This window comes from Micromesistius poutassou, assembly GCF_964030765.1.
Source record: "Micromesistius poutassou genome assembly, contig: SCAFFOLD_2291, whole genome shotgun sequence".
NCBI lineage: Eukaryota > Metazoa > Chordata > Actinopteri > Gadiformes > Gadidae > Micromesistius > Micromesistius poutassou.
Window position 1 is genome coordinate 1 of NW_028178801.1, and position 71,102 is coordinate 71,102.

Genomic DNA, 71,102 nt, shown 5'->3' on the forward strand with positions numbered 1-71,102 from the left:
TTCGAATTATGTACATATTATTGACACATTGGGTGTATGGATACAACCTATCGTCAGCATGCATCCAAACAAATGAGAATATAAAAGCATGCGCAAAATGTGGCAATAATCGATAGGTTGACAATGGCAGTGTTGGCCTTGTTAGAAGATGGTTGCATTCAAAATTAACGGGTGTTCCGCGACTATTATGATTTTTTGGACAAAAAAGAGCCGATCCCAAATCACAGCTGCCACCCTTTGCTCAAATAGGGCGAGCTCCCAGACTCCGCCCCGCTGCGCTCTGACCCACGCTTCTCCGGGGTCAGAGCAGAGACCTTTCTTTTTACGTCCACCTTGATGTCCGACCACTTTTTTTTTAATGTCAGCCACAGTTCGGCTTTCCGCCCCAACCTCATTGACCAACTTGGCAACGTTTTCCCACGCCAGTTTTTTGCTTTTGGTGCTGATTCCGGAGGAAAGAGAGCCAAACAAGATCTTATTTCTGGCCTCTACCTCCGAAATCAGCACCTCCACCTCGCATTCACTAAAGTTATTTTTTCTTCCTTTCTCCATTTTCTCCTTTCTCCTAACGAGCGCACTACTGCAGGCCTATTTATAAGAATTAGCATATTAAATGAGGGAGGAGACTGGGTGGAGAGACGGGCTCGTGCATGTGCGCTCAATGTCACGTTAATTGGGATGTACAAAGAGAATCTGCGTGAAATCGTGCTTACGCAAGGATTGATACATCCGGATTTATTTGTGCGCAGCAGCTTTCCAGATTTTGGCGTCCGCAAAGTTTTAGTCAGAAATCCACGCAAGTCTTTGTACATGAGGCCCCTGCTGTTCATTGGTCAGAATCGTTCTTTCTGGTCCCTGTGTGATTGATCCGGTTTGAAGCGGTGACGGTTGGTTCTGGTCCGTTTCAGGCGGTCATCGAGGAGGTACTGGAGGAGAGCCCATACTACGAAGGGACAGGAGCCAGGTGACCGTAGCCTAGGGTCAGAGAGGTCAAGGTCATCAACACATGTTCACTAGCCCTCCCCTCTGACCCTAGGGTCAAAGGTCAAGGTCATCAACACATGTTCACTAGCCCTCCCCTCTGACCCTAGGGTCAAAGGTCAAGGTCATCAACACATGTTCACTAGCCCTCCCCTCTGACCCTAGGCTCAGAGAGGTCAAGGTCATCAACACATGTTCACTAGCCCTTCCCTCTGACCCTAGGCTCAGAGGTCAAGGTCATCAACACATGTTCACTAGCCCTTCCCTCTGACCCTAGGCTCAGAGGTCAAGGTCATCAACACATGTTCACTAGCCCTCCCAAGAAGTTCACACCGTTCCGTTTAAAAGAGAACAAGCTCAATTTATAATTATTATTTGAATAATTTTGATATGAAATGCAATCTATATTATTTTTTTTGGGGGGGGGGGGGATGTACTGATTGCTTTGATTAAATAAATACAATCGATTCGTTTTTTTTCATTTGTTTGTCCATGCATTGTGTAACAGGCAATAAATGTCTTCTTTATGAATTGGGTGTGACTGTACGGATATTTGATGTATGACTATAATGTCATCGCCTTGTTTTTGTTTGTATAAAATATGTACAGATATAGATTTAATACATGTAAATGTTTGACTAATATATTGGAACACTGTTCAAATATACAATATAAGAATATTAAAGTAACAATATAATGTATTATTTTATTAATGTCATTTGAAACATTTAGTGTCATTTGGATTTCTGTACGTTTTGATAAGTTCATCACTTTGACAATAAATATCTGAGCTGATTGATTTTATTATTTTTTATGCCGTTATAGCATTTCTATTTTGTGAATAAACAAATGCAACTATAAAGACTTTCATAGTTGCATAATTTGCCCAAATGTTGTAATTTGCATATTTAAGTTAAGTAAGTTGTGTTCTATTTTTTTATGTTCTATAATAGTAATTGTATCAATACAGTTATAGTTAATTAGTTATGTTACACATTAGGCATTTATTTATTTATTCTTTTTTATTATTTTCATCAAAAGGAAATACACCATCATACGGTGTAATTTCATACTTCAATCAGCATACAATTCCTGGTAGTAACAGTATTCCTCTACTCCATATGGTTTTAAACCACACTCACACATCCACATAATATATACCATTTATTCCCACTCATCCACATATCGTTCACCTTTTAAACACACAAACCCAAACACACACCCACAGTTTGTAACCCAAACCCACCCACCCACTCCCACCCCCGCTCAACACACACACACACACACACACACACACACACACACACGCACACACACACACACACACACACACACACACACACACACACACACACACACACACACACACACACACACACACACACACACACACACACACACACATCTATGGCGGCGCACACCTGCATGTAGTTCCGCTGATTATTCGCTGATTATTTCGCGGGTCTCGGTGCGGATCGCGCTGCGTCTCCATTGAGCCTCACTGTGCGGCTGCTGCTGCTCGCGCTCCGTCAGCTGTTGGCTCCACCACAGGTTAGATTGAAAAAGACGCTGAGCCGTCTCCATTACACTGTTAATATTGACGTTATTTTAGTAGTTTAACCGAAACATGGTTAGAAACGTCCGGTTGAAGTTATAAAAGTAACTAATGATCCGTCTGGTCCTTTTGTTTTCCAGGTTGACCGTCGGGTTAATTAACGAACACTTTTTGAAGTAAAACGGCCCGCTACATCCGGACCTGCTGTGAGTAGGACACTTATTTATAATTTATCTTAATTGTTTTTTACTCTAGGCCTACTTGATAAGTTGAATAATAGTAGTTCTGGATGTATGTCGTCGTAAGCTGTTTTTAATTGAGTTAATTTTTCGCCGGGTGACGCGGCTGCAGATATTTATCAATGACTCCATGACGGAGTTGGCGGCGGAAGACGTAGGGGGGCGGGGCCATGACGTCACACTGACTCCGCACTCGGTTACCGTCGTAGTTAGATGGGAAAAATAACTTATTTTAATAACTTATTTGGATTTATTGGATTAATCACTAATTAATACACACACACACACACACACAGCCACACACACAAGCCGTAAAACTAATCTCGTTGCTCTCCTTCACAGCTCAAGAAGAAGAAACAGATTCTGTGAGTATCACGATCGAACCACGAAGAAGAAGAAACTGCGAACTGTAAGTCACAACATTTTCTTTTAATGCTGTGGGCTGACAGCGTTTAGTTTGAACCGGTTCTCAGGCCCCGCCCCACGTAGGCCCTGCCCCACGTAGGCCCCGCCCCACGTAGGCCCTGCCCCGCCCCACGTAGGCCCTGCCCCGCCCCACGTAGGCCCTCCCCCACGTAGGCCCTGCCCCGCCCCACGTAGGCCCTGCCCCGCCCCACGTAGGCCCTGCCCCGCCCCACGTAGGCTCTCTCTCTCTCTCTCGCTCTCTCTCGCTCTCTCTCTCTCGTGTTCTCATGCCTCTCATTCGTCCCTAGAAGATACTTTATCCGTCCACTTTCCTACTACATTCCTCATCATTGCATCACATCCCATGTGTGTTGTCCTACTGATAAGGGTGTGTGACTGACTGACCAGAGATGCATGCGAGGGTTCTGCGCTGTTTGAGGCCTTCAGTTGTGTAGACGTTCCCCCTCAGGGGAACCCGAGTGTTTAAGAGGCCGTCGTCACGTCAGTTACATGAACTGGAACGTCCTTCAGGATGGAGACAGGGACTCCTCAAGGAGACACACCAGGGGGCGAGATGTGAGGGCTGTCCCTCTCAGCAACTAGAACCCAACCTGGTTCCTGCACCTGAGAACCACGGAGCACGTTCCAACGTTTCCCTCCGTACGCTTTGAAGCCCTAGCCCCCCCACCACTGGTCTCTCCATCAAACCCTCCACTGGTCTCTCCTCTCTCAAAGACCTACAAACCCAGCGCTGGTCTCTCTGTCAAACCCACCACTGGTCTCTCCGCTCTCAAGTACCTACAAACCCACCACTGGTCTCTTCTTAAAGACCTACAAACCCACCACTGGTTTCTCTTCTCTCAAAGACCTACAAACCCACCACTGGTTTCTCCTCTCAAAGACCTACAAACCCTCCACTGGTCTCTCGTCTCTGCGGGGCGATGGCCTCCGTCGCCCCCGGTCGATCGAAAGGGAGTCAGGTTCATATTCCCAAATCTGGAGAGGCGGAGATAGGCGCCGCGAGGCGTCCAGTGCAGTAACGCAAACGACCCCGGAGAAGCTGGCGGGAGCCCCGGGAAGTGTTCTCTTTTCTTTGTGAAGGGCAGGGCGCAAAGACCTACAAACCCAGCACTGGTATCTCGTCTCTCAAAGACCTACAAACCCAGCACTGGTCTCTCCGTCAATCCCGCCACTGGTCTCGTCTCAAAGACCTACAAACCCAACGCTGGTCTCTCTGTCAAAACCTCCGCTGGTCTCTCCTCTCTCAAGGACCTAAAAACCCACCACTGGTCTCTCAAAGACCTACAAAACCTCCACTGGTCTCTCCGTCAAACCCAGCGCTGGTCTCTCCGTCAAACCCTCCACTGGTCTCGTCTCTCAAAGACCTACAAAGCCACCGCTGGTCTCCTCTCTCAAAGACCTACAAACCCTCCACTGGTCTCTCCTCTCGTTTGGCTTTGTATTCCTTTGAGTATTGTCATTGTTTGTGTAAATACACAATCTAATAATTGAAAATAAAGAGGTGTGATCTTTAACCTGGTACTGGTCAATCTTTGCATGTCATGGGGTACTACTTCATGTGAGGGGCAATATTTAACCTGGCATGGGGCACTAAGTGTGAGCGGGGCAATTGTTGACTTTGCACGGGGCATTAAGTGTGAGAGGGGTGATCTTTAACCTTGCATTTGGCACTAAGTGTGAGAGGGGCAATCGTTGCCCTGGCATGGGGCACTAAGTGTGAGAGGGGCAATCTTTAACCTGGTACTGGGCACCACATGTGTGAGGGGGAAATTTTTCTACTTCTACTTGGCTTGTATTACCTGAACATTTTAATCTTCAGCTATAGGAGGATGCTACTCTTCCTGAAACACCCTTGAGTGTCATTTGGTCGGATGTTTCTGATGACTCAAGTCTGTGGCCTAAATCAAAGAGGATTACAAAGTGGGTGTTCAATACAGCAAGAGCCTGGAGCGATCTAGCATCTGGATCTCAATTCGACCTTCTACACACTGGACAGGATGACTTGAGTGTCATGCAGCTTGGATTGTAGTGTGACTGAATCATGCAAACAATGGGAAGCGACAATGGCTACTTGGTACAATGGATGATGGACTAACGGCATTCCGAATGGACAGAATCGGATGAGAAACCAACCAACTAACTGAAGATGGAAGATGAAACATTCTGCAACGTGGCTTCCCTACCTAACCTAAACATGATGGACTGCTGGCAAGCCCTCTGGATCTCCTGTACTCCTGCCCTGAGATCCAAGTATTTCTCGGGCTGAATTGGAAACCATCTTGGAAACATCCCAACTAGCGTCCCTGTCGAGCTGCAGTTGTGCTCTTCTTCAGAAGAGGTGAAGAAAGCCTCACTGGGGCTTCAAGGTCTATGAAGAGGAACGTTGAAATGTGCGCCATGATTCTCTCCTGTAAGAGCTGTTGTATTCTAGTCGCCGAGAGGGGGAGCCTCACAGCCTACCCTTTGGCGTTTCTCCTTGGGGAGTCCCTGTCACGGTCTTGACGGACGTTCCAGGTCATGTAACTGATGTCACGACAGCCTTTTGAAAACTTGGTTTCTCCTGAGGGGGAACCTCTACAGAACTGTAGGCGTCAGATGGCACAGTATCCCAGCATGCATCTCTGGTCACTCAGATCACACCCTGATCAGTAAGGCAACACTCATGCGATGTGCATGCGATGTTTTAGAGTAGTAAGGAAGTAGACAAAAGGCATGAGAAGTTTGTTATTTTGTACTGTTGTCAGCCTTGTTTATGGGTGGGAATTATTTGCTAAATGGGGGATATGAAATGTATAGTCAATTATTTGTACATGAACCAACAGCAACAAACTACTAGATCTGCTCAAGGTAAGTCTGTTGGCTGTATTTTGCAACAAGACGACCAAAGCACCCCAAGATCTCCATCGTCGTTCCAGCTCAAGGTAAGGGGCTCCTGCGGGGGGGTTGGTAGTTAGATTCGAGACCGCGTTGTGCACAGGTCTATAAAGATGCTGTCTGACTTCACAGGATCTCCTGGACCAGGGTGGACCAGAGGCTGAGGACCAGCAGGTGACCAGATCACACTGGACCAGGTATGGGTCACCAGGGTGGGTAATAATAATAATAATTATTATTATTATGTGTCTAGTGCTTTTCTCGCACTTAATTATAATGTAGGGTAACTAGATCCCCCTGGACCAGGCATGGGGTACCAGGCTGGACCAGAGGGTATCCAGATCCCCCTGGACCAGGAATGGGGCACCAGGCTGGACCAGAGGGTATCCAGATCCCCCTGGACCAGGAATGGGGTACCAGGCTGGACCAGAGGGTATCCAGATCCCCCTGGACCAGGAATGGGGCACCAGGCTGGACCGGAGGGTAACCATAACCAAACACTTGACACCTGGAGGTTCTTTTTAATTATTTCAAACGATCGTAGAGGGTCTTCATTAGTTTTTCCTTCAGATTTTTCATTCTGTGAATTTTAGCCAAAGCTGTGATTTGAAGTAATTAAGGTCACATCAGCTGCTACTACTATAGTTTATCCAGCGTACATCAAGGTGGACACTAAAACGTAACAGCTGGTCACACTCACACCTGGTGACATCACCCTTTTAATGTGTGTTTGTATTGTGAACAGATGAAGCTGACGACCCACCAGGAGCGAGACGAGGACTACGATGGGACTGCTCAAGTCTTTGGAAGGTTAATACCAACAGTTTCTTTTTTTTACATCGTTTCACCACCAAAGCTATGCTGTTAAATTCACAGAATGTTTTACTATATTCCTGAATTAAAAATTCCCAAGTGTGTGCATGTTTCATGTTGAAGTTTAAAATTTGATTTGATTCAGAATTATTTAAACAAAGTGTCCAAAGAATAATAAACTACTACCACTGTGTTTCTAGTGTAGAATTCTCAAAACAAAAGTATTTTCTTCAACACAAATTATATAAACTAAAAAAATAATGGACAAAATGATGGAGGAGGAGCCACCTATCTGGAGGGAGACCCGGAATCTGGTTAGCCGCCTAGCTGGACATCGTTAGCCTCCTAGCATAATGGATATAGTTAGCTTCATAGCATAATGGATATCGTTAGCTTCATAGCATAATGGGTATTGTTAGCCTCATAGCATAATCAACATCGCTAGCCTCATAGAGTTATCTATCATTAGCCTCATAGTATAATTGATATTGTAGCATAATTGACATTGGTAGCCCCATAGTGTAATCGACATGGGTAGCCTCATAGCGTAATCGACATGGGTAGCCTCATTGACATTGTTGGCCTATGGCTAGCAACATAGATTATGCTACGAGGCTAACGATTTGTGTTTCTCCTCTTGCTACATTTCAGTGACCCACCGACGGCGCCTCGTCGGAGCTGGACGGTGGAGACTTCAGATGCAACTTCTACCTCGCAGGACGTGACTTAAGTCACGGGTTGTCAAGGGTTCCTTGTTTCTCAAGGGTTCCTTCGCGGGTTCCTCATGGTTCAGTGTTAGGGACAGAGTTAGGGTCAGATGGTCTCATGATGAACCGTTGTTTTTTTTTTAATCACATCCCAGAATTGTTTCACTGTGTGCACAGATGTTGAAATGTATACTGATGTTTTATGATTTAAAATGACCTGGTTGTGTGGCTTGTTGTATGGTAATTTTTATTATACACACGCCTGTTACCCTAATGAGGTAAGGTTACCTCTCCCCTCCCCTATACCCTAACCTCCGCCCTCCCATATCCTCTCCCAACCTCCCTCCCCTATACCCTAACCTCCCCCTCTATACCCTGACCTCTGTCCTCCCCCCATACACCCTTACCTCCCCCTCCCCCCTCCTTTACTCATACCTCCCCCTCCTCTAACCCTAACCTCTCCCCTCCCCTATACCCTAACCGCCCGCCTCCCTTACCCTCACCCCCAACCTTACCCTAATCCTCGCCCTTATCCTCATCCTTATCCCTAACCCTAAACCTAACCTTAACCATAGCAGCGAATATCAAGCCAGTAAAAGCACGTATGATGATATTAGCTAACTAGACAATCAGATGGACAGTGGCTATACAGTATAGCTAGTCTAGCTTTCCAACCCAATTTTGTGTAGCCCACCTTCGTGAAATGTGTTATAAACAGGAAAAGGTCCTGCCACACTTACCTGACAACTGGAATGGGGTATTTTTTGGGATTACTGTTGAACTATGTGTTCACCCGGCTATGAACTGAGACTTGATAAATCATATTATCAATATATAACATTTCTTGCCTTTTCTCTCTATAGTGTAACACTATATAGTACCATTGATACACTTAATACTAACCCACTCTATATATCTCTCTCTTCCCCCTTACCTCACTTGTGAGGTAAACCATTACCAGTCATTAGCCATCCTTGTAATTGGCCCTCATCGCACCTGAAGTCCCATCCCTATGACTGCCCTACCATTGCCTGTTGCTGTCCCCTTGACCGGATTCCTGGCCTGCCTCTTGATCAGAAATAAACCTCCATTCCGTGTGTGTGTGATCTGTCCGTTGCTGAATAAGGTTCTATAGCTGCTTTGGCATGTTGGTGGTCAACATGTCTGTAGTGTAAAACGTTCTAAAACTGGTGTCAAATGTTGCTGGCCGTATTACTACGTAAACCATGAATTTTGCGCATCATTTATTATGACGTCATTATATATACTTTCTCTCAGCAACCCCAACTCAAACTGACTTCCCGCGTCCCTGACAACTGCCTCAATAATCAAGGAGAAGAAGAAGAAGACTCCCTTTGTGTGTCTTTGTGTTCCTTCAATATGTGTTGTATACGTTTGGGTGAACACAGATCTCCTCACACTCCTCTTTTCAAAACAAGGGTCCATTTTGTTAGCAGTGACGCGCGTAGGAGGACGGTCTGACGGAGCCTCAGGGGCCGTCTGGCTCCAGGACGCCTACGGGTTAGACAGGGGACACCTGGCATCCAACCCACAACCTTTAGAGCAGGCAGTCACACACCCCCCAGACCACTGGACTGTTGTGGTGTCTGTGTGTCTCTGACCTCCACCCCCTCCACCCTCAGGGTCTGTCAGGGCACCCCCAGCCCCGCTGCAGGGGGGCTCTGCTGGGGGCCGTCTACCGGAGCGACCGGCTGGAGGTGGACCTCCTGAACGCTGACATCACCGCGCACACGCACGCCGCCAGCACCCAGAGCAAGGTGCTGGAGGACGGGTGGTCGGTGGGTTATAGACGGTGGTAGGTGGGTTATAGACGGTGGTAGGTGGGTTATAGACGGTGGTAGGTGGGTTATAGACGGTGGTAGGTGGGTTATAGACGGGTGGTAGGTGGTTTATAGACGGGTGGTAGGTGGGTTATAGACGGTGGTAGGTGGGTTATAGACGGTGGTAGGTGGGTTATAGACGGTGGTAGGTGGGTTATAGACGGTGGTAGGTGGGTTATAGACGGTGGTCGGTGGGTTATAGACGGTGGTAGGTGGGTTATAGACGGTGGTAGGTGGGTTATAGACGGTGGTAGGTGGGTTATAGACGGTGGTCGGTGGGTTATAGACGGTGGTAGGTGGGTTATAGACGGTGGTAGGTGGGTTATAGACGGTGGTAGGTGGGTTATAGACGGTGGTAGGTGGGTTATAGACGGTGGTAGGTGGGTTATAGACGGTGGTAGGTGGGTTATAGACGGTGGTAGGTGGGTTATAGACGGTGGTAGGTGGGTTATAGACGGTGGTAGGTGGGTTATAGACGGTGGTAGGTGGGTTATAGACGGTGGTAGGTGGGTTATAGACGGTGGTAGGTGGGTTATAGACGGGTGGTAGGTGGGTTATAGACGGTGGTCGGTGGGTTATAGACGGTGGTAGGTGGGTTATAGACGGTGGATGTTGGGAGGGTTGGTAGATCACGGGGTGGATGATGTATGATGAGTGATGATGAATATGAGGATGAATTGGTGGATTGTGTGTGTGTGTGTGTGTGTGTGTGTGTGTGTGTGTGTGTGTGTGTGTGTGGGTTGAAGTGCGCTGCTGTCAGTGACTCCTCCCACTCTGGTTTGTGTTCATTCTGGCTCCCCATAAGGTCGTCCCTCTGGCTCTGATCTGTCTGCTGATTGGCTGCTCGGTCTCGGAGGCGGAGTCCCACCTGGTGCGTCAGCCAGTGGTCCGTGAGGTGGTGGGGGCGTGTCTGTTTATATATAATTATACGTACATAAATTGTGGGTTCATCGTACTTTTGTTTGTCGTTTGTTTTTTTCATGAATGCATTTCCTTTCCAGTTGAACTGCGGCAGAGTAGTCAACTGATGATGAGTATATTTAAGTTTTTACTCATTCCTGTATATAAAATAAAATTGTGAATAGTGCCTAAAGAAACCCCCAATTGATCTCCTTAAGGGTGGGGGCGTTACGGGGTAGTACTATAATGTTCTGGCTCTTGTGGTGGCTTTGTGTGTTTGCACTAATATGTTGTTTTTGTTTTGCTCCTGCATCCAATCACCTCCATCCCCTCCTGGAGGCGGAGCCTACTGGCTACGAGGTGCTGATTGGCTCTCCCTGGTTGTTGGCGCCGCCCCCACTCATATAAAGCCCAGTGGAAGACGGCGTCTCTCTCTCTCCTATGGAGCACAGGCTGCCCACCTGTACACTGGTTACTTTTAGTTCAACACTGTAAATCATTACTGAATGCTTTCAACGCCTTCCCTTTGTTACTATTATTTACTCCTTGGTGGTGACTTTCCTCACTTTAGGTGTAAGATCAGTTAGGGTAGTCAGTTAGCTTCACCGGAAGACGCACTGTTTTCATTTGTCCGCTCCGTGACTTGTGCGTCGGGCTCGGGGGCAGGTAAGGTGCTGCACCCACTGGTGAGCGGGAGGGTTTCTTCTTTGTCGTTTTCCTGTCATGTCGTAACCACCTTGGCCGTTCTGTTGATGGGGTTTCGTTTCATTTGATCGTTGCTCTCATGTGGAACCAAAAGATCCTTGTTCCAACAAGTAAAGACGTTTATTTATTTATTTCTCTCTCTCTCTCTCTCTCTCGCTCTCGCTGTCGCTCTCTCTCTCTCTCTCTCGCTCTATCTCTCTCTCTCACTCTCGCTGTCGCTCTCTCGCTCTATCTCTCTCTCTCTCTCGCACTCTCTCTCTCTCGCTCTCTCTCTCTCTCTCTCTCTCTCTCTCTCTCTCTCTCTCTCTCTCTCTCTCTGTGTGTGTGATAAGTTGTCATCTTTGCAGTAGTCTTGTCTTATACGGCCAATCTGTTTCACTTTGATGTGATGCACACCAAAGCTTCGTTCATGCGGTTTTGCGCAGGTTTAAAATGTTTAGCCTGACGGTGAATTGTCAGCTGTGACCGAGAGCGGTGAAGCCTTCAATAAATGTGACGCGCCGATGCATGGGTTCATGCAGTTTTGCGCAAGTTTAAAATGTTTCTGCGTAATTTGTCAGCTGTGATCAAATGCCTTTAATAAATTCCACCTTTATGTCATAAATATAACATGCCTTTGATTAATGTTTGTATGGTGCATCTAATCGAGGCCTATCTTAGGTTCAATCAGATTGGCTTTGCCCACCTGTTTTTTCCTGTGCCTCCTATATGGACATTTGTGGCTCCGCCGCTGTAGGTGAGGGTAACATACAGTGATGTTAAGCCTCCAAGATCATTTCTCAAAATGGTATTTAATGAATTAAATACATTTCATTCATGCAGTTTACTTTCATTTGATTCCAAAAAGTTTCCAGACTACGAGTCTGAACTTCCTGTTTCGGAGAAGTCCAACCCGCTGACGCGTGACATCGACCAGGCCTCAGCCAATCACGTGGTTAGGCTGCTGAGAGCCTGCGACGCAGAGATACTCCAGGATGAGAGGAAGCCCTTTTAAGGTCATGTCAGAGGTCACTATTCATACATTCAAACAACAACACAGCGCACTTGTCTATTGTGCTATGGTTCTGTTATAAGTTAGCTTTCTGTGTATTTGTTAACATGGACAGATATATAAATCTTTATCATCATTACACAAGTGATCATAGTATGAGGGAATGTAGTTGAAATCGTACAATACAAGCTGGTACGTCTGTGGTTACAAGAACACAACATGTTGTACCACATTATCTATCGTAGACGCCCTGAATGTTTTGTTTGATTCGTTTTTCTCCTCAAAGCAAACATACGTCTCATCTCACACTAAAGAATGTGTTAAATGTCAACCCCAGACCTGCTGAGAAACCAGCGGACTTCACAATGGTGACTTTACTGCTCATAATTGTTTATTTTGTATTCCTTCAAAACAGAAACTTCTCAGCGACAGTGTGATGAAAACCTTGCTGGCGGTCGCAGTGAAGGCGGCAGACATCCTCAAGGTCTGTTGAGGCCTGACAAATGTCTCCCTCTGTCCGACTGCCTGTCCGTCCGTCCGTCTCTGTTGGAGAATAAACGGTAGAGCTGTGTCATTGTGATTCCGCCACCAGGGAGCGCCAGACAGCCTTGTTGTACTGAGCGGCTGTGGGACGTCTGGTCAACTGGCTTTCCTCGTAGCAGCTTGGTTAGGTAAAAAAAAGATGTGTAGACAAGTTCATGTGTGTATTGTATGGTCATTTGTGTGTGTGTGTGTGTGTGTGTGTGTGTGTGTGTGTGTGTGTGTGTGTGTGTGTGTGTGTGTGTGTGTGTGTGTGTGTGTGTGTGCGTGCAGCTTTGTGGGCGGTTCTATGACGATGTTGCTATTATGACGGCGAGATAAATGAGCTTTGCGCCCGACGCAAATCTAAAATGGTTGGTCTGAAACCTGTAGGTGTGTTTTGGGCGTAACGTGCAATAAACCAATGAGAGTTCCATCTCCCATCCCCTTTAAGAGCCATGAGCGCATTTGACTTGACGAGTTGATATTTTGACAGCGCGTTTGCAGTCTCCGCTGAGACAGATGCACGACCACCAGTGGCGGCTGGTGGTTTTTAGAGTGAGGGAGGAAGGACTGCGCGCTTGGTTGCCATTGGCCTGCTTGCACTGTTAGTGGCGTTTGGTGGCATAAGTATGTGAGAATCAAGTTGTTTCAGGGTGTTTTGGTGAAGTACAAAATAGCAGGGAGGGATAATTATGTGAATAAAATGTGTACAAATCCACCAGTGGCAGCATTGTACTTTGAAAGCTGGTGGGCAGCATGTCTTGGACTACAAGGGCAGAAGGAAAGGATGCAAAGCCAATTAGTCAAATCAGGCCTACTCTTCATTTGTAAAACTAAATAAAAAAATCTGGGCCTATCATTGGGCCTATTTTTGCCCTCAATGACTGAAGCATTTGGTTGTAATTTGGCTATGTTTATTTTCAGCTACTATTGTTTCAAGAAAAATGAAGACACAAGACCAAAAGTGGTGCCATTTAAAATGCATCATGCTCTGAATCATTCACTAACATCCTTTCCACAACATTAAACAGAACAGTCAGAGTAACAAACAATTAAAAGAACAACAAGAATATAATTTCACAACTATTGACATGGGCTGTAAGCCTAACATTGTTTGAGGCAAATGTGGATGTTAATGGATGTTTGAGAATGTTGGTCATGGTGTTAAACCAATTAAGATTGAGGGACTTCATTTATAGATCAAGTCAATCCTCCTCTCTGTTTGCGCCGGCCCTCTTGTACGTGTTAGAGATCCTGGGCTAAGCTCGGTGGAGGAAGACTCTGGTCTATGTGGCCAACACAGGTCACTCGGTTAAGCCCCTACGAGGTTAAACTAACTTTAGGCTACACGCGTTTCGATGGAACTCTGGGGTGTCTCTTAGCACCTCAGTCCCTGTGGGCCACGAAGCGGGGAACATGTCTGAACCTCTTTGTATTGCCTCACTCTCCGGACCAGCCACCATCAACCCTGTTAGTGTCATGATGACTCAGCTCTTGTGTGAAGGCTGGGAGAGCTGCGGGCCGTCGGTCGGGCCCCTACTGGGGAGCCCATCACAGAGGAACTGATTGAATCGCCCACTACAACACGTAGTGAGGTCGTTTTATTTAGATTAGAAAACTTGTTTACACAATGATAGAGAAAAGAATGGTCCAGAAAAAGAGCCTAAATGCTAACAGAGTCTAATATATAATACCGTTTTACACAATCCTAGAGAAAAGTATGATTCATTGGAAGAGTCTAAATACTAGATTGTCATGAGGGGTTCTCGTAAGAGGGCTACACGTTCTTTTCCTCGCATGTCTGTTAGAGTCAGCGAGTGAGTCTGTCAGACTGCGTGGGCAGTGTTTCGATGAACCAGATAAGAAAGCTAGATATAAGGGAAATAAGCTTGATCCTCACAGCCTGAGACTGTGTGGGGGCTATCTCAATAAGCTAGATATAAGTGAAATAAGCTCGATCCTCACAGCCTGAGTCTGTGTGGGGGCTATCTCAATAGAAGTATTCCTCGGGGTCTGATGGAGTCAGCGAGTGACTCTATCAGACCCCGTGGGTCAGTGCTACGATAAGCTAGACCTGAGAGAGGGTCCTGGGTGCGCTCTACCAGCTGACTTGTGCGTGCGGAGGCAGGCGCATGTGTGGTTGTGATGGATCCATGTTCCTCTTTCTTCAGGGACAGAGGGGTATGGGGGTTCCTGTTTCTACGAGGTAGTCGGTACACTTAGTGTTGACGCAGCAGCTCAGCAGTACAATATTTCTCACATATGGCAGCACTATTCAACGAGGAAGTCCTGCTCATATATGGTAGTGCCGCTGAAAGTCTGTTTTTTTCCATGAGCAGATGGGTACGAGGGTTCCTGTTTTCTTCAAGGTAGTCGGTACACTTAGGCTGGGTTGCACCAACATGGATTCATTTTTAAACGGGATTAAATCAAGGTTTAACTGTTAACCGTGTTGCACCAAACTTTAAACCTAGTTTAAACCTAGATTAATATTAATCCTGGTTATATTTAACCCTTTGGTATTCTCAGTTTAAACCCAGGATAAACTTGGATTAGCAGTTTTATTTAAACCACCCCTGGGGGAGGTTTAGATCAGAGTATTGTAGTGTGCATGTGCAACATGGCTGGATGTATTCGCTGGATGGAGGTTTTTTTCAAACGTTGAAACGTTGGACCCCCTCTGTCTTGAAGTTGAATTCATGGTTAGGTTCTAGCTGCTGCTTAAATGAGTTTGCTAGTTGGTTGTTAGGCGCTAGCTAGTTCTTACTGTTATAAACCTACGGTTACAGGGGGGGTAGTACGGGATCGCGGGCGGACGGGATTTGATTCCTTCCTGTTCCACTGTTAAATAGCGAGACATGTATTTCAAAAGTATCAAAGGTTCTAGCACTATGGTTAGAGATAGGTTATCATTTGGGGCTGTTTGGGGACATTTAATACGTATACCCTCCGTTTCTTTTACATCTGGTCAAAATCCAAGATGGCGGACAGTGAAAATGAATTAATCTTACTTTAATCTTTGTTTAAACTGGTTTAGCTAATCCAGGGTTAAAATTGAGATGTGCAACGCACCTCGGGTTAATTAAAAACCCAGTTTAAACCTAGATATACTACACCTAGATTAACCCTAAACCAGGATTAAGTTAAACCACGTTGGTGCAACCCACCCTTAGTGTTGACACAGCAGATCAGAAGTTCAATAGAATTGATATATTGTCCGGATAGGACTGAAGTTACTACTTTACAACCTCGTTGATGACCCACATTTAGAAAAACGTGTTCTTTTAATTCAGCCTTGGGTGAAATGGAAGCGTAGTGTCTGTGTGCTTCCACCTTTAATGAATGCATGCCATGCGCGCTCCCGCGGCCGGGACACAATTCTTATAGGGGTAACTACATTCACTGGCTTCCTCCATCTTCTGCGCCACCGTTTTAAATAAATCGCCGTTTCTCGTTTTCCGACGGCGACAACAACAACACGACTATCGTCTCCTTCTACTTCCGGCTCACGGCCCCGGGAAAAGATCTCGAGCATGTGCAGAACGCAATTAACGCATAATCCAATTAGACTCCGTACATGCACGCTTAACTCGACTATGAATCGCATTATCTAGGGGTCTTAATTCGACTATGAGTAACCCAATTCGGTTCGATTTTAGCTTGACTAAGGTGTATACATGCATCTTAGTAATCCAATCATAGTTGGACTAACCCAATAATTTGACTTTCTTGAGTGTCATGTAAACGCACTGAGTGATGACTGTTACAGAAGGCTACAGACCTTATCTAGTGATGGGACATTTTAATATCCTTCTAACCTTATATAAAGTTATAACAGCTTATTGTTAGTGTGGTTTAGAGCAGGATAACAGCTGACTGATATAAAGTTATAACAGGTTAGTGTGATGGTTTAGAGCAGGATAACAGCTGACTGATATAAAGTTATAACAGGTTAGTGTGATGGTTTAGAGCAGGATAACAGCTGACTGATATAAAGTTATAACGGGTTAGTGTGATGGTTTAGAGCAGGATAACAGCTGACTGATATAAAGTTATAACGGGTTAGTATGATGGTTTAGAGCAGGATAACAGCTGACTGATATAAAGTTATAACAGGTTAGTGTGATGGTTTAGAGCAGGATAACAGCTGACAAAGCAGTTTGGTACGTTGTGTGTGCGTGTGTGTGCGTGTGTGTGTGTGTGTGTGTGTGTGTGTGTGTGTGTCTCCTCCTCCTCCGTCTCTCTGAGCGTCAGATCGGTTCCGTTCTGAACTTCCTCATCTGAGCGGTCTGTCGCAGCCAGCAGCTCTTCTTTCTCCGCTTTTAAAACCTTTCACCTGATTAACTTGTTTTATAAACACTTCAACCTCCGTTTCTTCACTTACATTTATACTTTTATAACTTTATACCGTATGGACGCATTTTAATCAGAGAAAAGATAAGGTAAGATACGTTCAATCCGTATCCGTTTGTAAATCAAAACATGAAAGGGCAACGCTTATGCATAACGCGTATATAGCTTATACACACGGCAAGCATATCTTTTCATTTATATTCATTCAAAATATTGACATACTATTTTAAAATGAAAGAGGCTGGGGTTTAGTTTTATATAATTTGTTTTTATTGTTCAGTAGTATATGCCTACATGAGGCCGTAAAGCACAGTTAACAGAGCTGAGGTGGAGTCCGTAGATCGCGTACTTGGTATTGAGAAACGGCCATCATATTAATAAAGAGTAGACGCCGCATTGGCTGCTGGGCGCAAGAAATGCGGCCGCCATCTTGGAGCGATCGACCGCATTTTAATCACGGAGTAGATAAGGTAAGATAAGATAAGATAGACAGTTTACTACCGTTTATATTGTCTTTAGGTTACTGGTATATAATAATAACCAGTTTACTACCGTTTATATTGTCTTTAGGTTACTGGTATATAATAATGACCAGTTTACTACCGTTTATATTGTCTTTAGGTTACTGGTATATAATAATGACCAGTTTACTACCGTTTATATTGTCTTTAGGTTACTGGTATATAATAATAACCAGTTTACTACCGTTTATATTGTCTTTAGGTTACTGGTATATAATAATGAGTTTACTGTAGAGAATACATCGTTAGTTCATGTTTTACTGCTTTACTGACCTGTGGTAAATTCAACATTGCGTTCAATATTCAAGGCTCAGAATGAAGAGAAGGACGTGACAGAAGTCCTTTCAATGTGCTGATATTTAAAAGGTTTAATATTTGTGCGTATTGACTGGGGATTGACAGTTTTATAGATCCTATAGTAGCCTGTTGCTGGACTGTACCACTTTCACAGGGGGGTTCCTGTGGGTCTAGACTCGATTCCTATGGCTTAAACCACAGCTGGAGCCAGAGAGAGAGCCTGGAGGGAGAGAGAGAGACCCGTTGGTCATAAGAGGATACCCTATCGATGTGTTGAGCTTCACCAGTTGATTTATATGGAATCTGTGGTTCAGTAAAGTGGCAGAATTCAGACTTTGTTCCAGTGGAGAAATGATTCTAACGTTCTTCACTTTTAATTGTACCACAATGCATTTATTAAGTCTATTGTGTATCCTTTTTGTGTAGTAGTTTAAGTACAGTTACAGTCTCCAAGGTGTTTAATTCTCATCTCTCAGTTCTCATGTGCTGTACACATCTGTACTGTAGTGAGGGCAGTGTGGGTATGTTGTTGTGGGGTTCATATTGATGGTCTATGACGTCCATAACGCTTTAGTGTGACGCAGTCACAATGATCGTCTCTCTCAATAAACAGCTAAAGTTCAGAAGGCAAATGAAGTGATGGATGAGTTGTGTTTGTGTCCAGGTCTCCAGTCTACTATGGATGAGGAGAGAGAGGAGGGGGGTCCTACCTCTAAGACCACTCTGTCTGGGGAACATGGCCACCGGAGCAAAGCTAAGAGGTAAGAAGAGGATCTCTCTGTCTGTGACTGTTGTCCATCTCAGAGCTCAGCAGTGATACATCATGACTCCATCATTAGTCTGAGTAACAGGTGTGTGTGTGTGTGTGTGTGTGTGTGTGTGTGTGTGTGTGTGTGTGTGTGTGTGTGTGTGTGTGTGTGTGTGTGTGTTGAAGCCCAGAGCAGCAGCAGAGAGCAGACTCCCCTGGACCCAGCTGTGTCTCCATGAAGAGTGACCGCTCTATGGAACAACCTCATAACTTTAAAGATGGAAATCTGTCTATTGAGAAGAGGTGAGGATTCATCAGAGATCATAAATATTATGTTCATTATATGATATAAGGATAACTTGTTAGTAACCGAGTGACACAGAACGCAGGTGGAGACGTTGATATCCGTTCTAACTCTGATTCACTCGCACCAGAACAACGTTACAAGTAGCACTTGTCATAACCCGGCTCCTAGGCCATGACAAATACAGCATAGGACACCATAGAGGGCAAGAAATGAGTGAATTTATTATATTAACTTAGACAACTGAGGCTATAAGTACCAATGTGAAGTGTGTCAGTCAGTAACATCAGTAATGTAAATGTGGATGTGTGAGCAATTTGAGGTGTAAATGTTGTAAAGCGAAAACAAAGCAGAAACCAAACAAAGAGAATGTGCTGCTGCTGCTGGCGGAGATGCAGCCGAATGCCAGAGAGAGACCAGAGCAGAGTTGAGCCAGGGTTTTTATCCTTTCAGGAGCGCCTGCACCAGGTGCTCCAAATCCGTACTCTGCTGATGGTACATTCAAGGACGCATAGGAAAAACAATAACTGGTCAACCACATCAGAACATCAACACTAGACAGGGACCGTCACACACTCAACAGGTGTGGTAGAGCTAAGGCATGGGAATAACAATGCAACTATCCATTGCATAGAACAATAAAGGTACAGCTTCTATCAAACGTCCATAGATCCTGGTTCTTGTTTTTCCAGAAGAGTCCAGCAGCAGAGAGCAGACTCCCCTGGACCCAGCTGTGTCTCCATGAAGAGTGACCGCTCTATGGATCTACCTTACCAGTTTAAAGATGGAAATCCGTCTATTGGGAAGAGGTGAGGACTTAGAGAGTGAGCGGTCAGACATGGAGGGGGGCTTCTTCAGCGTTGGAGGGTCGGGGGGGCAGAGGCGGGACATGTTATGGTGGTGAAAGGCTGTGATTGGCCTCGTCACTCTGCAAGCAAGAGTTGCCAGATTGTTTTGCTCAAAGGTGACTCCGATCCGATTTCATTCAGAACAGTGTGAACAGCACAAATCACACGGAATCAGGTCTGTTCAATTGTGGTTTGGGCCACTTCCATACGCGGTCCTGAATCAGATACAGGAGGGATTTCTCTCACTGCGACCTCATGTTGAACAGTCGTATCGTAACGTGACTTTGACGTCACTCAGGGATGGACAACTTTCATGATTAAGAGGGCCACAATTTTCATCATCACCATCAGAGGGCACATGACCGCGCTCTTCACCTAATCGGATATGAGAGAAGATACAAAAGAATAAAAAAGAAGAACAAATGATGTGTAGATATGTGTCTGTATCAGTGGTGGCTGGTGATGAAAGTTGTTGATGGGGCGTAGTCGTGGGCGGGGGTCTGGGGGTCCTCCCCCAGAAGATGTTGAATTTGGTAGATGTGATTTCCTGTATTCTGGTACATTCTGGGGATGGCCACTACCTAAAAAATCTTTCTGATTCATAGCCTATGTATGTTAATTCAAACAACATACATTCATTTCATATTTTCCATGCTCACATGTCATTTTTAACATGTCTATACTCTTGTTAAACGACAAACACAACAAGTGTTGTTTTAAAAGCCACATGAGTGATTCTTATTTTTCTCAGTGCAAAGGGCTCACATACATCATCATTCAATGATGGCACAAAACTGAAACAGTGGGCCAACATTAAGTGAACAACTAGCATCATAGTCAGTGCAGTTGTAGTAGTGGAGACTTAAGTTGAAATCTTTCATGACTGATATTGTTTCTAAGCAAAGTAGACACATGGGTTTGCCTTTGAATTCTATGAAAAGATACTCTGCTTATCATCTTGACTGAAAGGTACTGTTACTGTTGATCGAGTTTTCTAAATAAGACTTTGACAAAGCAGTTTGGTGTGTCAGTGTTGATCAAACAGATTCATAATTCTGTGATTCTAGTTCAAAGCATTAGGTTACTCAGGGCCAGTAATAACATCTCAGTAACAAGTTATAATATATAGATAGATAATTATGGACTTAAAAGCTGGAAACAAGTGAAATGCTCTCACCTAAAAACAGAAGAATTATCTTGTCAGTGTCAAAACTGCAGTGTGTGTGTGTGTGTGTGTGTGTATGTGTGTGTGTGTGTGTGTGTGTGTGTGTGTGTGTGTGTGTGTGTGTGTTGAAGACCAGAGCAGCAGCAGAGAGCAGACTCCCCTGGACCCAGCTGTGTCTCCATGAAGAGTGACCGCTCTATGGAACAACCTCATAACTTTAAAGATGGAAATCAGTCTATTGAGAAGAGGTGAGGATTCATCAGAGATCATAAATATTATGTTCATTATATGATATAAGCTCTATGGATCCACCTGACCGGTTTAAAGATGGAAATCACCAACCTTCTAAGACAAGGTGAGGATTCAGCCGATACATCAGGGCTGTTCAACTGGCGGCCCGCGGATCATCTTGATCTGCCCGCCCATCGTTAATCAGAACATACCAACGTCCAATCACAGGACCACTTGGAGATGGATTGGTTCATGGCTGAGGCCGTTTATTCTGCTGTTTGAATCGTGTGAATGAAATGAATATTAAGACGACTTGTAGCAGACTTTACAGGTTTAATGTTAGAAGGTTCAACGTCTTTCAAACGGCTTTTATTGAATCAGTTTGATCTTTTGAGGTGAAGAGATTTATTGAAACCAATAATCCATGAAGAATAACACAGGTCTGTGTAGAAATGTAGAAACTGACTGCTCTATTTCTATGTTAGCTAAACGCATTGTGAATCAACACTCTATGCACAGTATGACGGGTGCTATTCTCCCGACGGGCCGTATATGTGAATGACTTATCCTGACGTTGGACCTCCTGATAAAAGACTACCCCTCAGGTAGTATTTTAGCCGGCAGAAATGTTAATTACCTTATATGTGAGTGAGCAGTAGAGTGTGGGCATTTCACACCAGTTGAGTGGGCGTGTTGATGACGCTTCGGTCTACGTTTGCATGTCATTGAGTGGCACCCGCACCCTAATCGATAATCAGCCTGTTGCCTTTTGTTCACTGAATGGTTTAAAACATATTTTAACGTGGCACTGCTTTTCAGAGTCATTCGTAGTGAACGCTAAATGATAGGTCTTATCATAACCCTCAGAGTACACATCATACAATAAATTACAATACATGAGTTCACAGCTGCACGCGTATATAGAAAATGTTTTTTTATTTTTATGTTCCACCTTTCCTGCTGTCGGCTCCCAGACCGTAGTCGAGGAGCACAGGGGAGACGTTCCCTCCAGGGCCGATGTTCTCTCGGGGGTAACACCCTTCACTTTGACCGGCAGTGGGTCTGCTTATAGGTTTGAATATGGTCGGAATGAAGCGGCCACCGATTATTGACAGGCTGGGTACTTTATTCTTAGTTTCACTGACTTTACACGTTTGCACAGACACAGTCTCACGCACACACACATGCGCTAACTCTCGTAACACTTATTATTGACAACAGTTAGTTGTACATTATAGGGTCCCGTCCTTCCACTCCCTGTTTTCTCAGTTACACAGAAATCAACTACATTTGTCCCAGTGTTTGTTAGATGTCAAATTAAGCAAAAAAAGACGCTCTCTTTCTCCGGTAACGCAGTCGTTCACGACGCCTTTCTTGTTTGTCATTTCTTCTATTTGTCTCTAACTCATGCTCCAATCTTTCATCCATCGATGCGGATGTTGTGGATGCAACGGAATATATGATCATCGCTGCAGCAACATTTCAGATGATCGCGATGAGTTCTGCCCGTTCTGCCTCCATGCTGTCTGCGGTCAAACCAAAATAGAGAGAGTGACAGTGGCAGTCCTATCCCATCTCTTGATAATTTAGACCCTACGTCATATCCCGCCCCTTTCAAGCCCGCCCCCCTAAACCAGCTGGAGATTCTACTGATGTCTGAGCGACACAGATGTCCGCATATCGGACATCAAGTGTGAATAAGTGTGAATGACCCTCACGGTCAAACCTCCTGATGTACAAATGCAGAGAAAAGGCGGAGGACATGTGTGGAAACAGCTAATAACTTAACATTTTCAGCCTGCCCTTATATTTCCATTTCAATAATCTGAGAAAGATTATTGAAATGAAAAGTCATGAGAAAGTAGTTGAGTAGCCCTAAATTATGAAACGAAAAGATATCGACATATCCTAACTTCCAGATGGTTCTTGTTTTTCAGAAGGAGGCAGCAGAGAGCAGACTCCCCTGGACCCAGCTGTGTCTCCATGAAGAGTGACCGCTCTATGGATATACCTTGGAAATTTAAAGATGGAAATCCGTCTATTGAGAAAAGGTGAGGAGTTACCAGAGATCATAAAGATACAGCTTCTATCAAACGTCCATAAATCTGGTTCTTGTTTTTCTAGAAGAGTCCAGCAGCAGAGAGCAGACTCTTGTTATCAGACTCTACTGGTACTGATGTTTACAAGTCAGGAAAAATGTGTGTGTGTGTGTGTGTGTGTGTTTGTGTGTGTGTGTGTGTGTTCTCCACAGACACCAGGAGAGGTCAAAGGTTACCAGTGCTCAGTCTGTACAGCAGCATCAAACAGAGAAGGAGATGAACCAGGAGGAAGTGGCCCACACACTGGGGGGCGGTAAGAGACTCTTACTTTGAAGACAGGAGACTAATAGTTTGAAGGGCAGAAGAGACTCTTACTTTGATGACTTTTAACTTCAATGTGGAGACATCTTTCCTCTTTGGGGTTAAATGGTTTGATCCAGATATGTAGTTGTTATTGTGGGGTATCAGGTTAAATTGTTTGATCCAGATATGTAGTTGTTATTGTGGGTCAATCAGGTTACATGGTTTGATCCAGATATGTAGTTGTTATTGTGGGTCTATCAGGTTAAATGGTTTGATCCAGATATGTAGGGTTATTGTGGGTCTATCAGGTTACATGGTTTGATCCAGATATGTATGGTTATTGTGGGGTATCAGTTTACATGGTTTGATCCAGGTCTGTAGGGTTATTGTGGGGGTATCAGGTTAAAGAATGTTAAACATTATACTGCAGATCAACAGCAGAATAACTCAGTGGAATAGATGCAACACTATCTTGTTATATCAGCATAACAAGTCACTTTAGACTGATTCACCATCATTATTACTATTATTAGACCAATCATACTGCTGTGGAAATAATAGTCCTGAACATTTTGAATCTGTAACATGCAGTCCTTGTCACGACCAGCTTCTCCGACCACAAGTTATGAAACAACTAACTAAATATCATTGAGTTGATAATTTAACAGGAAATATCTACCTGTTTCCACTGATGTCACCTTCCACTAACTGATGTCTTCTGTTGTTTTCACTTTTAGGATCTGATGCTGTCGAGTGCCAACATAAAATCAAGTCTAGTTTGGAGAATAAGTACAGGCGTGGGTTTGAGGGAATCACTAAAGCAGGACATTCAACACCTCTGAAGGACTTCTACACAGAGATCTTCATCACAGAGAGAGGCAGTGGAGAGGTCAACCAGGAACATGAGGTCAGACTGATTGAAACAGCTTCCAGGAAACCAGCCTTAGAGGAAACACCAATCAGATGTGAGGACATCTTTAAACCCTTACCTGGAAAAGATCAACCAATCAGGACAATAATGACAACTGGAGTGGCCGGCATTGGTAAAACCGTCTTAACACACAAGTTCACTCTGGACTGGGCTGAAGGCAAAACTAACCACGACATAGACTTCACATTTCTCCTCACTTTCAGAGAGCTGAATTTACTGAAAGGGAAAGAGTTTAGCTTGGTGGAACTTCTTCATCACTTCTTTATTGAGACCAAAGAAGCAGGAATCTGCAGATACGACCAGTTCCAAGTTGTCTTCATCTTGGATGGTCTGGATGAGTGTCGACTTCCTCTGGACTTCCAGAGAAACCCGATCTGGACTGATGTCACAAAGTCCACCAAGGTGGACGTTCTGCTGACAAACCTCATCAGGGGCGACCTGCTTCCCTCCGCTCGCATCTGGATAACCACACGCCCTGCGGCAGCCAATCAGATCCCTGCTGAGTGTGTTGGCATGGTGACAGAGGTGAGAGGGTTCACCGACCCACAGAAGGAGGAGTACTTCAGGAAGAGATTCAGAGAGGAGACGCTGGCCAGCACAATCATCTCCCACATCAAGAAATCACGAAGCCTCCACATCATGTGTCACATCCCAGTCTTCTGTTGGATCACTGCTACAGTTCTGGAGGACTGCTTCAAAACATCCCAGAGAGAAGAAGAGATGCCCAAGACCGTGACTCAGATGTACAGCCACTTCCTGAGGGTTCAGTCCATACTGGGGGACAAGAAGTATCATGGCAGAGCTGAAACAGATCCACACTGGAGTTCAGAGAGCAAGGAGATCATTGTTTCTCTGGGAAAACTGGCTTTTAACCAGCTGGAGAATGGCAACCTGATCTTCTACGAGGCAGACCTGGCAGCGTGTGGCATCGATATCAGAGCAGCCTCAGTGTACTCAGGAGTGTTCACCCAGATCTTTAGAGAGGAGTGTGGGCTGTACCAGGACAAGGTGTTCTGCTTTGTCCATCTGAGCCTCCAGGAGTTTCTGGCTGCCCTTTATGTCTTTAAGCACTTCATAGACACTGGGGTCAATCTGCTCTCAGAAGAACAACCAAACTCTGGGGAAGATAAACTCCTCCTCCTCTACCAGAGTGCTGTGGACAAGGCCTTACAGAGTGAGAATGGACACCTGGACTTGTTCCTCCGCTTCCTCCTGGGCCTCTCTCTGGAGACCAATCAGATTCTCCTACGAGGTCTGCTGGGAAAGACAGGAAGTAGATCACTGATCACTCAGGTTAAAAAAAGTCTGCTGGGACAGACAGGAAGTGGCTCAAAGACTAATAAGAAAACAGTGTCTTACATCAAGAAGAAGATAGATGGAAATCTCTCTCCAGAGAGAAGCATCAATCTGTTCCACTGTCTGAATGAGCTGAACGACCGTTCTCTAGTGGAGCAGATCCAACAGTCCCTGACATCAGGAAGTCTCTCCACAGAATCTCTCTCTCCTGCTCAGTGGTCAGCTCTGGTCTTCATCTTACTGTCATCAGAAGAGGAGCTGGACGTGTTTGACCTGAAGAAATACTCTGCTTCAGAGGAGGGTCTTCTGAGGCTGCTGCCAGTGGTCAAAGCCTCCAAAACATCTCTGTGAGTTCACTAATAACATGTATTACAATACACACAACACTATATACATAAAATTTAATATAATGTATATATTATAATATATACTAGAATATAAAAGGTATAATGAAATACAAATTGTATCTGTACGTTCACAGATAACATGTATAACAATACACACAAGATAATATACATAAAACTAGAAAATAAGTTATAATAGTGATAACGTATTATATTACACACAAAATAATTAATACTGAGATATATAAGCAGTTATGATTTATTTATTTAACATACTCCCCAATCATAACGATCATAAAAAATGAATCAAAAAATGAATCAATAAAATCAACAATTAACAATGATTCGCCGAAGGTCTCGGGGGCTATTCCCCACTACTCACAGAGCCTGAGGTGAATCAGTTTTATATAAACTACACAAGGACACTCCAAAAATAAACAAGATTACACTTTTTGCTGGGATGTATTTGTTTTTATGAGCGGTTTACTAGTTTTTATTAGCGTGACGAGACGACCGTTGTCGTAGATAAAATACAACATCTAAACAAAAACTAAGAGAGATCGAGGAAGCCGAAGGTTTGAGTGCTAAAGATTTTATTATCACTTGAGAACAAGCAACGACAAAATCCTGAGTTGGTTTGACAAAGAACTGAACAGCCACTCTCTGGCCCCTGCTCTTATGCTCCATCGTGCCCATATATCATCCATACGTTGTTACCCCATCCCATGCATTTTCCCTTATTGGGAACATGTGGTGCCATCTCCCTGCATTCTTTGCTTATATGGTGACATATTGCCCGTCCCCATGGACCTCCTTGAGGCCCATCTAAACAGAGCGTTCCATTCTGTGCAGTCCCAACATTCTAAGAACATATATCAGATACACAGAGCATTTCTTTGGTTGCTTAGTGTTTCTCCACACTTATTTAATTAATATAGCATACTGGGCAAGATGTTGACTGCATAACAAATTTCTCCTATACCATTACGCACGCTCCCCAATATCCCGAGATAGTGAAGGGACAGAGGGGGGACAGAGGGGGGAGAGGGACAGAGGGGGGAGAGGGACAGAGACGGAGGGGGGAGAGGGACAGAGGGGGGAGAGGGACAGAGGAGGGAGAGGGACAGAGGGGGGAGAGGGACAGAGGGGGGAGAGGGAGGGACGGAGAGGGTAAGGGAGGGGGGGGAGGGACGGAGGGGGGGGGGAGGGACGGAGGGAGTACACACAACGAAAACATACATAATAGTAGAATATAAAAGTTATGATAACATAGGAAACATCTTTTGAGGTTAACTTATAACATCTCAATATACACAACGTCATATTGTGTAACCAGGGTGAAAAGTCAAACTCAAAAGCTCTATTATGAAATAATAATTAAAGAATGAATAATAATTGTTCATCAATAATTAAATGCACCTGTATTTAAATATGTTGCTATAAGTATAAATAAATAGTTATTGATGAGGTTACATGCATAAATATACGTTCATTATTAATAAAAGGTGACCCACTATTTTAAAACGTTTAACCTTGTTCAGTAGTTTGGTTATATGGACGCTTTGGGTTTAACCAATAGGATGCGTTGATACAGAGACTTCAGGGTCATCTGGGGGAAAGGTGAGAGGTCACGAGTGAGAGAGGGAGGAGACAAAGGAGGAGAGGACTTTATTCTCTGTAGAGATCGCCCAGCTGAATGATATTTAAACATTTACTTATTAGTTGTAACCAGTAGCGGCGCCGAAGAATTATGATTGGGGAGCTACGGGGGCTAGATTGTTTATAGCAGGGGCTAATACATTTGGACTATTCACAGAGCCTGAGGTGAATCATTGTTTTATATAAACTACACGTGAACACTCCAAAAATAAACAAGATTACACTTTTTGCCAGGATTTATTTGTTTTTATGAGCGGTTAATTCGTTTTTATTAGCGTGACGAGACGACCTTTACGCGCTCCCCAATATCCCGAGTTTGAGATCTCAATCTCGGGATATTGTCCGATATCCAGAGATAGTGAACCAATCAAATTGCTCCATCTTAGGAGGTTCACGTGTAGCATATACTACATTTAAATATCCAGTGTTTTAAACATTAGTTAAACTAAAAACACTTTTCTAATAAAGATGAAGACAATAACTTAATTATGTTAAAAGTAAAAGTTACACAGATAATTAAATTAACATTTATGGATTGAATGTATTTCAATTAATAAAACATCTCTAATTAAAGTTTTCAACACGTCCTTTTATGTAAAAGATGTAAAATATTTTAATCCCAGTTCCTAACATGTTGTGTTTATTGTGTGTGAAGGCTGGATGGCTGTGATCTGTCAGAGAGATGCTGTGAAGCTCTGGCCTCAGTTCTCAGCTCCAACTCCTCTAGTCTGAGAGAGCTGGACCTGAGTACCAATGATCTGCAGGATTCAGGAGTGAAGCTGCTCTCTGCTGGACTGGGGAGTCCACACTGTACACTGGAAACTCTCAGGTCAGTTTTACTCAACGGTCAAACACTTACAGAGGGGGGGGAGGGACAGAGGGCGGGATGACACATGTGCACGAGTACACAAGAAAAAAAAAATCATCCTTGCTGCGAAGCGGTTTTCTATTTAAGCAATAGATCACGACAGGCTGTGAAATGTTCTCATTATACCACAGTTAAGGGGCGTTGTCCGTCCCTCCGCTGCACGTCGGGACAGACAACGCCCCTTAACTGTGGTATAATGAGAACATTTCACTGACTGAAGTGATCTATTGCTTTTATAAAACGGTTACGTAAGTATGGCGAAATGAAAGTCATAGACACCCTCAATTCTGAAAAAGCGAGCTTGGTAGCTTGGTTCGCCGGCAATTTAGCCTACTATCGAGTTCACTCACCGTGTGCCTATTGCTTTACAACATTTCCACCCTCTCCATCAATCAACATATTTTTAGGCTTCAGTGAACTATGCTATTACTTTTATATATAAATAGACAACAGTTCAAGTTAGGCGTGGAGTGATACGGATCTCTATAAACTGAATGGACGTCATAGCTGTGTGTATGCGCTCATTATACAACAATTGGGAACCAATCAGATCGCTTGATTTAAGCCACCCGTTTTCTATTATCTCTCATATCACTGTGGGGGGAGTTGGCATATTGGCGCCCCCTCCGGCTGCAGGCGCCCTGCTCGCTGAGAAGGTGCCGTCAGAGAAGCTGTATGAGAAGTAGTGGTGGCTCGTTCGCGAACAAATCAGTTTGAACGAACGACTCTTTAAAACAAACCAACCAACCTGATTCACCGCTCTTGTTCGTCGTCGTTCGTCTCGTTCGTTCTCCGAGACTCGACTCCCAGCTCCACCCACTAGTCGCTGAGTCGCGCTGACTCGCGAGTCACCGTTCGTTCACTGACTGTGTTTAGCGGTGAAGACTCGAGGACTGAGAAGTCACGAGAGTCAGCCGGGCAACAAGTGAAGAACGGTGAAGACTCGAATGAACGAATGAACGACTCTTCTTGGCGAACTGACCGACGCGAACTGATTCATTCAAACAAATCATGAAATCTACCATTAGTGAGATGGGGAAAGGGGAGGGGGGGGGACAGTTCACCTCTGGGTCTCCATAACGGACAAGGGGGGGACGGGGGTCCACTGTTAGCGGATTGAAATCCTTATTGCAGCCTGCAGGGTTATGTGATCAACATACGGAGGAACGCGGTCGCTGAGCTGCCCCAACATGAGACGTTAAACTCAGCTAGAACCGCCGCCCACCACGTCCACCATCATCCAAAACGTGATGTCAACAGACCAACAATAGTCTGAAAGCCTACAGAGACTATAGATAGTTAATGTGACGATCACGTTATTAAAAATAGACTTGGAGCGATGATTTACAAACTATCTTTTTGGGAGCATGCTTTTACAAGTAGTTCGCCGCCCCTCCTGCCCATATGGACGGCCCGGTACAGAGCAACACTCTAATGGAATGAGTGGCTCAAGTCAGGCACACCTCGAATTTCTTGCAATTGAGAGGGGGGGGGGGGGCGCTCGGAGGGGGTCTCACCCAGGGTGTTATTCAATGTAGAACCGCCACTGCCTACCATCCATCTGTGTCCATTCATGTGAACAGATTCACTCACTTTAAAAAGGTTTAAGTTAATGTTTTGAATGCATAGGGGGCAGTGCTTCATTTGAGCCGGAACACGCCGGAACATGTTCCAGCACCTCCTGGGTCACTGAAAAATGAATCGCCTAAATGAAAAAAAACAATTACTGTTTGTGTGTTGAGTGTGGTTTTCTGTCTAGTTAGTCTTTATTCCCCGCTGAAGTTCCACTAAAATCTAGTGTTTGCATTTTAGGTTTGAGGTGAAAGATGGTAAAAAATTTGCACCCCTTTACCCTTTAGTTGTTTTTTTACACTACTCTAAAACTTTACAGATTTAATGATCAAACAGTTAACTTCCACATCAGAGGACGTTGAAAAGATTTACCTCCAGAAAAGTAATAGTTCACACACGTGTGTGTGTGTGTGTGTGTGTGTGTGTGTGTGTGTGTGTGTGTGTGTGTGTGTGTGTGTGTGTGTGTGTGTGTGTGTGTGTGTGTAGGTTGTCTGGCTGCCTGGTCACACAGGAAGGCTGTGCTTCTCTGGCCTCAGCTCTGAGCTCCAACCCCTCCCATCTGAGAGAGCTGGACCTGAGCTACAATCACCCAGGAGACTCTGGAGCTGCGCTGCTCTCTGCTGGACTGGAGGATCCACGCTGGAGACTGGACACTCTCAGGTATGGAGAGGACAGCTCACCACTCAGGGACAAAGTCTCCTACAGGGATTCAAGCCGCTGCTAGATGAAGCGGTTTGAAAAGGCAGCTGTCACTCATGTTGTGTAGAACGTGATGAGACAGCAGATGATGAAGGTGAATGTTTCAACATGCTGCTCTCACTTTGTTTCTCCCCCAGTGTGGAGCACGGTGGAGTGTGGAGGCTGAAACCAGCTCTAAAGAAGTGTAAGTGTCTGTTTGATTCATCACAACACACACTCACTATTGGGATGGAAAGTCCATCCACACAGCAGGAGGTGACGTCCGCTCATTCACATGTGGACTTGTGTATCCGTATGTGTAGCTATGTTTGCCTGTGTTGATGTGTGTCTAGTATGTTTGTGTAGGTGTGTGTACGTATGTGTACATGTCTATGTACTGTATGTATGGACCAGGTCTATGGTACCAACAGTTAGTTTCCAGCCTGTATATGAGCTCAGCTGGTTCAGTCTGTTGTTTACACAGGTGGATCACAATGGATGTGTATTGGAACCTTTCAAAGTCGAATATCTTGAAAAGTATGTAGACTATAGCTTAGATATTACAGAGGATTAATCAGCTCATCATGATGAACGTTTTGATGTATAATATGTGTATGTTGTGTAAATATTGCGGGAGTAGATTCAGTGTATACATTTTTCATTGTTTTGACTGGGACAACCACTCACACACACATGGGATTTACATTTACGTTTAACTTAAAACATCTTATAAACAATATGCACTACTATTTCTAAAGCTATAGCACACTAGTCCACTATAGTAGCTATCATCTGATATGATTTAGTCTTTCTATGTTCATTTTTGTAGAGAAGATGAACGTGAAACAGGAAGAACAGTACTAGTGATGATGATGATGATGATGATGATGTGTGCAGAAGGGTTCAGTAGCTCATCATGTCTTGTTCTCCATCAGATGTCATCAGATCTGACATGGGGATCGAAGGAGAGGGTGGGGTCCAGGATAACACCAAGATTGCGTGCCAGGGGGGAGGGAGTGATGGTCGAGGCGTATATATTGAGAGTGGATTTGGTGCCTATGAGAAGGAGCTCTGTTTTGTAGAAAGTTGTGGGTCAGCCATGTTTTTATTGTAGAGATGCAGGTTTCGATGTGGGTGAGGGGAGGGTTTTGGGTGGTTTTGGTACTGATGTACATCTGAGTGTCATCTGCGTAACAGTGGAAGTCGAGATTGAGTTTGCGGATGATGTGACCAAGGGGGAAGAGGTAGCAGATGAAAAGAAGGGGGCCGAGGACTGAGCCCTGAGGGACCCCCTGCGTGACAGGAGAGAGGGTGGATGTGTGGCCAGAGAGGGAGACGAACTGTTGCCTGTCGGTGAGGTAGGAGGTGAGCCAGTCGAGTGCGGTGCCCTCAACAGCCTGTTGGCGCAGCCTTTTGAGGAGGATGGAATGGTGTACAGTATCAAAGGCTGCGCTGAGGTCTAGTAAAAGCAGGATGTTGAGGGCACCGCAGTCTGCAGAGGTGAGGAGATCATTGATTACTTTGACAAGGGCAGTTTCGGTGCTGTGAAGCGGGAGCCAGACTGGAGGGGTTCATAGAGGTTTTTTGACTGGAGGGGTTCATAGAGGTTGTTTGACTGGAGGGGTTCATAGAGGTTGTTTGACTGGAGGGGTTCATAGAGGTTGTTTGACTGGAGGGGTTCATAGAGGTTGTTTGACTGGAGGGGTTCATAGAGGTTGTTTGACTGGAGGTGGGTGTGGAGTTGGGCGGTGACAATGCGTTCCAGAGTTTCGGAGAGGAACGGCAGGTTGGAGATGGGGCGGTAGTTGGAGAGGTTGGCTGGATCAAGGGTGGGCTTTTTGAGGATGGGGGTGATGGAGGCAAGTTTGTAGACAGAGGGAACATGACCAAGGGATAGGGACTGATTGAAGAGGGTGGTGAGGTGGGGGGTGAGGACAGGGAGGCAAGCCTTGGTTAGAGTCGTTGGGAGGGCGTCGAGAGAGCAGGTGGTTGTCTTGGACGCAGTGATGATGTCCAAAATGTGGGAGGAGTCAACAGGGGAGAAGGCAAGATGGGCAAAGATGGAAAGATGGGCGTGGCTTCAGAGGACAGTAGATTAGAACAGTGGTGACAGAGTTGGGGAGGGAGAAGGCAAGGTGTTCAAAGGATGAGATAGATGGGAGGTTGAGGTTCAGTTCAGTGATGGACAGGGATTGTTTATGAAGAACGCCAACGCCTCCCCCTCGGCCAGAGAGGCGGGGTTTGGCGATGTAACTGTAATTGGAAGGAGTGGCTTGATTGAGAGCGTAGAAGTCCAGGGGCTGTTGCCATGTTTCACAGAGGAGGAGCAGATCCATGTTATTGTCCAGTAGCAGTTCAGATATAACGGCTGATTTGTTGGAGAGGGAGCGACAGTTCAGCAGTGCGAGGGAGATGGATGGGGGGGCAGGGGAGGGGGAACGGAGGTTAGTGAGGTTGGCAGTACGGCAGGTGGGGGTGACGGGGGGGAGAGAGTTAGTCCAGAGTGAGGGGATGGGTGAGCCATGGGGGAGGTGTTGGTTGCGAGAGGGGCCAGAACCTGGATGGATGTAGCGGCGTCGGCGGAGGATTCCGGCTGTGCTGGCTGCAGGGGCAGCAGCAGCAGAGAGACGATGGTTATTGTTGAGGCGGTGAAGGTCAGCGGCGGTGTAGCTGAGTGGGCCAGAAGTTGGTGGAGTAGAGGAGAGAGTCCTAAGAGTCTGGAGTAGCAGGAGTGATAATCCAAGGTGGAGACGAGACATGACGGCGGATGAAAGAAGGCCGGGTAGTATATTGGTGGTGGCTAGTAGCTGATTGGCTAGAAGCAGGGAGGCAGTGAGTTGTGTGTTGTTGTGTAAGACTTGCGTGGATTTCTGACTAAAACTTTGCGGACGCCAAAATCTGGAAAGCTGATGCTCACAAAAAAATCTGGATGTATCAATCCTTGCGTAAGCACGATTTCACACAGATTCTCTTTGTACATCCCAATTAACGTGACATTGAGCGCACATGCACGAGCCCGTTAGGAGAAAGGAGAAAATGGAGAAAGGAAGAAAAAATAACTTTAGTGAATGCGAGGTGGAGGTGCTGATTTCGGAGGTAGAGGCCAGAAATAAGATCTTGTTTGGCTCTCTTTCCTCCGGAATCAGCACCAAAAGCAAAAAACTGGCGTGGGAAAACGTTGCCGGGTCGATCAATGAGGTTGGGGCCGAAAGCCGAACTGTGGCTGACATTTAAAAAAGTGGTCGGACAACGTCCACTATTGTAGTCCACTATTGTAGTCCACTATTGTAGTCCACTATTGTAGTCCATTGTTGTAGTCCATGAGGGAGAGAGAGAGGCCGTTTCTCAATTTGCGTTCTCGTCTGTACTTGTGTACTTTGCGTTCTCGTGAAACGTCATCAGTCGTAGCCCAAGTACTGTTCCAATTCCAAGTACGCATCAAGTCAAGTACAGTCGTAAAACCCGTGTGTGTTCTCCATGCGTTCTTAAACTGGCCGTTCCACCGAGGACGCATCGGAGGTGACTTGTGTGGACTTGGACCGTTAAATATCCCAGGATGCATTTCGCATTCCCATGTTTTAAAATATTAGTATGTAAGCTATAATAATAGGCTATATATAGGAACATTTGACATATATAACAAAAATGTAGGCCTATTCATTCAAAATATTGACATACTATTTTAAAATTAAAGAGGCTGGGGTTTTGTTTAATATAATTTGTTTTTATTGTATAAGTCGCTGATAGAGGAAACCCATCACAACGGCAACGAAAATCTTGGTCGGATCCATCCGATCGTGTGTGTGTGTGTGTGTGTGTGTGTGTGTGTGTGTGTGTGTGTGTGTGTGTGTGTGTGTGTGTGTGTGTGTGTGTGTGTGTGTGTGTGTGTTCTAATCAGTCATTTCTCGCTCATTCGTTATTATTATTATATCAATAGTCTACTCTCCAACTACATAGCCAGTTAGGCACGCGCATCTGTACCCTACATATAAAAAGTTGTGTGAATAGCTTATACACACGATAAGCATATCTTTTCATTTATATTCATTGAAAATATTGACATACTATTTTAAAATGAAAGAGGCTGGGGTTTAGTTTTATATCATTAGTTTAAATTGTTCAGTAGTATATGCCTACATGAGGCCGTAAAGCAGTTAACAGAGCTGAGGTGGTGACGTCACAGGTGCGTACTCGCGTCCTCGGAAGTCTGTACTTGGAAGTCTGGACTTGCCAAGTACGCACTTCCAAGTCCGTGAGTCCGTAGTTTGCGTACTTGGTATTGAGAAACGGCCAGAGACTAACAAAGACCACACTACCCTCCACCACGTGACTTTAACCAGACTCCTCCAGAGTGCTGTGATGTCCACTGATTGCTCAACGAGCAACAGCTGAGGCAAACGGCTAGAGTGAGACCAACTGAGAACGAATCCGGAGTGAAACTAAAACTGTGATTCTGAAAAAAGTATAAATGATATCGAAATTCTGATTAAATACTATCGAAGATACAAATGTGTAGATTTGTTTAATAGTTTGAGTGATGGTAAACGGTTGAATTTTGACCAAGTTATGATGTCTGAAGTGTTGAAGAGGGTGTGTGTGTGTGTGTGTGTGTGTGTGTGTGTGTGTGTGTGTGTGTGTGTGTGTGTGTGTGTGTGTGTGTGTGTGTGTGTGTGTGTGTGTGTGTGTGTGTGTGTGTGTGTGTGTGTGTGTGTGTGTGTGTGTGTGTGTGTGTGCCTGAGCGCCTGAGCGTCCTCGGATTTAGCATCCTAGCATATCTAAGATGTCAATGCTTCCAGCAGTACTAGTGATGATGATGATGATGAAGATGCAGAAGGGTTCAGTAGCTCATCATGTCTTGTTCTCCGTCAGATGCCTGTGAACTCACACTGGACCCAAACACAGCCCACAGACTCCTCTCTCTGTCTGAGGACAACAGAAAGGTGACGGTGGTCGGAGAGGACCAGTCGTATCCGGATCACCCAGAGAGATTTGACTCCTGGCTCCAGGTGTTGTGTAGAGAGGCTCTGACTGGCCGCTGTTACTGGGAGGTAGAGAGGAAAGGATGGGTTGGTATAGCAGTGACATACAGAGGAATCACAAGGAGACGAGGGGGTGGTGACAGCCAGCTTGGAGGGAACAACAAGTCCTGGAGGCTTGAGTGTGATGATGATGTTGGTTACTCTGCCCGGTACAACGGTAGACAGACAGCCATACGTCTCCCCCCCGCTGGCTCTACCAGAGTAGGAGTGTATCTGGACCGGCCTGCTGGCACTCTGTCCTTCTACAGAGTGTCCCCAGGTGGAGGAGGGTCCTCAGACACACTGACACACATCCACACCTTCAGGACCTCCTTCACCCAGGAGGACCTCCTCCCTGGGTTTAGGTTAGGGTGGGACTGGGGGGACTGGGCCTCAGCGTCTCTGTGTGAGTTATAGTCTCTCTCTCTCTCTCTCTCTCTCTCTCTCTCTCTCTCTCTCTCTCTCTCTCTCTCTCTCTCTCTCTCTCTCTCTCTCTCTCTCTGTGTAGGAAAAAAAAAAAGGATGGCCGGGACGGGCACACACACACACACACACACACATACACACATACACACACACACACACACACACACACACACACACACACACACACACACTGCTTTTGCGTCAGTGTCTCTAGGGCAGTTATAGTCTCGCTCTCTTTCTCTCGCATCTTTCCCTCCCCCCCGTCTCCCTCTCCTCCTCCCCCCCGTCTCCCTCTCCTCCTCCCCCCCGTCTCCCTCTCCTCCTCCCCCCCGTCTCCCTCTCCCCCTCCTCCCCCCCGTCTCCCCCTCCTCCCCCCATCTCCCCCTCCTCCCCCCCGTCTCCCTCTCCCCCCCGTCTCCCCCTCCTCCTCCCCCCGTCTCCCTCTCCCCCCGTCTCTCTCTCCCCGTCTCCCTCCCCCTCGTCTCCCTCTCCCTCTCCTCTTCCCCCCCGTCTCTCCCTCCCCCCCGTCTCCCCCTTTTCCTCCCCCCCGTCTCCCTCTCCTCCTCCCCCCCCTCTCCCCCTCCCCCTCCTTTTTATGGGGCTTCCTAAAAGTTGATGATGATGAATCATGAAAGGAAGAGACTTTAAGGATCTCCCATAGGGTTCGCTAAGCAGCTTTTATTAAGATCTCATTTTTAATTTGAAATGTATATTAAATACCTATTGATGGTAAATCACATGTTTTTTTTATGCAACTATATATTTGTAATTTTCAGACATAAACATGTTTGTTCTATGGACTATGATATCATCATTGTTGTCCTAATCAGATTTTATATTTCATTCATAATAACCAAGAGGTCTATGGGATAATGTTGCATGTTGTAAATGACTTTAAACTGAATCTTGATTCCTTTTGTTCTGTTGGGAACCAAACGGCCGCAGAACATGTTCAGTTATTAAAGATACGTGCACACCTGTTTATGATTAGTAAAGTCTGCAGCTTCTATTGTTTCAGTCCTTGTGTTTATTGTGTACATCTGTTGTATTTGTTCATGAAGCATAATGATAATAAACAACTCAGTGGATCCAACTGAATGTTCTCGTGTGTTCAGCCCATCATCATTCTCCTTTTACTACTAAATAATGTTACATAAGAGCCTTAAGAATAATAATATATTAATCAGAACACCCCCCCCCCCACCTCACCACGGTAACACCCCCCCCCCCCCCCCCCCCACCACGGTAACCCCCCCCACTACGGTAACCCCCCCCCTCACCACGGTAACACCCCCCCCACCACGTTAACCCCCCCCCCCCACCACGGTAACACCCCCCCCCCCCATCATTCCCACCCCCCCTGAGTGCAGGACCACCTTGGCTGTTCTACCGTCTGCTTAAGGTCGGTAAAGTGTTCTTATGATGCTCCTGCCGCTGTGCAGGCTCTCTTTGGTCATGGTTATAATATTTATATTGTGGAGCCCACGGGTTCATTTAGTAAGTTACGTTTCTTGTTTGTGTCACAGATCTGGTAGTGCGCCATGCAGCCAAGCAGGATCAGCACCTTGGAGAGTTCTATTTATTTTGGTTTTGGAGTGCGGCCATCACTGAGTCAATGTGTGTGTGTGTGTTCTTCAACTTGAAGTTATTTATTGTCACGCTTAGTAAAAGTTCTTTATTTTTACATTAAGTTCAAATTGTTACGTTAGGCTGTTAGGCTGTCAATAACGCGTCCCGTTATTGTTACGTTAGGCTTTAGTCCGGCGTCAATAATAAATGGTCTTGATCAGAAATAAACCTCCATTCCGTGTGTGTGTGATCTGTCCGTTGCTGAATAAGGTTCTATAGCTGCTTTGGCATGTTGGTGGTCAACATGTCTGTAGTGTAAAACGTTCTAAAACTGGTGTCAAATGTTGCTGGCCGTATTACTACGTAAACCATGAATGTTGCGCATCATTTATTATGACGTCATTATATATACTTTCTTCAGACATCACTTCATGATGTCTGAAGTGTTGAAGAGGGTGTGTGTGTGTGTGTGTGCGTGCGTGCGTGCGTGCGTGCGTGCGTGCGTGCGTGCGTGCGTGCGTGCGTGCGTGCGTGCGTGTGTGCGTGCGTGCGTGTCTGTAATCTGAACCATTATGAATAACAGTTTTTCTCTTGGACCCAGATCTGCAGGTCTCATATATCAAACCATATCTGGAATGTTCCAGTGGTCACACGTGTGAACTAGCTGGTAACCCTAACTACATCTGGTACAAGAACGGACGGCGTACCAGTGGAAGTTTCTATATATACCCTACCTCCTATGACAGCTATTCCTGCGCTGTTGAAGGATACGAACGCCTCCATTCCCCTTTAGAGTGTAAGTCGACTCCACACTGACATGATATGTCACATGTTATAGAGCTTTTTGTAATAACTACATGTGTTATGAATTAGTAACTATAATAACTACATGTGTTATGAATGGACAACGTGTGTGTGAGCAGCCAGTAGAAAGATACTTCACACACTGGAAAGTCATTAGAGAAACATATTTTCTGTCACATTGTGGTGGAGGGAATAGTTTCTCTATCAGACCTTACATAGCGAAATCTACTGTAGGAAGACAATCAATTACATAATATATAAGAGGACCCTTATTAAGAATACATATTAGAAAGCATAGTAACACTTGACAATATGGGTACATTAATTTACTGTTGATTCAGTAAATGCAGTAATAAGCATTAATATATATTAGCACAGGAGTTAGGGTTCGTGGGTAAGGGTTAGAGTTAGAGTTAAGGTTAAGTCTAGCCATATGAACTAATGTATAAATCAATACTTTAGTTAACATGGACACCATTAGTCAATTATTACTAGACCATTAGTGAACTGGTTATTCACTGTAAGTTAAAGTTAATGACTGCTTTAATTAATGTTAATGAATGGTTAATTAATTAACCCTTGTAAAGTGATACCGAAGGAATAAGTAGAAACTACAGCTTCTATTATAGTATATATTTTTAGTTTCTACTATTGTATCTTCTCATTGAACTATACCAGATAGTTATTCTCCAAGTAGACACTAAGACTACAAATTCCACCAGATTAGTGCTTCAAGAACTCTAACGGTGCTATTCCTTTCTCAGGTGTCTTTGGAGACAGATGTTACAAAGTGTCCTACACCACCAGAACCATGTGTGTTCTACAAGGAACATCAGTGGACATCTCCTGCACATACGGCCCGGTTAGAACAATCTATACATCAGATAAAAACTGGTATATATGGAGAGATAATCAACAGCCCAGGGACCTCAAGACAGACTCTGAATATAAAGGCCGTGCTCAGTACTCTGACGAAAGGAGACGAAGCTCCACTCTGAGAATCACTGACCTCAAAGTCACAGATTCAGCAGAGTACCGCTTCAAGTTCACAACATATCACCATGAATGGAAAGGTGATTTACATGGTACAACTCTGACCGTCACAGGTAATACTTTATATATAGTCGGCCAATAATACTAATAATATTAAACAGTTAGGACTCTACAGTGGTTTAATTATATACTATATATTACTTATTCCTCGCATAGTAGTAGGAGGAAGATGGCGGGCGCAGCCAGACCAGGTGCTGGCAGGACAGGTGTAGTGCTGGCGTTTCTAGTGTATGGATTCATTTTAACCGTGCTAAAACCCACAGATATCAATTTATCAATGAAGTTGGCCGACAATGCTCATTTTACCGTCAACAATGGGACTGATCAGTCGAAGAGCAAACAAACAATTCATACCACACCGTATTTCGGATTTGGCGGACATGCTCTGGCGTCGACCTTCGTCTTTCCTCGGCTGCACTGCCACACAAAGAAACACGGGTCTAAGGTCAGCATACAGCAGGGAAATGCTCTGCTTGTTACAATCTGTTTGTTGCTGTCCGGAGATGTCCATCCCTGTCCTGGCCCCCGAGGGGAGATGAGCCCCGCATGTGCCATGGACAAAAGTCGCATGACAGCTGTTTTGCGGGCTCCTGAGTTTGACTTGCCGGCCAGGGATCTTGTGGTGCCTGTGGATCACCGGAGTGGTGGCCGCCCCGCACCGGCGGATCAGCGGCGCGGCGGTGAGGAGATTCACACCGCTAGCGTGTACATCGGCCCAGGAGGGTCTCCACTCTCGGATCAGCGGCGCGGCGGTGAGGAGATTCACACCGCTTGCGTGTTTAACATCAGCCCCGGAGGGTCTCCATTCTCGGATCAGCGGCGCGGCGGTGAGGAGATCCACACCGCTAGCGTGTTTAACATCAGCCCCGGAGGGTCTCCATTCTCGGATCAGCGGCGCGGCGGTGAGGAGATTCACACCGCTAGCGTGTTTAACATCAGCCCCGGAGGGTCTCCATTCTCGGATCAGCGGCGCGGCTCCGGAGGGCCAACAGGTGAAGATTCCTCCCCATTTTCGAGTAACAGAGGTAATCGCTTCACTCAACACGCTGGTTGCACGGACGGGGTCTGTGAATCATCATTAGATGGTTTATCTATTCCATCTATTCTATGGCCACAACAACAATCTAAGCTGTCATCGGATCAAACCGTTAACACTGTAAAAACATTTGGAAACTCTATGAATTCCGTGCCGAACAACATGCCACACACTGTAAAAAAAAAACAAGGTTCTAAATATAGCGATCTCGAAAAATCGAAAATTGAACTTATTTCAGACTGTCAACCACTCAAGAATCATCTGGGACCCAAAATCAAAGCCAAGGGGCATTTTAGGAGGACACTTAAATATAAGAAGTTTTAAATCTAAAAGTGATCAAATTCATCAACTATTATTGGACTCCAACCTAGATTTTCTGTGTTTATCGGAGACATGGCTTAATGAAAATTCACCATTGTCAATATTACATGTCCCTGGTTATAATATTTATAGAAAGGATAGAGTGGGTTCAAAGGGTGGTGGAGTTTTAATTTTTGTGAAAGACAACTTTCAATGTCGTGAAATACAGTGGTCTTGCAATGAACTTGAGTGTATTGGTCTTAATGTGACTTTGTCTACATCCATGTCTTTTTCGCTTATTCTATTGTATCGCCCCCCCTCTTCCAATAATACCTTTTATGAACATTTTAAAAATATGTTAAAGGAGTGTAATTTTAATAAGGAGTTGATTCTCATGGGTGACTTTAATGTCAATTGGGAAGTGAAATCATCAAGGAAATCCTTAAAACAGATCACTGATAGTTTTGATCTTACACAGCTGGTAAATGGTCCCACAAGAATTACAAAAACCACTAGCACAAAAATTGACCTTATTTTTAGTAATAGGCCAAATCGAATTGATAAATCCTTTAATATGCTGACTGGACTATCGGATCACAACCTGACTCTGATAGCGAGGAAGCTAACCAAAAAGCGCTTTACTCCATTTGTCCAAGAACAGGAATCCTTGAGTATTCCCAAAAACATGCAAGATGGGTTTAAAAGTGCTGTTCAAAACATTGATTGGGAGGCTGTATTGATGGGAAATTCTTTGGAAAATGACAGTCAAGGGTTCATGCAAAAACTACAGAGCGTAATTGATAACTTTACATGTAGACAAAAACGTAGGAAAAAAAAAAATACAATTCCTTGGATGAACCCAAATATCCTAAATTTAATGAAAAAACGAGACATGGCTTTAAAGAGTGCTCTCAAGTCCAAATTAAGCAGTGACCGATACACTTTTATCATGCTTCGTAATAGGGTAGTTAAAGAGCTTAGAGCATCAAAGGCAAACTATTTTTTGAATATAATAGAAAAAGCAGGAGGTAATACAAAAAATATTTGGAACCAACTAAGAAAACTAATGGGGCAAAATTCTAATAATACCAAATCAATTGAAATTTATGCCAATGGAACACTTTTGAGCAACCCACCTGAAGTAGCAGTTGCTCTTAATCACTATTTCATTGATTCAGTAGACGACATTATCAAGTGTTTTTCACCTGTGGATTTTATATCCAGCCAAGGTAGACATATTGAACCAGCCTTTGAACTGGAAACTGTTACAGAGTCTGATGTTGGGAGAGTAATTGGTTCTCTTAGGTCATCCAGAGCTAAAGACGTCATTGGTATGAACACAGTTATGCTTAAGGAGCTCTCTGCATCGTTGGCATGTCCTATTACACAACTTGTAAATCTTTCAATTGCTCAGGAAATTTTCCCAGATGTTTGGAAACTAGCTGCTGTCTCACCCATCTTTAAAGGTGGTGATCAACAATCCATCTGCAACTACAGACCAATTAGCGTTTTGCCGGTGGTTTCCAAAGTGGTTGAAAAACTTGTTGCCGAACAAATTATAAATCATTTAAATACCAGTTCCTATAGTTTGCATTCAAATCAGTTTGGCTTTCGCACCAACCACTCCACGGAGACAGCCAATTGCTACTTGATTGAAAAAATTAAGTCAATGTTAGATAAAGGTGGAGTGGTTGGTGCCGTCTTTCTAGATTTGAAGAAAGCCTTTGATACTATAAATCATGGCATACTTATTGGTAAACTCTCCACATTTAATTTTTCATCAGACACCACAAACTGGATTCAATCATACTTAACAAATAGGTCTCAGTTTGTTCGAATAAAGACTCATCAGTCAGATGTTGTTTCCTTGGCTGCAGGTGTTCCCCAGGGATCTATTCTGGGTCCGCTTTTATTTTCAATGTACGTGAATGATTTGCCAACTGTGTGCCCTAATTCTAACACCATAATGTATGCTGATGACAGTGTCATTTTTATGCATGGTAACAGCACAGCCCGGGTCGCTGATCAGTTAACCGACTCATTGCAACACATAAAAAAATGGTTAAATCAAAATTGCCTTCAGTTGAATGTCTCTAAATCAGTCTGTATGTTTTTCAGTAAAACTAAAATTCACTGTCCAGAACCTGAGGTGGTTGTAGATGGGGAGAGATTACGTGTTGTCTCAGATTTTAAATATCTTGGTGTGCTCATTGATAATAATCTCACTTTTAAAGAGCATATTAAAAAGGTCTCCAAGTGCGTTAAATTTAATTTGTCAAACTTTAGACATATCCGCAGTTGCATGTCGACCAAGGCAGCATTAATGTACATGCACTCAATGATCTTGTCCCATATAACATATTGTTTGACTACTTGGTCTCAAGCGAGCAACACTGCTCTCAAACCATTACTTTCACTATACAAAAAAACCCTTAAAGTGCTGGACAGGAAATCCAATAACTATCATCATTGTCATATTTTACTGAAATACAAGCTGTTAAATTGGGAAAACCTGATTAAATATTCACACTCTTGTCTTATGTACAAAATCATACATGGACGTGCGCCTCCAGCATTGAATCAGTTTATAAAAATGGTATCAACATCTACTCGGAGTGCAACTAGAGGAGACTGTGTTATCGCGTTTAGAAAAAGTTCTTTCAGCCAGTCTGCGTTTTCTATTAGGGCTGCTCGTGAATGGAATTCTATTCCAACTCACATTAGAAATATTTCAAATTACGCCTCCTTTAAACACTTTTTAAAAAAGTGGCTAATTAGTGGTCAAGGCTGTGAACATTAAATTTCTTGTCATGTTGTCTGTCAGTGTATTAATTGTCTAGTATTGTTGCTTTTTGTGCATGGCTTCTAATGTGTCCAATGTGTATAATGTGATTGTGTCTTGTGTACTTTTTTTTTTTTTTTTTTTCCTGTTGTTGTTGCTGCTTAATGTTGCTTCTGTTTTGTCTGTAGCGGCTGCTGTTTGAGCTCAGTTTTATGTTAGCTCATGTTATGTTATCTCAGTCTCTCTGTCTTTTGTCCACTATTCAGCTTTTTAATCATTGAATGTATTATTTGTATGTTGATAACCCAATATTTTGTATTATTTTCTTTTAGGGTGACTTTAAACATCAGTCCAGGGACAACAGATGCAAAATAGCCTTTGGCTAATTCTGGCATGTTTACATTTGTTTAAATGTTTTTATTAATGTGCAATGTCCCTGATCCTTAAACTTTTAAATAAATAATAAATAAATTCAGGCCTGAGCGTGGACGTGACCCCTGTTGCCACGGTGACAGAGGGCCAGAGAGTGACACTGAGCTGTATCACCAGTTGTCCTCTGACTGGTCCACCCTCCTACATCTGGTACAAGAACAACGTTTCCCTGTTGGAGGAACCAAATAACCAGCTGGTTCTGGAGCACGTCACCCCGAGGCATGCTGGGAACTACTCCTGCTCCGTCAGAAGTGACCGACCCCTCCGCTCTCCCCAAAAGACCCTCACCGTTCAATGTACCATGTGTATATTACATCCCACTTCATCTGTTTCTGATTGGCCCAGTTTACCTGTGACTGCAATAACACTGTTGAGCCAGAGGTGGTGACTGCAGGCTGATGTTTGTCTTTGGTGACGCTTCAAAGAAAAGGGCAATGATACTAGCCTGACATGTTTGATAATACTTTTGTGATACATTTAACTAACACTTGTTATCAACACACCTGCCACCAGATGCTCCAAAGACCCCCTCAGTGAGCGTGAGTCCCTCTGGTGAGATAGAGGAGGGCAGCTCAGTGACTCTGAGCTGCAGCAGTGATGCCAACCCAGCAGCTAACTTCTCCTGGTTCAAGGTTACTACAGATGATTCCTCCAGAGTGACGGGCCTGGGTCAACAGGTCGTCTTTGATCACATCCACTCTTCAAACACTGGACAATATCTCTGTGAAGCTAAGAATGAGAGAGGGACAGCATCAGAATCCATCTCCATCGATGTGAAGTGTGAGTAAAACACACTATTCAAATACAGAGGAATTATCTAAACCTCGTCTACATGAATCATCCCAAAGGGCAAACATCACTCTCTGCTATTTTTTTATATGAGAGTACTGTTTAAAATGCTAAAGGTTTAACGTCATATGGAGCAGTTCTCTCATATTTAAGATATTTATTCATCATGTATTCAATTCAAAAGCTCTCAAAGCTTTTCTTGTCAATATCGTTAATACTAGTCCACGTTATGTTTATACATGTTTTTGACCTCCAATGTCATGCCATGTCAATGACCTCCAGATGGGCCTAAAAACACATCTGTGTATTCAAGTCCCTCTGGTGAGATAGAGGAGGGCAGCTAGTGACTCTGAGCTGCAGCAGTGATGCCAACCCAGCAGCTGACTTCTCCTGGTTCAAGGACCGTGAAGACTCAGTGGGACAATCAGGACAGGACTACACCATCGCTCATATCTCATCCCAGCATGGAGGAAACTATCACTGCAGAGCGCATAATGGAATCGGACGTCATAATTCCACCTTGTTGTCCATTTATGTGACAGGTAATCGTTCATCTGATAGACCAACACCTTTGATGTATCAAAGGGTCAGGTTTAAGGACTTGAGCACACAGTCTAATACTGGCCTATGGATGTTGCAGGTTCCTCACCATCACCACACACACTAGTTGCTGTAGGAACCGCTGCGGCCTTACTATCCCCCATAGCCCTCCTCGTCTTCCTCTGGATGAGGTATATTCTCTCTCTCCCTTCATTCTTTGACATGGATTTCTCCTGTTGCTTCTTTATCCGTCTGTTCTCTTCCCCAGGAGAAAGAAGGCGTCTACAAAAGCCCAAGAACTGGGAGTGAGGTACCAAGGACAGACACAGGAAGCCATTCAACTATCCCATGATGGAACTAACACACTTTAAGGTGTGTTTTGTGAGAATCTTGTATCTGTTGTTGTCTATTGGGTCTAGAGCCTGTAATAAAGTTAATATATTTTAGGGTTATGATAAGACCTATCTTTTAGCGTCCACCACGAATGACTTCTTAAAAGCAGTGCCAACATTTAAATATTTTTTAACCATTCAGCGAACAAAAGGCAACAGGCTGGTTATCATTTAGGGGGCCACTCAAGGATATGCAGAAGTGTCATCAACACGCCCACTCAAGTGGTGTGAGAAATACAGACTTTCGACTCCTAATTTACATATAAGGTCATTTACATTTCCTACGGAGAAAATACTACCTCAGGGATAGTATTATTCAGGAGATTTTCAGGGTACAAATGTCTGGATATGTTGTTCGCACATACGGCCCATCAGGAGAATATCAGGACTTACACGTATGTGTGAAAGCAGCTAGTGTGTGAGCATTTGATTACATAGTTGTTGTGTTCTTTTTCAGAAAAGGTAGCTTAAACAGGATCGCTTTTAACTCAGTTTATTTGGTAAAGGTTCTGGCCTATTATCTATGAAGCAAAAGGAGAGGAATTGTATATTTCATGTGTGGAGCGACTCCTAGCTGAATATCTTATCAATACGCTGCCCAGGGGTTTCTGTCGTCTGAGTCTGAGGTTAAATAGCAGGTAGGGATGGGCGTCTTCTATGGCTTTAAAAGCCTGCCCCCTCCTTGTATGTGTGATCAGCTGCTGCCCCCTTGTGGCTATGTGCAGGTGTTACAGCTTTTTATTATATGTGCTCGGTCCTGACCCCTGTGGCTATGTGAGGATATTGCATCACATTATAATATAAAATACATTATAATGATTACAGGGGTAATTGTTCAATGAAAAGTGTAGTATACTATGCATGCAAATCAATTATTCAATAGACCTTATTCTATAAACGTCACCGCGTTCGCGGCGGCCATATTGTTGACATAGTTGAGGTAGGCTCTACGCGACAAACTGAGGATTTGAGCCAGCGAAGGAGAGATTTATGGCTGGCTAGAATTAATAGGCGAGACTTCAGCCGACTACTCATAGCGAAGTCTGTTCCCAACATTTCACCACAGGTAACGAGAGAGTTACCTGTGGTAGTAGTTAGAGTTAGATCGGGAGCGTAAACTATGTTCCCCGGTCGCGTTTTTCGTAGGTGGAATCCGGAAAATGTTCAGCCTCAAGCGCTAGGATTGGACAGACAGCCTGTCAGGCAAACTCACACGCTGACTCCTAACCCTAAACCTAACCGTAACCCTAATATTCATTCTTCCGGATTCCACCTACGAAAAACACCGGTCACATACAAAGCGGGGAACATAGGGATGACCCCGTTAGATCGGTCTAGCGCACAGTCTATACATTATTTTATCACAGGGAGTAAGTTGTAACGTTACGATGGATGGTTTCCATTTGATAACGTGCGAACGAAGCCATAATATTGATAACTCAGAACGACAGCTCACTTCACTCAGTTCAGACAACTCACTCTCAATCAGTGTCATGTCAACAAAATGGCCGCGGCGACGTAAAAAGGGGCGTGCGAATACCCTCTATATATTTTACTGTTATTCAGGACTCAAAGTGCGTTGACATTTTAAAAATGCATGGCAACTTCTATTGGTTAGTTAAAAATAATAATAACAAACAGCTTCTTCTGAAATTGAAAATTGTGTTCATTTACAGAAGCACCTTAGTGAAATAAACTGTAGTAACAACAGCTAAGGCAGCAACCTACCTAACTATAGTGAAATGAAGCAGGGCTTGTGTGTGGTGGGGGGGGGGGGGGGGGCAAGATGAAATCTTGAAATCTCATTTTCAAGATTTCTGGCCAAGACAGGCAGCAGTCGCCTACAGTCACACAGTCATACACACCAAAATTTATTAAAATAAAATTGTCGTGTTTTAAACACTATTTAAGTTCTAACTGTTTAAGAGGAACTTGAAGCGCACACGGCAGACTCATGACTTAGTATAATTAAGCAATAGATCACGACAGGCTGTGGTATACGCTCATTATACCACAGTTAAGGGGCGTTGTCCGTCCCGACGCGCAGCGGAGGGGCGGCGACCCCCTTCACTGTGGTATAATGACTGTATATCACTGACTGAAGTGATCTATTGCTTTTATAAAACGGTTACGTAAATATGGCGAAATGAAAGTCATAGACACCCTCAATTTTGAAAAAGCTAGAAAGTCGGAAAAGCATTTTTTTTAACGAATACAAAAAAGTAGTCCCTCCTGGCTGCCGGCAAAGTGTACGGCGGTTGCTATGCAACACACTGTAGCGTCCTTCAGAGAGAAGGCTAGGCTACAGACGGTAGCTTGGTTCGCCGGCAATTTAGCCTTCTATCGAGTTCACTCGAACTCGATAGTAGGCTAAATTGCCGACCGTGTGCCTATTGCTTTACAACATTTCCACCCTCTCCAGCAATCAACATGTTTTTAGGCTTCAGTGAACTATGCTATCGCTTTTATATATACATAAACAACAGTTAGAGTTAGGCGCGGAGTGATACTGAACTCTGTAAACTGAACGGGCGTCATAGCTGTGTGTATACGCTCAATATACAACGGTTGGGAACCAATCAGATCACTTGATTTAGGCCCCCCGTTTTATAATTATTTATAACCAGGTAACCAATAGCGTGAAGCTATCCAGGCAGAGCAGAGTACCAAGAGATATATATATATAAGGCAGAATCGCCACCAGGGGGACCCCTGGTGGCGATTCTGCCTTATATACTTTACAGGACAACCAATAGATGACCACCTTATTAAGTACCAATCATATTGAACATACATAACTGATCTACCACACTGGTTAATTCTGTGTTGGGAACACCACAAAAACAACTAAAACAGTCGGCAGGGGGGATATCAATATCATTTCTTGAGGCTCAAGGATGAGATTACAGGTACAGTACAGGTCTGTACCTGTACTGTTATTACTGTAAAGCAGCTTTATATGACAGCATTGGAGTCCAAGACAAATTTCCTTCAAGGACAATAAAGTGTATCTTATCTTATTATAAAATTTGAGCAACAAAGTGTAAAGACATTTCGGAAGGCTCAAGGAGGAGAGTAATATTACATTTTAGCAACAAAGTGTAGTCTTGTGGTTGACTCTATAGACATAATTCATCATACTGTGTTATTGACATGTTTTCGTTCTGCGCTACAGGGACGCTCGTTAAGATAGCGCGACTTGTTTGATATGCCGGTCGGAGCATGTTTGAATAAAAAAAAAATGATATGATAAAATAAACAACACTCTGTTTCGTTGTCGATGTGACAAATTGTGTTGACTACTTTTATCGTAATTTCTACAGTCTATAGCAGAACGTCTTACCTGGGAGAGAGTGTCAACGGCGGGGCCGTTAAAACAGTGGGAAGGGGGAGGGGAGATATCAATATCATAAGGCATTGCGGACTTGCCTCCTCAAGGAGGCGAGTAATATTTAAGAAATAAATAGTTAAGTATAAAGTGTAGTCTATAATAGACATAACGTCTCAGCTGGGAGAGTGTATCGACGTCGGGGCTGTTATCTCGACTTGCCGTAGTCTTGCAACTTCTGCGTCCACGTGCGCGTGTGTGTGGTGTTGCGCGCGTGCTTGTGTGTGTGTGTGTGTGTGCTGTATGTGTGTGTATGTGGTGTGTGTGTACGTAAGTGCAGTGTGTGCGTGCTGTGTGTGTGTGTGTGTGTGTGTGTGTGTGAGCTGCGGAATGCTTGTTACATGCGCACTTGACCAAGTGTGGAGGAGCAACTTGTCCGACAGGCCCGCTATTCTGGTAGTTAGATCATTATGACGATCTTATTTGCAAGCTATGACTCATAGTCTTGAATAGAATTACAAGAAACCTCATCCTTTGACTCTCTCCTACTCGATGCCGTGGTGGACGAAGACCTCTTTTAGGATTTCCATGCAGTACAGGACATCTTTACATCCCCTACGTCGTTGAAAAGGGAGTGGGGGGAGGGGGGAGGATTCAGTTGGTTGCATTCTGCAGCCCCGACGCTAGGTGCCAATAAATCCTGCACATTTAATGACACCATATTCAATGGGAGTTCTATTTTATATGAATCAAGGCAAAACAGACTGACAAACAGGGGGCTGGAAAGACTTCTGCCAGTGAGAATGAGGAGACAGCGATGGAGGAAGTGATGTCAATGATTGAATTAGTCCTACCAGCTCACCATTCCTTGCAGTGATGAGGAGGAGGAATCATTTCAAAGAAGGACGAAGACGAAGGGAGGCCCACAGCCTCCTCCATGACGGTCATTAGTCTCCTCCAAGGGTCTCTCAACCAGAAGTGCATGAAGCCTTTTAAAAGGCTTTTCTAATGGACCTTTCTGTCTCTCCCTCTCTCCCTGTCAGTCTCTTCCTGTTCCTGTGTATGACAACGTCTTAGCTGGGACCAATCGCTTGGTTCCTTCAGCACAGAGTGAACCAATAGAACAGCAGGGTGACCTTCAATTCAATTCATAAAAGCTTTATTGGCATGAGAAACAAACGATAACATTGCTAAAGCAGGTGAAAAATGACGAGGTCAGAATATTGACTCTTTTTCTCTTCTGATATCATGAGAAGCTCATTCATTTCTCAATACCATTTCTCAAAATGCTATTTAATGAATTAAATACATTTCATTCATGTAGTTTACTTTCATTTGATTCCAAAAGGTTTCCAGACTACGAGTCTGAACTTCCTGTTTCGGAGAAGTCCAACCCGCTGACGCGTGACATCGACCAGGCCTCAGCCAATCACGTGGTTAGGCTGCTGAGAGCCTGCGACGCAGAGATACTCCAGGATGAGAGGAAGCCCTTTTAAGGTCATGTCAGAGGTCACTATTCATACATTCAAACAACAACACAGCGCACTTGTCTATTGTGCTATGGTTCTGTTATAAGTTAGCTTTCTGTGTATTTGTTAACATGGACAGATATATAAATCTTTATCATCATTAAACAAGTGATCATAGTATGAGGGAATGTCGTTGAAATCGTACAATACAAGCTGGTACGTCTGTGGTTACAAGAACACAACATGTTGTACCACATTATCTATCGTAGACGCCCTGAATGTTTTGTTTGATTAGTTTTTCTCCTCAAAGCAAACATACGTCTCATCTCACACTAAAGAATGTGTTAAATGTCAACCCCAGACCTGCTGAGAAACCAGCGGACTTCACAATGGTGACTTTACTGCTCATAATTGTTTATTTTGTATTCCTTCAAAACAGAAACTTCTCAGCGACAGTGTGATGAAAACCTTGCTGGCGGTCGCAGTGAAGGCGGCAGACATCCTCAAGGTCTGTTGAGGCCTGACAAATGTCTCCCTCTGTCCGACCGCCTGTCCGTCCGTCCGTCTCTGTTGGAGAATAAACGGTAGAGCTGTGTCATTGTGATTCCGCCACCAGGGAGCGCCAGACAGCCTTGTTGTACTGAGCGGCTGTGGGACGTCTGGTCGACTGGCTTTCCTCGTAGCGGTAAAATCCACTTTGTAATACCGCGTATAAGTTACACTAATATATAGTACAACTTATAGTTCCATTTATTTTTATTAGGTTTGGAGTTAAGTCAGAATGGTTGCATTAAAATAGACTTCACTGGCAATGAGTAGTAATTCTAAATTCAATATACATACATATATTATATTAGCCTATGCAAGCAGCTTGGTTAGGTAAAAAAAAAAAGTGTAGATAAGTTCATGTGTGTATTGTATGGTAATTTGTGTGTGTGTGTGCGTGTGCGTGCGTGTGCGTGTGTGTTTGTGTGTGTGTGTGTGTGTGTGTGTGTGTGTGTGTGTGTGTGTGTGACACCTCGGTCAGACACACTTCAACCAGCTGTTGAGGACAGCGGGTCAGAGTCCCGTCTTCGTGGACCTGACTGCAGGGGAGGACACGTGAGTCCAGCTCCTACTGTTATATAACAGCGCTGGAGATGAGCTGAGATCCTCACTGTGCTTATGGGACAATAAGATCAGCTGAGTGGAAGGACACAGCTGCAGTGCAGTGGTTGAGATGGAAACACTGTCAGAAAATGTTCCTCAAAGGACCTGATGGTCTGTCTCTCTCCTTCATCAATCTAAATCCTGAATCCAAATGTTTCATCTTAAGATAAATCGTATATATAAATCAAAATCTTTAAATATAAATATAAATCTTAAATCCTAAATCTAGATCCTGAATCTAAATCTATATTTGATATCTAAATCTTAATCCTATGTCTTAATCTAAATCCTGAATCTAGATCTAAATCTAGATCCATACAACAGATATGCTAATTCTCCTCCATATACTAATGAGTTGTGACTCCTCACCAGTCGTGTTTGGAGGCATCAGGTGCGTTGGGCAGCAGTTAACCCTGTTTGACATCTTGCTCATATAAATCTGGACAATTGGAGACTTCTGATGGTTTAGCGTTAATATACAACCAGGCCCGGTTCTACGGGGGTGCATAAGCATGCATTGCACCCCCCAAAAAATTGTTTGCACCCTCAATTGAAAAAAGGAATAAGATAAAATAAGAATAAAAAAGATTTTTATTTTTTTTTATAAATATGATTTAAAAAAAAAATACTTGCTCACAAAACAAATTGTAATCAAACTTGTGACAATTTCCATTAAATACCGTTGTTTGCTGCATTTATTTTGTTCATTAAACCGATAAGAACGTTATTATTATTGTGACAGGTGCGCGTGAACTGCGCCCCGTCCGGCGGCGCGCACGTCAGTGACATTAAACTTCTTCGGCAGCAACAATTAGGCATTTACAATGGATATCCGAAAATAAAAAAGAACACCGCAGAAGAATCCAATACATCAGACAGTATAACCGTTGTGAACACTAGCACTAGCAACGCTAGCTCAATCCTGCCCGACTCGCTGCCTTTGCCGGCGCCGCTCTCACTCCCGGACAAGCAACCATTATTAATTCATTCTCATATCCAAAGCTTGGATATCAATAAGCTAATGTTGCAGCTGAAATGTTCTCCACATCACAAGACATGATGTGATACCATCTTTTAAGCACAGTAAATGTTTTTGTCCCAACATGTCAGTAGAACTACCCAGAAGTGCTTGTCAATCTACTGGTACCGTAGAAAGGCCTGTGTAAAAAGCGAAGTCTGAACTGAAGCTGGGTAGCTGGGTTTACTATAGTACTGGTGCACCCCCTATAATCTCAGATGCACCCCAAGGCATTCTGTTCTGGAACCGGGCCTGTATACAACGTGCAGCTAAAACTAACAGTGGCTCTGCAGGTCTGACCTACAGACAGACAGACAGACAGGCAGGCAGGCAGGCAGACAGACAGACAGACAGACAGGCAGGCAGACAGGCAGGCAGACAGACAGAAACATATTCTCACCCTCCGAAATATGATTTGGTTTTATTCATATTTCTATTTAGGATTTATATTTAGATGAACGATTTATATTTAAATATAAAATGTAGATTTAGATATAGGATTTAGACTTAGCATTTATATTTATATTTAGGATTTAGATTTAGATATGAAGGTTTAGATATAAGATTTAGTTTCAGATTTAGCATTTAGATTTAAATATAGGATTTAGATTTAACCTCTAGTTCGACTTGTATATTAGTGACAGAGGGACATGTAAAGTGCAGTGCGGTTTGGAGGGTGTTTATTTGATCAATCTGGAAGAAGTGAAGCAGAGCTCGAGTTAAATCTGGAACAAGTGAAGCACGTTTTAACAAACGGCCCCCGTACCTCCTCCTGTACCTCCTCCTGTACCTCCTCCTCCTGTACCTCCTCCTGTACCTCCTCCTCCTGTACCTCCTCCTCCTGTACCTCCTCCTGTACCTCCTCCTCCTGTACCTCCTCCTGTACCTCCTCCTGTACCTCCTCCTCCTGTACCTCCTCCTGTACCTCCTCCTCCTGTACCTCCTCCTGTACCTCCTCCTCCTGTACCTCCTCCTCCTGTACCTCCTCCTGTACCTCCTCCTGTACCTCCTCCTCCTGTACCTCCTCCTCCTGTACCTCCTCCTGTACCTCCTCCTGTTCCTCCTCCTGTACCTCCTCCCTGTACCTCCTCCTGTACCTCCTCCTCCTGTACCTCCTCCTGTACCTCCTCCTCCTGTACCTCCTCCCTGTACCTCCTCCTGTACCTCCTCCTGTACCTCCTCCTCCTGTACCTCCTCCTGTACCTCCTCCCTGTACCTCCTCCTGTACCTCCTCCTGTACCTCCTCCTGTACCTCCTCCTGTACCTCCTCCTCCTGTACCTCCTCCTGTACCTCCTCCTGTACCTCCTCCTCTCTCCCCTTGTGAAGACAAAGTGCTTTTCTCAGGTCAGGCCTCATTAGAGGACTTCTTGCTCAAGGACGCTTACAGGGGGACTATATTAGGGGTTCAAACCCACAACCTTTCATCTGGCAGTCAAGCATCCTGAAGCTAGACTGTCCTGTACTGTGTGGCAGTTGAACCAGCAACCTTTCTCCTGTGTTCCCTAGAGCCCTGCTCTCCTCCCAGGAAGCCCCAGAGGACGACGCCCAACTGGGCATGCTCAGTCTGCAGAAGGTAAGGAGGGCGAGAGACAAGGAGATACAGTGAGAGAGAGAGAGAGAGAGAGAGACATTGTGTTTGAACCTCTGCCTATCAAATCCATGTTTCATTATAATCTCTGACTATGATCTCTGCAGCTCTGCGAGGGGAAGAGGCGGGTCCTCTTTATCAGCGTTTCCTGTGGCCTTTCGGTGCGTCTGCATTCCCTCAATTCTGTTTGAAAAAGACACAGGGCAATATTTAGACCTTTCCCCAATATTACAAACCCATCACGTGTGTGTGTGTTTGTGTCTGTGTGTGTGTGTGTGTGTGTGTGTGTGTGTGAGTGTGTGTGTTTGTGTGTGTTTGTGTTTATCTGTTGTCCAAAAATGCAAACTTTGAACAAGCATATCTCGTAAACGTTTTAACTTACAGACATGAAACTTTGTTCACACATGCATATCGTCATGCTGAATAAATATGCCTCAAGAAACTATGACTTCTGGTGAACAGATTTGTGGCCGTCTTGAATTTTGTTAAAAACACTAAATTCCCTAAGGATCCCAGGTTTTTTAACTTTGACAAAAATCCTTTAGCCCATATCATCTATGCCCCAATGTCATCAATCTGACCAAAAGATTAGTCTGTACAATCAATTTTAAAGCACCCATGAGCCATTGACTTCTAAAAGGGGTGTGGTCTAAACCGCAGAAAGACTTAAATGCTCATTTCATGTCAAAATTGACTCCTATGATCTTGACTCCAATACAAAAGTTGTTCAGAACATAATCACATAATTTAACTTAAGACGTGGCATCGAGAAGGGCGTGGCCTGTAACTAAAATCACCACAGTTCATAGACGGAATGTTTGATTTGTGCGAGACCGACTTAGTGGCTGTTGGGGACCAAAGTTCCAACTGCTCAAGTAAGATGAAGTCAATTGATAAAACAACATGGCCGCCAGAGGCTCAAAGTCGTACAAATTTAACTTAATGCCAAAAGGCGGGGTTAACTTAACCCAATCATCATCAAATTGAAAATGCAGATTTTGGACGGCCATATTTTCTGACCCCTTTCTTCTACAGTCATGAAATCCTGTAGACATTTGTTTCTCTAAATGTTGAGCACATGTTCCTAGGAAACCAAGAACCTGTAACAAAATGGTGGCTGGATGTCCAAATTAGCCCCATCAATGTTAGGTGACTAAAGGCGGGGTTAACTTGAGTCAATCATCTCACAAAATAAGTACTTAAAGAAGCATAGGTCAAGGTTAACCTGGCTAAAGTTCATCCAAATAGGACCATTGGGGGCGCTACAGCAACTAATTGAAAACTTTAAAGACTTATAACTCCTCAGCCTTTTGTTGTACGGTCATGAAGTTTGTTCGCCTATCACCAGATCCAAGCTGAAGTTATTCCATAACTGTCAGTTATGTTATTTTTAAGGTGTGTCAAGGAAATGGTTCCAAGGGACGGTTGATAGTTGCTTCCAAAGAAGTACCTTTACATTCCACCTATGATTTCATTAGCCAAACATATTACTTACTTCCTGATGAACAGGTTGGTTGCTCTTAGTAAGCAGAGAACCATTCTGCCCCAGCCATTGCCAATTTAGCCCACAATGATATGTTTTTGCTTGTTCTCTACCTGGTAGGATATTTTAAACTTCGAACTCTCCAACCCAATGTGTTACAACTATCACTTATCGAAACAGTTGAGCAAATCTTTACGGTTAGAAACTCCAGAATACGCTGATCATCCTGATCAACTTTGGATCAGTTTTTCCCAAAAACACTAACCAGTGTTGCAAGATTGGGCTGTTCCCCTCCCAACTGGGCTACTTTTCATCACTTTAGGCTGGAACAGTTAGCATTGGGCGGGTACATACAGTTTGGGCTGGTTTTGAAAAAAAAGTGTTAGTGAGATATAGCGAAGTGCCTTGTGTACAACCACCTAACTTAATAGTTATTACGATAATTTGGTCGCATTCAGGTGTTTATTTTGCTCACGCATTGGCCTTTTACATGCCTATTTTGTGTGCAATGTATTAATGTCAGCTCATTGGTGTAAGACACATTTCCTGCTGCTGTCAGTGTGTTCTTTACACAGACCTTGTGAGGTGTGCGTGCGTGTGTGTGTGTGAGAGATAGATGAGAGTTTCCTTGTATACCACATGAGGTCATTGTTAATAATTAGGTTACGGCAACACCATTGTTGTGCATGAACCGTCTGAATGTGTGTATGCATGGTAGTAAGTCATAAATCTCCCAGGATTATTGCTTGGCTGACTGTCAGTTATGTTCTTTGTAAGGTGTGGCGAGGAAAGTACCTGTACATTCCACCTATGATTGCTTTTGTTATGTTTATAACTTCAGGATTCCTGATGGACAGGTTGGTTGCTTTTAGTAAGCAGAGAACCATTCTGCCAGCCTAGAAATCTAGACGCCCCTAGCGGCAGCACATTTAATTTGCAGGGTGCCAGGGGTCGTCTAGCAACTCAGGCTTAACATAACAACGACTGCATTGCGACGGTTCCATGTGAAGTCCGTGCGGTCAATCATCACCAAACTTGTGTACTTATTTGTCAGGGTCTTATGGTCTGTGTCACGGTCTTAATGGTCTATCAGGGTCTTATGGTCTGTGTCATGGTCTTAATGGTCTATCAGGGTCTTATGGTCTGTGTCACGGTCTTAATGATCTATCAGGGTCTTAATGGTCTAACAGGGTCTTATTGGTTGGATTTAGGCTTGGCACCCGTAAAATGCTGCTTGCAGCTTTAATTGTTAGTTTTATGATTATTCCGCCACGTTTGACTTACACAGCCTAAACCACTCGCACGCTTTTTATGAAACTTACTACAGCTGTAGAGGCTGAGTCAAGATTAACAGAGAGCAAATATCACACTGATTGGCGTAAAGGTGGCGCTATAGCAACAGTCCAAAAATCCAAAATTCCAAAAAATCCACCTATGATTGCTTTGGCTACGTTTATAACTTCAGGATTCCTGATGGACAGGTTGGAACCACGTGACCCGCACTGAGAGGCTCCTCCGTCTCTCTGAGCGTCAGATCGGTTCAGTTCTGAACTTCCTCATCTGAGCGGTCTGTCGCAGCCAGCAGCTCTTCTTTCTCCGCTTTTAAAACCTTTCACCTGATTAACTTGTTTTATCAACACTTTAACCTCCGTTTCTTCACTTACATTTATACTTTTATAACTTCATACCGTATGGACGCGTTTTAATCACGGAGTAGATAAGGTAAGATAAGATAAGATAAGACAGTTTACTACCGTTTATATTGTCTTTAGGTTACTGGTATATAATAATAACCAGTTTACTACCGTTTATATTGTCTTTAGGTTACTGGTATATAATAATGACCAGTTTACTACTGTTTATATTGTCTTTAGGTTACTGGTATATAATAATGACCAGTTTACTACCGTTTATATTGTCTTTAGGTTACTGGTATATAATAATGACCAGTTTACTACCGTTTATATTGTCTTTAGGTTACTGGTATATAATAATGACCAGTTTACTACCGTTTATATTGTCTTTAGGTTACTGGTATATAATAATAACCAGTTTACTACCGTTTATATTGTCTTTAGGTTACTGGTATATAATAATAAGTTTACTGTAGAGAATACATCGTTAGTTCATGTTTTACTGCTTTACTGACCTGTGGTAAATTCAACATTGCATTCAATATTCAAGTGATTTGTTTGTCTTGATGCTCAGAATGAAGAGAAGGACGTGACAGAAGTCCTTTCAATGTGCTGATATTTAAAAGGTTTAATATTTGTGCGTATTGACTGGGGATTGACAGTTTTATAGATCCTATAGTAGCCTGTTGCTGGACTGTACCACTTTCACAGGGGGGTTCCTGTGGGTCTAGACTCGATTCCTATGGCTTAAACCACAGCTGGAGCCAGAGAGAGAGCCTGGAGGGAGAGAGAGAGACCCGTTGGTCATAAGAGGATACCCTATCGATGTGTTGAGCTTCACCAGTTGATTTATATGGAATCTGTGGTTCAGTAAAGTGGCAGAATTCAGACTTTGTTCCAGTGGAGAAATGATTCTAACGTTCTTCACTTTTAATTGTACCACAATGCATTTATTAAGTCTATTGTGTATCTTTTTTGTGCAGTAGTTTAAGCACAGTTACAGTCTCCAAAGTGTTTCATTCTCATCTCTCAGTTCTCATGTGCTGTACACATCTGTACTGTAGTGAGGGCAGTGTGGGTATGTTGTTGTGGGGTTCATATTGATGGTCTATGACGTCCATAACGCTTTAGTGTGACGCAGTCACAATGATCTTCTCTCTCAATAAACAGCTAAAGTTCAGAAGGCAAATGAAGTGATGGATGAGTTGTGTTTGTGTCCAGGTCTCCAGTCTACTATGGATGAGGAGAGAGAGGAGGGGGGTCCTACCTCTAAGACCACTCTGTCTGGGGAACATGGCCGCTGGAGCAAAGCTAAGAGGTAAAAGAGGATCTCTCTGTCTGTGACTGTTGTCCATCTCAGAGCTCAGCAGTGATACATCATGACTCCATCATTAGTCTGAGTAACAGCTGTGTGTGTGTGTGTGTGTGTGTGTGTGTGTGTGTGTGTGTGTGTGTGTGTGTGTGTATGTGTGTGTTTGTGTGTGTGTGTGTGTGTGTTGTGTTGAAGCCCAGTGCAGCAGCAGAGAGCAGACTCCCCTGGACCCAGCTGTGTCTCCATGAAGAGTGACCGCTCTATGGATCCACCTGACCGGTTTAAAGATGGAAATCACCAACCTTCTAAGACAAGGTGAGGATTCAGCCGATACATCAGGGCTGTTCAACTGGCGGCCCGCGGATCATCTTGATCTGCCCGCCCATCGTTAATCAGAACATACCAACGTACAATCACAGGACCACTTGGAGATGGATTGGTTCATGGCTGAGGCCGTTTATTCTGCTGTTTGAATCGTGTGAATGAAATGAATATTCAGACGACTTGTAGCAGACTTTACAGGTTTAATGTTAGAAGGTTCAATGTCTTTCAAACAGCTTTTATTGAATCAGTTTGATCTTTCTATCCTAACTTCCAGATGGTTCTTGTTTTTCAGAAGGAGGCAGCAGAGAGCAGACTCCCCTGGACCCAGCTGTGTCTCCATGAAGAGTGACCGATCTATGAAACAACCTCTTAACTTTAAAGATGGAAATCAGTCTATTGAGAAGAGGTGAGGATTCATCAGAGATCATAAATATTATGTTCATTATATGATATAAGGATAACTTGTTAGTAATCGAGTGACACAGAACGCAGGTGGAGACGTTGATATCCGTTTTGACTCTGATTCACTCGCACCAGAACAACGTTACAAGTAGCACTAAACAGGTGTGTTAGAGCGCCCCCTAAGGCATGGGAATAACAATGCAACTATCCATTGCATAGAACAATAAAGGTACAGCTTCTATCAAACGTCCATAGATCCTGGTTCTTGTTTTTCCAGAAGAGTCCAGCAGCAGAGAGCAGACTCCCCTGGACCCAGCTGTGTCTCCATGAAGAGTGACTGGTCTATGGATCTACCTGAACGGTTTAAAGATGGAAATCAGTCTATTGAGAAGAGGTGAGGACTTAGAGAGTGAGCGGTCAGACATGGAGGGGGGCTTCTTCAGCGGTGGAGGGTCGGGGGGGCGGAGGCGGGACATGTTATGGTGGTGAAAGGCTGTGATTGGCCTCGTCACTCTGCAAGCAAGAGTTGCCAGATTGTTTTGCTCAAAGGTGACTCCGATCCGATTTCATTCAGAACAGTGTGAACAGCACAAATCACACGGAATCAGGTCTGTTCAATTCTGGTTTGGGCCACTTCCATACGCGGTCCTGAATCAGATACAGGAGGGATTTCTCTCACTGCGACCTCATGTTGAACAGTCGTATCGTAACGTGACTTTGACGTCACTCAGGGATGGGCAACTTTCATGATCAAGAGGGCCACAATTTTCATCATCACCATCAGAGGGCACATGACCGCACTCTTCACCTAATCGGATATGAGAGAAGATACAAAAGAATAAAAAAGAAGAACAAATGATGTGTTGATATGTGTCTGTATCAGTGGTGGCTGGTGATGAAAGTTGTTGATGGGGCGTAGTCGTGGGTGGGGGTCTGGGGGTCCTCCCCCAGAAGATGTTGAATTTGGTAGATGTGATTTCCTGTATTCTGGTGCATTCTGGGGATGGCCACTACCTAAAAAATCATTCTGATTCATAGCCTATGTATGTTAATTCAACCAACATACATTCATTTCATATTTTCCATACTCAAATGTCATTTTTAACATGTCTATACTCTTGTTAAACGACAAACACAACAGGTGTTGTTTTAAAAGCCACATGAGTGATTCTTATTTTTCTCAGTGCAAAGGGCTCACATACATCATCATTCAATGATGCACAAAACTGAAACAGTGGGCCAACATTAAGTGAACAACTAGCATCATAGTCAGTGCAGTTGTAGTAGTGGAGACTTAAGTTGAAATCTTTCATGACTGATATTGTTTCTAAGCAAACTAGACACATGGGTTTGCCTTTGAATTCTATGAAAAGATACTCTGCTTCTCATCTTGACTGAAAGGTACGGTTACTGTTGATCGAGTTTTCTAAATAAGACTTTGACAAAGCAGTTTGGTGTGTCAGTGTTGATCAAACAGATTTATAATTCTGTGATTCTAGTTCAAAGCCTTCGTTTACTCAGGGCCAGTAATAACATCTCAGTAACAAGTTATAATATATAGATAGATAATTATGGACTTAAAAGCTGGAAACAAGTGAAATGCTCTCACCTAAAAACAGAAGAATTATCTTGTCAGTGTCAAAACTGCAGTGTGACTAAAAGCTGTGTGTGTGTGTGTGTGTGTGTGTGTGTGTGTGTGTGTGTGTGTGTGTGTGTGTGTGTGTGTGTGTGTGTGTGTGTGTGTGTGTGTGTGTGTGTGTGTGTGTTCTCCACAGACACCAGGAGAGGTCAAAGGTTACCAGTGCTCAGTCTGTACAGCAGCATCAAACAGAGAAGGAGATGAACCAGGAGGAAGTGGCCCACACACTGGGGGGCGGTAAGAGACTCTTACTTTGAACACAGAGGAGACTATTATTTTGAAGGGCAGAAGAGACTCTTACTTTGAAGACAGAGGGGAAATTATATTTTTAAGGAGCAGTATGAGACTCTTATTTGTTCTTTTCGGACTGAATGACTTTTAATGTGGAGACTTATTTCCTCTTTGGGGTTAAATGGTTTGATCCAGATATGTAGTTGTTATTGTGGAGTTATCAGGTTAAATGGTTTGATCCAGATATGTAGGGTTATTGTGGGGGTATAAGGTTGAATGGTTTGGTCCAGATATGTAGGGTTATTGTGGGGTATCAGGTTAAAGAATGTTAAACATTATACTGCAGATCAACAGCAGAATAACTCAGTGGAATAGATGCAACACTATCTTGTTATATCAGCATAACAAGTCACTTTAGACTGATTCACCATCATTATTACTATCATTAGATCATATATATTGCTGTGAAAATATCGAATGAGTCCTGAACATTTTGATCTGTAACATGCAGTCCTTGTCACGACCAGCTTCTCCGACCACAAGTTATGAAGCCACTAAATATCATTGAGTTGATAATTTAACAATAATTTAAGGAAATATTGACCTGTTTCCACTGATGTCACCTTCCACTAACTTATGTCTTCTGTTGTCTTGTCTTTTAGGATCTGACGAGTGCCAACATAGAATCAAGTCTAGTTTGGAGAATAAGTACAGGCTTGTGTTTGAGGGAATCGCTAAAGCAGGACATTCAACACCTCTGAAGGACTTCTACACAGAGATCTTCATCACAGAGAGAGGCAGTGGAGAGGTCAACCAGGAACATGAGGTCAGACTGATTGAAACAGCTTCCAGGAAACCAGCCTTAGAGGAAACACCAATCAGATGTGAGGACATCTTTAAACCCTTACCTGGAAAAGATCAACCAATCAGGACAATAATGACAACTGGAGTGGCCGGCATTGGTAAAACCGTCTTAACACACAAGTTCACTCTGGACTGGGCTGAGGGCAAAACCAACCATGACATAGACTTCACATTTCTCCTCACTTTCAGAGAGCTGAATTTACTGAAAGGGAAAGAGTTTAGCTTGGTGGAACTTCTTCATCACTTCTTTATTGAGACCAAAGAAGCAGGAATCTGTAGATTCCACCGGTTCCAAGTTGTCTTCATCTTGGATGGTCTGGATGAGTGTCGACTTCCTCTGGACTTCCAGAGAAACCCGATCTGGACTGATGTCACAAAGTCCACCTCGGTGGACGTGCTGCTGACAAACCTCATCAGGGGCGACCTGCTTCCCTCCGCTCGCATCTGGATAACCACACGCCCTGCGGCAGCCAATCAGATCCCTGCTGAGTGTGTTGGAATGGTGACAGAGGTGAGAGGGTTCACCGACCCACAGAAGGAGGAGTACTTTAAGAAGAGATTCAGAGAGGAGACGGTGGCCAGCACAATCATCTCCCACATCAAGAAATCACGAAGCCTCCACATCATGTGTCACATCCCAGTCTTCTGTTGGATCACTGCTACAGTTCTGGAGGACTGCTTCAAAACATCCCAGAGAGAAGAAGAGATGCCCAAGACCGTGACTCAGATGTACAGCCACTTCCTGAGGGTTCAGTCCATACTGGGGGACAGGAAGTATCATGGCAGAGCTGAAACAGATCCACACTGGAGTTCAGAGAGCAAGGAGATCATTGTTTCTCTGGGAAAACTGGCTTTTAACCAGCTGGAGAATGGCAACCTGATCTTCTACGAGGCAGACCTGGCAGCGTGTGGCATCGATATCAGAGCAGCCTCAGTGTACTCAGGAGTGTTCACCCAGATCTTTAGAGAGGAGTGTGGGCTGTACCAGGACAAAGTGTTCTGCTTTGTCCATCTGAGCCTCCAGGAGTTTCTGGCTGCCCTTTATGTCTTTAAGCACTTCATAGACACTGGGGTCAATCTGCTCTCAGAACCACCAACCTCCAGGAAAGATGAACTCCTCCTCTACCAGAGTGCTGTGGACAAGGCCTTACAGAGTGAGAACGGACACCTGGACTTGTTCCTCCGCTTCCTCCTGGGCCTCTCTCTGGAGACCAATCAGATGCTCCTACGAGGTCTGCTGAGACAGACAGGAAGTAGATCACTGATCACTCTGATTAAAAAAAGTGTGCGGGGACAGACAGGAAGTGGCTCAAAGACCAATGAGAAAACAGTGTCTTACATCAAGAAGAAGATAGATGGAGATCTCTCTCCAGAGAGAAGCATCAATCTGTTCCACTGTCTGAATGAGCTGAACGACCGTTCTCTAGTGAAGCAGATCCAACAGTCCCTGACATCAGGAAGTCTCTCCACAGGATCTCTCTCTCCTGCTCAGTGGTCAGCTCTGGTCTTCATCTTACTGTCATCAGTAGAGGAGCTGGACGTGTTTGACCTGAAGAAATACTCTGCTTCAGAGGAGGGTCTTCTGAGGCTGCTGCCAGTGTTCAAAGCCTCCAAAACATCTCTGTAAGTTCACTTATAACATGTATTACAATACACACAACACTATATACATAAAATTTAATATAATGTATATATTATAATATATACTAGAATATAAAAGGTATAATGAAATACAAATTGTATCTGTACGTTCACAGATAACATGTATAACAATACACACAAGATAATATACATAAAACTAGAAAATAAAAGTTATAATAACATAGGAAACATCTCTGTACGTTCAGTGATAACGTATTATATTACACACAAAATAATTAATACTGAGATATATAAGATATATAATAGATATATAAGCAGTTATGATTTATTTATTTAACATACTCCCCAATCATAACAATCATAAAAAATGAATCAAAAAATGAATCAATAAAATCAACAATTAACAATGATTCGCCGAAGGTCTCGGGGGCTATTCCCCACTACTCACAGAGCCTGAGGTGAATCAGTTTTATATAAACTACACAAGGACACTCCAAAAATAAACAAGATTACACTTTTTGCCGGGATGTATTTGTTTTTATGAGCGGTTTACTAGTTTTTATTAGCGTGACGAGATGACCGTTGTCGTAGATAAAATACAACATCTAAACAAAAACTAAGAGAGATCGAGGAAGCCGAAGGTTTGATTGCTAAAGATTTTATTATCACTTCAGAACAAGCAACGACAAAATCCTGAGTTGGTTTGACAAAGAACTGAACAGCCACTCTCTGGCCCCTGCTCTTATGCTCCATTGTGCCCATCTATCATCCATACGTTGTTACCCCATCCCATGCATTTTCCCTTATTGGGAACATGTGGTGCCATCTCCCTGCATTCTTTGCTTATATGGTGACATATTGCCCGTCCCCATGGACCTCCTTGAGGCCCATCTAAACAGAGCGTTCCATTCTGTGCAGTCCCAACATTCTAAGAACATATATCAGATACACAGAGCATTTCTTTGGTTGCTTAGTGTTTCTCCACACTTATTTAATTAATATAGCATACTGGGCAAGATGTTGACAGCATAACAAATTTCTCCTATACCATTACGCACGCTCCCCAATATCCCGAGATAGTGAAGGGACAGAGGGGGGAGAGGGACAGAGGGGGGACAGAGGGGGGAGAGGGACAGAGGGGGGACAGAGGGGGGAGAGGGACGGAGGGGGGAGAGGGACAGAGGAGGGACAGAGGGGGGAGAGGGACAGAGGGGGGAGAGGGACAGAGACGGAGGGGGGAGAGGGACAGAGGGGGGAGAGGGACAGAGGGGGGAGAGGGACAGAGGGGGGGAGGGACAGAGGGGGGGAGGGACAGAGGGGGGAGAGGGACAGAGGGGGGGAGGGACAGAGGAGGGGGAGAGGGACAGAGGGGGGAGAGGGACAGAGGGGGGGAGGGACAGAGGAGGGGGAGAGGGACAGAGGGGGGAGAGGGACAGAGGGGGGGAGGGACAGAGGAGGGGGAGAGGGACAGAGGGGGGAGAGGGACAGAGGGGGGAGAGGGAGGGACAGAGGGGGGGGAGGGGGAGGGACGGAGGGAGGGGGAGGGACGGAGGGAGTACACACAACGAAAACATACATAATAGTAGAATATAAAAGTTATGATAACATAGAAAACATCTTTTGAGGTTAACTTATAACATCTCAATATACACAACGTTATATTGTGTAACCAGGGTGAAAAGTCAAACTCAAAAGCTCTATTATGAAATAATAATTAAAGAATGAATAATAATTGTTCATCAATAATTAAATGCACCTGTATTTAAATATGTTGCTATAAGTATAAATAAATAGTTATTGATGAGGTTACATGCATAAATATACGTTCATTATTAATAAAAGGTGACCCACTATTTTAAAACGTTTAACCTTGTTCAGTAGTTTGGTTATATGGACGCTTTGGGTTTAACCAATAGGATGCGTTGATACAGAGACTTCAGGGTCATCTGGGGGAAAGGTGAGAGGTCACGAGTGAGAGAGGGAGGAGACAAAGGAGGAGAGGACTTTATTCTCTGTAGAGATCGCCCAGCTGAATGATATTTAAACATTTACTTATTAGTTGTAACCAGTAGCGGCGCCGAAGAATTATGATTGGGGGAGCTACGGGGGCTAGATTGTTTATAGCAGGGGCTAATACATTTGGACTATTCACGGAGCCTGAGGTGAATCATTGTTTTATATAAACTACACGTGAACACTCCAAAAATAAACAAGATTACACTTTTTGCCAGGATTTATTTGTTTTTATGAGCGGTTAATTCGTTTTTATTAGCGTGACGAGACGACCTTTACGCGCTCCCCAATATCCCGAGTTTGAGATCTCAATCTCGGGATATGGTCCAATATCCAGAGATAGAGAACCAATCAAATTGCTCCATCTTAGGAGGTTCACGTGTAGCATATACTACATTTAAATATCCAGTGTTTTAAACATTAGTTAAACTAAAAACACTTTTCTAATAAAGATGAAGACAATAACTTAATTATGTTAAAAGTAAAAGTTACACAGATAATTAAATTAACATTTATGGATTGAATGTATTTCAATTAATAAAACATCTCTAATTAAAGTTTTCAACACGTCCTTTTATGTAAAAGATGTAAAAATTTTTAATCCCAGTTCCTAACATGTTGTGTTTATTGTGTGTGAAGGCTGGATGGCTGTGATCTGTCAGAGACATGCTGTGAAGCTCTGGCCTCAGTTCTCAGCTCCAACTCCTCTAGTCTGAGAGAGCTGGACCTGAGTACCAATGATCTGCAGGATTCAGGAGTGAAGCTGCTCTCTGCTGGACTGGGGAGTCCACACTGTACACTGGAAACTCTCAGGTCAGTTTTACTCAACGGTCAAACACTTACAGAGGGGGGGGAGGGACAGAGGGTGGGATGACACATGTGCACGAGTACACAAGAAAAAAAAAATCATCCTTGCCGCGAAGCGGTTTTCTATTTAAGCAATAGATCACGACAGGCTGTGAAATGTTCTCATTATACCACAGTTAAGGGGCGTTGTCCGTCCCTCCGCTGCACGTCGGGACGGACAACGCCCCTTAACTGTGGTATAATGAGAACATTTCACTGACTGAAGTGATCTATTGCTTTTATAAAACGGTTACGTAAGTATGGCGAAATGAAAGTCATAGACCCCCTCAATTTTGAAAAAGCGAGCTTCATAGCTCGGTTCGCCGGCAATTTAGCCTACTATCGAGTTCACTCACCGTGTGCCTATTGCTTTACAACATTTCCACCCTCTCCATCAATCAACATATTTTTAGGATTCAGTGAACTATGCTATTGCTTTTATATATAAATAAACAACAGTTCAAGTTAGGCGCGGAGTGATACTGAACTCTATAAACTGAACGGGTGTCATAGCTGTGTGTATACGCTCATTATACAACAGTTGGGAACCAATCAGATCACTTGATTTAAGCCACCCGTTTTCTATTATCTCTCATATCACTGTGGGGGGAGTTGGCATATTGGCGCCCCCTCCGGCTGCAGGCGCCCTGCTCGCTGAGAAGGTGCCGTCAGAGAAGCTGTATGAGAAGTAGTGGTGGCTCGTTCACGAACGAATCAGTTTGAACGAACAACTCTTTAAAACGAACAAACCAACCTGATTCGCCGCTCTCGTTCGTCGCTGTTCGTCTCGTTCGTTCTCTGAGGCTCGACTCCCAGCTCCACCCACTAGTCGCTGAGTCGCGCTGAGTCGCGAGTCGCCGTTCGTTCACTGACTGTGTTTAGCGGTGAAGACTCGAGGACTGAGAAGTCACGAGAGTCAGCCGGGCAACAACATCCCGATTCCGAACATGAAGCACTCCTCAGCTAAAAGGAACGTAGTTAATGTTGTGTTGATTGATGACCGTTTGCACCATTGCACGATCGTGATTCGTTTGAGAATGAGAACGAGGGAGGAGCCGAGTCTGACCGACTCAGTGACTGAGAATCATGATTCACCGCTACCGGAAATGCGAACGAACGAACGACTCTTCTTGGCGAACTGACCGACGTGAACTAATTAATTCAAACGAATCATGAAATCCACCACTAGTGAGAAGGGGAAAGGGGAGGGGGGGGGACAGTTCACCTCTGGGTCTCCGTAACGGACAAGGGGGGGACGGGGGTCCACTGTTAGCGGATTGAAATCCTTATTGCAGCCTGCAGGGTTATGTGATCAACATACGGAGGAACGCGGTCGCTGAGCTGCCCCAACATGAGACGTTAAACTCAGCTAGAACTGCCGCCCACCACGTCCACCATCATCCAAAACGTGATGTCAACAGACCAACAATAGTCTGAAAGCCTACAGAGACTATAGATAGTTAATGTGACAATCACGTTATTAAAAATAGACTTGGAGCAATGATTTACAAACTATCTTTTTGGGAGCATGCTTTTGCAAGTAGTTCGCCGCCCCTCCTGCCCATATGGACGGCCCGGTACAGAGCAACACTCTAATGGAATGAGTGGCTCAAGTCAGGCACACCTCGAATTTCTTGCAATTGAGAGGGGGGGCACTCGGAGGGGGTCTCACCCGGGGTGTAATTCAATGTAGAACCGCCACTGCCTACCATCCATCTCTGTCCATTCATGTGAACAGATTCACTCACTTTAAAAAGGTTTAAGTTAATGTTTTGAATGCATAGTGGGCAGTGCTTCATTTGAGCCGGAACACGCCGGAACATGTTCCAGCACCTCCTGGGTCACTGAAAAATGAATCGCCTAAATGAAGAAAAACAATTACTGTTTGTGTGTTGAGTGTGGTTTTCTGTCTAGTTAGTCTTTATTCCCCGTTGAAGTTCCACTAAAATCTAGTGTTTGCATTTTAGGTTTGAGGTGAAAGATGGTAAAGAATGTGCACCCCTTTACCCTTTAGTTGTTTTTTTACTCTACTCTAAAACTTTACAGATTTAATGATCAAACAGTTAAGTTCCACATCAGAGGACGTTGAAAAGATTTACCTCCAGAAAAGTAATAGGTCACACACACGTGTGTGTGTGTGTGTGTGTGTGTGTGTGTGTGTGTGTGTGTGTGTGTGTGTGTGTGTGTGCAGGTTGTCTGGCTGCCTGGTCACACAGGAAGGCTGTGCTTCTCTGGCCTCAGCTCTGAGCTCCAACCCCTCCCATCTGAGAGAGCTGGACCTGAGCTACAATCACCCAGGAGACTCTGGAGCTGCGCTGCTCTCTGCTGGACTGGAGGATCCACGCTGGAGACTGGACACTCTCAGGTATGGAGAGGACAGCTCTCCACTCGGGGACAAAGTCTCCTACAGGGATTCAAGCCGCTGCTAGATGAAGTAGTTTGAAAAGGCAGCTGTAACTCATGTTGTGTAGAACGTGATGAGACAGCAGATGATGAAGGTGAACGTTTCAACATGCTGCTCTCACTTTGTTTCCCCCCCAGTGTGGAGCACGGTGGAGTGTGGAGGCTGAAACCAGCTCTAAAGAAGTGTAAGTGTCTGTTTGATTCATCACAACACACACTCACTATTGGGATGGAAAGTCCATCCACACAGCAGGAGGTGACGTCCGCTCATTCACATGTGGACTTGTGTATCCGTATGTGTAGCTATGTTTGCCTGTGTTGATGTGTGTCTAGTATGTTTGTGTAGGTGTGTGTACGTATGTGTACATGTCTATGTACTGTATGTATGAACCAGGTCTATGGTACCAACAGTTAGTTTCCAGCCTGTATGTGAGCTCAGCTGGTTCAGTCTGTTGTTTACACAGGTGGATCACAATGGATGTGTATTGGAACCTTTCAATGTCGAATATCGGAGGATTAATCAGCTCACCATGATGAACGTTTTGATGTATAATATGTGTATGTTGTGTAAATATTGCGGGAGTAGATTCAGTGTATACATTTTTCATTGTTTTGACTGGGACAACCACTCACACACACATGGGATTTACATTTACGTTTAACTTAAAACATCTTATAAACAATATGCACTACTATTTCTAAAGCTATAGCACACTAGTCCACTATAGTAGCTATCATCTGATATGATTTAGTCTTTCTATGTTCATTTTTGTAGAGAAGATGAACGTGAAACAGGAAGAACAGTACTAGTGATGATGATGATGATGATGATGAGGATGATGATGAAGATGCAGAAGGGTTCAGTAGCTCATCATGTCTTGTTCTCCGTCAGATGCCTGTGAACTCACACTGGACCCAAACACAGCCAACGGACGACTCTCTCTGTCTGAGGACAACAGAAAGGTGACGCTGGTCGGAGAGGACCAGTCGTATCCGGATCACCCAGAGAGATTTGACCGCTGGGACCAGGTGTTGTGTAGAGAGGCTCTGACTGGCCGCTGTTACTGGGAGGTAGAGAGGAAAGGAGGTGTTGGTATAGCAGTGACATACAGAGGAATCACAAGGAGAGGACGGGGTGGTGACAGCCTGCTTGGATGGAACAACAAGTCCTGGAGTCTTGTTTGTCTTGATGATCGTTACTCTGCCTGGTACAACGGTAGACGGACAGACATACGTCTCCCCCCCCCTGGCTCTACCAGAGTAGGAGTGTATCTGGACCGGCCTGCTGGCACTCTGTCCTTCTACAGAGTGTCCCCAGGTGGAGGAGGGTCCTCAGACACACTGACACACATCCACACCTTCAGGACCTCCTTCACCCAGGAGGACCTCCTCCCTGGGTTTAGGGTATGGGGGGGGGACGGGGCCTCAGCGTCTCTGTGTGAGTTATAGTCTCTCTCTCTCTCTCTCTCTCTCTCTCTCTCTCTCTCTCTCTCATGGGACACACACACACACACACACACACACACACACACACACACACACACACACACACACACACACATACGCACGCACGCACGCGCGCACACACACACACACACACACTGCTTTTGCGTCAGTGTCTCTAGGGCAGTTATAGTCTCGCTCTCTTTCTCTCGCATCTTTCCCTCCCCCCCGTCTCCCTCTCCCCCTCCCCCTCGTCTCCCTCTCCCCCTCCTCCCCCCCGTCTCCCTCTCCCCCTCCTCCCCCCCGTCTCCCTCTCCCCCTCCTCCCCCCCGTCTCCCCCTCCTCCTCCCCCCCGTCTCTCCCTCCCCCCCGTCTCCCCCTTCTCCTCCCCCCCGTCTCCCCCTCCCCCTCCTTTTTATGGGGCTTCCTAAAAGTTGATGATGATGAATCATGAAAGGAAGAGACTTTAAGGATCTCCCATAGGGTTAGCTAAGCAGCTTT

General features: G+C 44.3%; 3 protein-coding genes and 1 long non-coding RNA gene across 15 annotated transcripts in view; all 4 read left to right on the top strand.

Annotated features, from left to right (window-relative positions):
* Positions 1–2,299: 2,299 nt before the first annotated feature.
* LOC311373389 lies at positions 2,300–3,268 on the top strand. The gene is made up of 3 exons (XR_014642261.1): positions 2,300–2,532; positions 2,677–2,742; positions 3,118–3,268. It is a non-coding gene; the product is annotated as an uncharacterized lncRNA (long non-coding RNA).
* A 2,624-nt stretch (positions 3,269–5,892) lies between these two features.
* Positions 5,893–10,795, top strand: LOC311373390 (uncharacterized protein). 2 transcript variants are annotated; one of them, XM_084490159.1, is made up of 7 exons: positions 5,893–6,272; positions 6,382–6,558; positions 6,821–6,885; positions 9,239–9,373; positions 10,242–10,307; positions 10,438–10,470; positions 10,676–10,771. In XM_084490159.1, exons 2-6 carry the CDS (start codon positions 6,384–6,386, stop codon positions 10,462–10,464), a joined length of 468 nt encoding a protein of 155 aa, XP_084346285.1. In that variant the 5' UTR covers positions 5,893–6,272; positions 6,382–6,383; the 3' UTR covers positions 10,465–10,470; positions 10,676–10,771. The 2 variants fall into 2 exon arrangements, with proteins under 2 accessions (XP_084346285.1, XP_084346284.1); XM_084490158.1 differs by having other exon boundaries at positions 10,242–10,795.
* Positions 10,796–11,737: 942 nt separating this feature from the next.
* Positions 11,738–36,453, top strand: LOC311373393 (NLR family CARD domain-containing protein 3-like). 11 transcript variants are annotated; one of them, XM_084490173.1, is made up of 14 exons: positions 11,738–11,777; positions 11,896–12,036; positions 12,448–12,516; positions 18,390–18,486; positions 18,660–18,776; positions 19,470–19,586; positions 20,922–21,038; positions 22,959–23,072; positions 23,273–23,373; positions 24,101–25,937; positions 28,249–28,422; positions 30,520–30,693; positions 30,870–30,916; positions 35,581–36,453. In XM_084490173.1, the coding sequence occupies exons 4-14, from the start codon at positions 18,404–18,406 to the stop codon at positions 36,144–36,146; spliced, it is 3,447 nt and encodes a 1,148-aa protein (XP_084346299.1). In that variant the 5' UTR covers positions 11,738–11,777; positions 11,896–12,036; positions 12,448–12,516; positions 18,390–18,403; the 3' UTR covers positions 36,147–36,453. The 11 variants fall into 11 exon arrangements, 9 of the variants coding, with proteins under 9 accessions (XP_084346299.1, XP_084346300.1, XP_084346297.1 ...); XM_084490174.1 differs by having other exon boundaries at positions 11,751–11,777; positions 11,889–12,048; XM_084490171.1 differs by having other exon boundaries at positions 11,751–11,777; positions 11,889–12,036.
* An 8,962-nt stretch (positions 36,454–45,415) lies between these two features.
* Positions 45,416–71,102, top strand: part of LOC311373399 (uncharacterized protein) — a 36,574-nt gene continuing 10,887 nt past the window's right edge. Inside the window, exons 1-18 of the mRNA XM_084490189.1 lie at positions 45,416–45,462; positions 45,561–45,651; positions 45,729–45,832; positions 50,224–50,394; positions 50,529–50,689; positions 51,089–51,157; positions 51,266–51,334; positions 54,324–54,390; positions 58,744–58,840; positions 59,030–59,149; positions 59,451–59,564; positions 59,838–59,954; positions 61,336–61,436; positions 62,093–63,917; positions 66,549–66,722; positions 68,947–69,120; positions 69,297–69,343; positions 70,051–70,596. Coding sequence (XP_084346315.1) covers positions 50,657–50,689; positions 51,089–51,157; positions 51,266–51,334; positions 54,324–54,390; positions 58,744–58,840; positions 59,030–59,149; positions 59,451–59,564; positions 59,838–59,954; positions 61,336–61,436; positions 62,093–63,917; positions 66,549–66,722; positions 68,947–69,120; positions 69,297–69,343; positions 70,051–70,596 — 3,553 coding nt within the window. The 5' untranslated portion in view covers positions 45,416–45,462; positions 45,561–45,651; positions 45,729–45,832; positions 50,224–50,394; positions 50,529–50,656. The remainder of the gene's footprint in view (positions 45,463–45,560; positions 45,652–45,728; positions 45,833–50,223; positions 50,395–50,528; positions 50,690–51,088; positions 51,158–51,265; positions 51,335–54,323; positions 54,391–58,743; positions 58,841–59,029; positions 59,150–59,450; positions 59,565–59,837; positions 59,955–61,335; positions 61,437–62,092; positions 63,918–66,548; positions 66,723–68,946; positions 69,121–69,296; positions 69,344–70,050; positions 70,597–71,102) is intronic.

Bases quoted from the DNA above. Each gene is read 5' to 3' on its own strand.
- LOC311373393 (XM_084490169.1), top strand. From the start codon at position 18,365: ATGGATGAGTTGTGTTTGTGTCCAGGTCTCCAGTCTACTATGGATGAG. The intron at 18,777-19,469 runs GTGAGGATTCAT...TTGTTTTTCCAG, and splicing joins AATCTGTCTATTGAGAAGAG to AAGAGTCCAGCAGCAGAGAG. The intron at 19,587-20,921 runs GTGAGGACTTAG...TGTGTGTTGAAG, and splicing joins AATCCGTCTATTGGGAAGAG to ACCAGAGCAGCAGCAGAGAG.
- LOC311373390 (XM_084490158.1), top strand. From the start codon at position 6,384: ATGGGGTACCAGGCTGGACCAGAGGGTATCCAGATCCCCCTGGACCAG. The intron at 6,559-6,820 runs GTAACCATAACC...TATTGTGAACAG, and splicing joins GCACCAGGCTGGACCGGAGG to ATGAAGCTGACGACCCACCA. The intron at 9,374-10,241 runs GTGCTGGAGGAC...GCTCCCCATAAG, and splicing joins CCGCCAGCACCCAGAGCAAG to GTCGTCCCTCTGGCTCTGAT.